This window comes from Dasypus novemcinctus, chromosome 4 (assembly GCF_030445035.2).
Source record: "Dasypus novemcinctus isolate mDasNov1 chromosome 4, mDasNov1.1.hap2, whole genome shotgun sequence".
Classification (NCBI taxonomy): domain Eukaryota; kingdom Metazoa; phylum Chordata; class Mammalia; order Cingulata; family Dasypodidae; genus Dasypus; species Dasypus novemcinctus.
The window spans coordinates 61,531,758-61,603,846 of record NC_080676.1 but is presented as its reverse complement, the minus strand read 5'-3'; the positions used below and the strand labels follow the sequence as shown (position 1 = coordinate 61,603,846).

The 72,089-nt window shown below is 38.0% G+C and overlaps 3 protein-coding genes and 1 non-coding gene across 8 annotated transcripts; 3 read left to right on the top strand and 1 right to left on the bottom strand.

The window, feature by feature from the left end:
• Positions 1-15,231: 15,231 nt before the first annotated feature.
• Positions 15,232-37,162, bottom strand: DNAJB11 (DnaJ heat shock protein family (Hsp40) member B11). Its single transcript, XM_004473711.4, has 10 exons — positions 36,766-37,162; positions 33,880-34,036; positions 29,459-29,556; positions 26,341-26,473; positions 20,209-20,351; positions 19,237-19,319; positions 18,605-18,662; positions 16,971-17,082; positions 16,383-16,542; positions 15,232-15,686 (listed from the first exon to the last, which is right to left on the bottom strand). The coding sequence occupies exons 1-10, from the start codon at positions 36,831-36,833 to the stop codon at positions 15,622-15,624; spliced, it is 1,077 nt and encodes a 358-aa protein (XP_004473768.1). The 5' UTR covers positions 36,834-37,162; the 3' UTR covers positions 15,232-15,621.
• Positions 37,163-40,008: 2,846 nt separating this feature from the next.
• Positions 40,009-63,501, top strand: TBCCD1 (TBCC domain containing 1). Of its 5 annotated transcripts, XR_011648628.1 has the most exons (10): positions 40,260-40,314; positions 42,611-42,730; positions 43,264-43,642; positions 46,719-46,874; positions 50,108-50,474; positions 51,758-51,944; positions 52,097-52,594; positions 54,574-54,725; positions 60,069-60,124; positions 62,536-63,501. XR_011648628.1 is itself a non-coding variant. In XM_004473713.5 (9 exons), the coding sequence occupies exons 3-8, from the start codon at positions 43,307-43,309 to the stop codon at positions 54,701-54,703; spliced, it is 1,674 nt and encodes a 557-aa protein (XP_004473770.1). In that variant the 5' UTR covers positions 40,009-40,314; positions 42,611-42,730; positions 43,264-43,306; the 3' UTR covers positions 54,704-54,725; positions 62,536-63,501. The 5 variants fall into 5 exon arrangements, 3 of the variants coding, with proteins under 3 accessions (XP_004473770.1, XP_004473769.2, XP_058151491.1); XM_004473713.5 differs by lacking the exon at positions 60,069-60,124 and having other exon boundaries at positions 40,009-40,314; XR_009185505.1 differs by lacking the exon at positions 42,611-42,730 and having other exon boundaries at positions 40,190-40,314.
• Positions 41,348-41,454, top strand: LOC111759215 (U6 spliceosomal RNA). Its single transcript, XR_002793286.1, has one exon. It is a non-coding gene; the product is annotated as a U6 spliceosomal RNA (small nuclear RNA).
• CRYGS (crystallin gamma S) lies at positions 61,650-70,990 on the top strand. Its single transcript, XM_071214473.1, has 3 exons — positions 61,650-61,717; positions 69,960-70,287; positions 70,660-70,990. Exons 1-3 carry the CDS (start codon positions 61,650-61,652, stop codon positions 70,930-70,932), a joined length of 669 nt encoding a protein of 222 aa, XP_071070574.1. The 3' UTR covers positions 70,933-70,990.
• The last annotated feature ends 1,099 nt before the right edge of the window (positions 70,991-72,089 follow it).

The following is a 72,089-nucleotide window of genomic DNA, read 5'->3' as shown; positions in this document are numbered from 1 at the left end:
GCTTTCTCTCTGCTGGAGGTGTGGCTTGAGCCTAGACTAGGGCTGCAGTCAGATCTTGGTGGAAAGAAGCCAGTCCCTAACTTCACTGGATTTTCAGTCCCCCTCTTTTTCCCCCCACCTTTTAAGAAAATTTGGTGCTGCTGTCTTGTTTCTTGTTTGTTCTGTTTCCCCCTTTTTTGGATACCAGTTTTGTCTACACATGCTGTTATTTTCCTCCCTTCATCTTCCTATCTTCTGCTTTTTGTTTTTGTTTTTACATTCCACCTCTCTTTGTTTAGTCTTCAGTTTTTCTTGTTTTTATTTCTACCTCTTCTATTCTGTTTTCTTTCTTTTTAGCTTTTTTCTTATTGTCTTTTTTCTTTCCCTCTCTTCTTATCATTCTAGCCCTTTAATTCATTCTAGATATTTTTATCTATTTGGTTTTTCATTTCATTGATTGTACCCCTCTTTTTTATTCTTATTCCTCTGCATTTCTTATATGAGTTAATTATTTATTTTCCTAGGTCTCATGGTTCCTCTTCTACTTTTTTCCATTATTATTATCCTTTTTCTCTTCTTACCTTTTTCCCTTTTCTGACCCTAATCTTATTCTTTCAAGGGAACATAGACAACAGCAAGCAATAGAATAAGTGGAACAAAGTGTCAAAGAGAAAATTTACCACACACACACAAACAGCAAATAAATAAAACCCTAAAGTAGAGAGAGAAACTAATCAACTGAATAAACCCATCAAGATAAAGAAATGCCTAAATACCAACAAAAAATTATAAACCATACTAAGAAGCAGGCAGGCATGTTCCAGTCCAACAAACAAACTAAAAACCAGGAGGAGATGCAGAACATGGAACAAGTCAGAGTTGTCCAAACAAACATCATAAACCAACCTAATGAAGTGAAGGAAGAGATCATTAAGATACATTAAGAAGACACTGGGAGAACATACTGAAGAAATTGTAAACATACATAAAAAGATGATGGATATAATAGTGATGAAAGGCACAATCCAAGAAATAAAAAATGCACAGGAAGCACATAGCAGCATATTTGAATAGACAGAGGAAAGAATTAGTGATGTGGAGGACAATACATCTGAAATCAAACAGATAGTAAAACAGATAGATAAAAAGATAAAAAAATCTAGCAGGGACTGGGGGATCTGAAGGACAACACAAAATGCTCAAACATACACATTATAGGCATCCCAGAGGGAGAAGAGAAGGGAAAGGGGACAGAAGTAGTGTTGGAGGAAATAATAGGTGAAAACTTCCCAACCTTATTGAGGGAAATGGATGTACATGTGCAGGAAGCACAGCACATCACAAACAGTATAAATCCCAACCGGCCTACTCCAAGACAAATTCTTGTCAAATATCCCAATGCTCAAGACAGAGAGAGACTACTGAAAACAGCAAAAGAAAAGAGAACCATCACATACAAGGGGAGCTCAGTAAGATTAAGTGCTGATCTCTCATCTGAAACCATGGAGGCAAGAAGGCAGTGGTGTGACATAGTTAAGCTGCTAAAAGAAAAAAGTTCCAGCAAGTATTCTCTATCCAGCAAACCTCACATACAACTAGGATGGAGAAATCAAAATATTTACATATAAACAGAAATTAGGAAAGTATGCCAATAAGAAACCTGCCCTTCAAGAAATACTGAAAGGAGTGTTGCAAGCTGAAAGGGAAAAACAGGAGAGAGAGAGTTGGAGGAGAGTGCAAGAAAAAAAGAGAGAGAAATAAAAACAACATATGACATTCATAAACCCGAAGACAATATGGCTAAAGTAAGTAACTCCTTGACAGTAATAACACTTAATGTTAATTGATTAAACTCATCAATCAAGAGACACAGATTGGCAGAATTGATAAGGAAAGATGACCCATCTATATGCTGTCTGCAAGAAACCCACCTTAGACCCAGGGATTCAAGGAAGCTGAAAGTGAATGGCTGGAAAACAATTTTACATGCAAACAGCAACCAAAAAAGGGCAGGGTAGTGATAGTAATATCAGACAAAATAGACTTTAAATGCAAAACTATTTTAAGAGACAAAGATGGACACTATATATATTAGTAAAAGGGGTAATCTTTCAAGAAAAAAGAGTAATCATAAACATTTATGCACCTAATCAGGGTGCCTCAAAATACATGAGGCAAACACTGGAAAAACTAAGTAGAGAAATAGATGCCTCTACAATTATATTAGGGGACTTTAATACACCACTATCACTATTAGACAGAACATCTTGACAGAAAATCAATAAAGAAACAAAGACTTTGAATAATACATTAGAGGATCTGGGCCTAATGGACATATACAGAACACTACACCCAAATACAGTGGAATATACTTTCTTCTTGAGTGCACATGGATCATTCTCCAAGATAGACCACATGCTAGGCCACAGAACAATTCTCAATGAATTCAGAAAGATAGAAATTATATAAAGTAATTTCTCTGACCACAATGGAATGAAACTGGAAATCAGGAAGGGCCAAGAACCAGATTAGGCACAAAGATATGGAAGTTAAACAACACACCCTTAGACAAAAAATGAGAAGGAGGAAATTACAAAAGAAATCACAATCACTACCTTGAAATGATGCAAATGACAACACAACATATCAAAACCTATGGGATGCAGCAAAGGCTGTACTGAGAGAGAAATTCATAGCCATAAATGCATATATCAAAAAAGAAGAAAAAGCTAAAATTGAAGACCTAGAGAAATTAGAAAAAGAACAACAAACTAATCCCAAAGGAAGTAGAAAGAAGGAAATAACAAAGATTAGAGCAGAACTAAGTGAAATAGAAAATAAGAAAGCACTAGAAAAAATAAAACCAAAATCTTCTTCAAGAAGATCAATAAAATTGACAAACTCTTAGCTAGAGTAACAAAAAAAGAAAGAAAATGCCAATACACAAAATAAGAAACAAGAAGGGGTTATCACCACTGACCCCACAGAAATAAAGAGCATCGTAAGAGGATACTTTGAAAAATTTAAATTCGTCATCAAAAATCTCCCAACTAAGAGGATCCCAGGACCAGATGGTTTCACAGGTGAATTCTACCAAATATTCTGGAAAGAAATAACACCAAACCCGTTTAAACTCTTCCCCAAAAAAGAAGTGAAGGGAGCATTGGCTAAATCATTCTACAATGCCAACATCACCCTAATACCAAAGCTAAACGAAGATGTCACAAGAAAGGAAAACTATAGACCTATCTCTCTAATGAACCTGGATGCTAACATCCTCAGCAAAATACTTGCTAATCATATTCAACCACACATCAAATAAATTATACACCATGACCAAATGGGTTTCATCCCTGGTATGCAAGGATGGTTCAACATAGAAAATCAATCAATGTAATACACCACATAAACAGATTAAAAGAAAAAAATCACATGATCATCGCTATAGATGCAGAAAAAGTATTCAACAAAATACAACACCCTTTCCTGATAAAAACACAAGCAAAGGATAAGAATAGAGGGAAACTTCCTCAAAACAATAAAGGGTATATATGAAAAATCCACAGTTAATATCATACAAAATGGTGAAATCCTAAAAACTTTCCCTCTAAGATTTGGGAAAAGACAAGCATGCCCACTATCATCACTCCTATTTATCATTGAAGTAACTGCTTTAATTACTTGGTTTTGAAATAAAAATTACTTAGCTTCAATTACTTAGTTACTTCGAGAAGTAAATGCTCGAGCACTTAGGCAAGGAAAAGATATAAAAGGCATCCAAATTGGAAAGGAAGAAGTCAAAATTTCACTATTTGCAGATGTCATGATCCTATACATAGAAAGCCCTGAGAAATCTACAACAAAGATTCTAGAGCTTATAAATAATTTCAGTAAAGTCTCAGATTATAAAATCAATTCACAAAAATCAGTAGCATTTCTGTACACCAATAATGAGCAATCTGAGGAGTAAATCAAGAAAAAAATTCCATTTACAATAGCAACTAAAAGAATCAAATATCTAGGAATAAGCTTAAGTAAAGATGTAAGTGACTTATACACAGAAAACTACACAACACTGTTCAAGGAAATCAAAGAAGACTTAAATAAATGGAAAAATATTCCCTGTTCATGGATGGGAAGACTAAACATCATTAAGATGTCTATCCTACCCAAACTGATATACAGATACAATGCAATCCCAATAAAAATCTACACAGCATTTTTTACCAAATTGGAAAAACTAACTATGAAATTTATCTGGAAGGGCAAGAAGACTGAATAGCCAAAGACATATTGAAAAACAAAAATGAAATTGGAGGAATAACACTACCTGACTTTAAAACATATAAAGCTACATGGTCAAAACTGCATGGTATTGGCACAAGGATAGATACCAACTAATGGAACCAAACTGAGAGTTCTGAAATAATCCTCACATGTACAGTCATCTGATATTAGACAAGGCAGCCAAGCACACTTAACTGGGACAGAACAGCCTCTGCAAAAAATGGTGCTTGACAAACTGGATATCTATATCCAAAAGAATGAGAGAGAAACGCCATCTCACGCCTTATAAAAAAATCAACTCCAGATGGATCAAAGATCTAAATATAAGAACCAAAACCATAAAGACCTTGGAAGATAATGTAGGGAAACATCTACAGGACCTTGTAATAGGAAATGGTTTCATGAACTTCACACCCAAAGCATGAGCAGTGAAAGAAAAAAACAGAAAAATGGGACCTACTCAAAATTAAAACCTTTTGCACCTCAAAGGAGTTTGTCAAGAAAGTGAAAAGACAGCCCATTCAGTGGGGGAAAATATTTGGTAGCCATATATCTGATAGGAGCCTAATATCCAGCATATATAAAGAAATCCTATATCTCAAAAATTAAAAGACAAACAACACATTTAAAAAGTGGGCTAGCATTTGAACAGACACTTCTCCAAAGAAGGAATACAAATGGCTAAAAAGCACATGAAAAGATGCTCAACATCACTAGCTACTAGGTAAATGCAAATCAAAATTAGAATGGGATACCATCTTCTACCCATTAGACAGGAAGTTGTTAAAAAACAGAGGACCACAAGTACTGGAGAGGATGTGGAAGAATGTGAACCCTCATCCACTGCTGATGGGATTGTAGAATGGTCTAGCAATAGTGGAGGTCATTTTGGTGGTTCCTTGGGAAGCTAACTATCGAACTGCCATATGATCCAGCAATTCCACTGCTGGGTATATACCCAGAAGAATTGAAAGCAAGGACATGAACAAATATATGCACACCAATGTTTATAGCAGCATTATTCACTATTTTCAAGTGTTGGAAGCAACCCAAATGCCCATCGACAGATGAATGAAAATGTGGTATATACATACAATGGAATATTACTTAGCTGTAAGAAGGAATACAGTACTAACACATGGGATAACAGATAAATCTTGAGGACCTTTCTTTGAGTGAAGCAAGCCAGGCATTGAAGGACAAATATTACATAACCTTACTGATATGAATTCAGCAAATCAAGCAGACTCAGAGAGCTAGAGTCTGGAACATAGGTTTACAGGAAATAGAAAGGCAGAAGGTTGTGAACCAACGCCCATATGGGTGAAATCTATGATAAAGTGGAAGTGAGTAGTTGTACAGCAAAGGGATATGACAGGGATATGACAGGGGTGTAGAGATACTATTGGGTTGGGTGGTGCAAGTTTCACAGGGGGTTAGGGAAGGAAGGGTTGGCTGGACTGTCCATGGAACTGGGGTAGGGTTGGGGGAGGGAGCAGGTGAACACTGAGGATTGGTGGGTATGTGGTTGAAACTACAATGTTGGGAAATCTCTTTTGGCAATATGATAAGAAGGATTGCTGGCCTAGGGTATTGGGTAAGGGTACATTCGGGACAGGGCACATCTGGGGCAGTCTTCTAGAGAATGTGCGAGTGATCATTTTGTCATAGGGTGTTGTATCAGTGGGTGGAGACCCACATAATGAGTGTGAAAGAATTGGACTCTCATCCTGGGGAGGCCCGATATGTTCTCAAAGGGGTTGGTGGCTCTTGCGAGGATGGGTGGTTCATAATAGGAGAGGACAGATCTGTGTGTCAAGCCCTCAGAGTTGTTGCAAGTAACTACAAATCTTGTCCTTCAAGGAGTGAAGCCTGGTGGTTGCCATGGGCCCCAAAAGGAGGGGAAGGGAGGAACAGAGTAGATGGAAGAGGGGGTATATTTAGGGGGCAATGAAAGTGTCCTGTATGATCTTGGAATGATGGATACAGGCCATGTTGAATTTCATCAAAAATTTATAAAAGTATATGGTCTGCAGTGTAGACTATAATGTAAACCATTAACCATGGTTAGTGGCTATGTTTCAATATTTGTATGTCAGTTGTAAGAAATATACCATTCACATATAAAAAGGTTATCAATACAGGAAAGGGGAAAAGAAAACTTTTTTAAAAAGTACTTTTCAGTATTTTTTTACTATCCCAATTTAAAAATTTTATTTTAGATTTAGATTTTCTAAATTATTGTGTATTTTATTTCTTATGTTTAAATCTATCATTATTTCATTTTCCTATTAATTGTATTTGTGATGTTCTTGGCTTCATTTTTGAAGAAGTTTTGGACTACAGAAGGATTACAACCAAGACATGGGAGGATCATTTGTGTGGGGTGTCAATGATGAGGAATTCATGGGAGGAAGTTCACCTGGGCATACATATAAGGTACATAAATGTGTTCAAATATTCATGCAGGCGTTGTCACAGTGAATGGAGATTCACACAATAACCAAAAGAATATTGAATTTCCATCTTGGGGAGTTCTGCCACATTTTCTAATGGAACAGCAACAATCCCCCAAATGCAGGGCAATGATTAGTGAAGAAGGATGGTCCATTGATGGGCCCTTAATACTGACAAATATGCTTAAGAGCCTTTGCTCTTGAAATTGCAACTTAGCCTAGTGTTATAGGGTGCCCAGGAGTTACCTCCTGAAAGCCTCCATGTTGCTCAAATGTGGTCTCTCTCTAAGCTAAACTCAGCATATAAATGCATTACCTCCCCCCCAGCATGGGACATGACTCCCAGGGATAAGCCTCCCTGGCACCAAGGGATTGCTATGAAATGCTAATGTACAATGCAATTGGAAAAAGACCTTGAATAAAATGGGGAAAAGGTAAAGACAAATGAGTTTATACAGCTAAGAGACTTCGAAGTGATTTGGGAGGTCATCCCAGAGGTAACACTTATGCATGTCTCTGCAGGATCTCATAGACCCTAAATAGTGGGGCTCCTGAGGGCTCTGGAGACTCCCAGTTCCTACAGACATGGCAGATAGCTCTGAAGTTTGGTGCCTTGCTAGTGGGCCCTACTATGGAGTTTGTGCTCCCAAGTGTGATAGAGTTGGACTCAGTTGTGACTTCTCTACAGGTCTCTTCTGTCCCTTCTATTTGAACCTCTAGTTGGTGCTGGAATTGGTAGGTGTATGTCCAAGGTACTTGAATCTTTGGGCTGTTCATGTGCCAGCTGGACCCTGAGCCTCAGCGGAGTTGTAACACCTATTCTCCAGTTCATTGGACTCACCTAGGACAACTAACAAGGAAGCGTGGATGGACAACCACCATAACAAGGAACCAAGAGAGTCTATAGCTGCAAGCAGGAGAGTCCCATCCATTGACTTTGTGGGAGTTAAGCCCCCTCTCAAATGGAGGTGGAGTGGGTATCACCATCCCAGAAACCTCAGGATTGGGGGATGAACTATTGACTAGAATGGACTTACTTACATTCTATTATAGACTTACTGTGATGCTAGCAATGGAAGATTCATATCATTGATGTAGAGGTAATGGCCACTGGAGGTGTGAAGAAAGGGAGAGGAAAAAAGAGGTGTAATATGGGGGCATTTTCAGAACTTGGAATTGTCCTGAATGACTATGCAATGACAGATACAGGCCATTACATACCTACAGAATTGAGGGGGAGAGAGTATAAACTACAATGTAAATTATAATCCATGCTTGGTGGCAATGCTGCAAATATCAATTGCAATGAATGTACCATACTAATGAAAGAAGTTGTTAATGTGGGGAAGGGTGGGAGATGTGGTGTGTGGGGCATATGGGAATCCCTTATATTTCTTTGTGTAACATTTTGTATAATCTAAGTATCTTTTAAAATATATATATATATATGAAAAAAAATAATAGGGTGGTATGTGGGGGAAAATATACCTAAAGCAAAATATGGGCTATAGTTAGTAATATTTTAATATTTTTGCATCAACTGTAACAAAGTTACCACATCAGTGTTAAGTATCAACAATGGGGGCAGTATATGTGAATGCTGTATTTTTATTTTTAGAATAATGCTACAATACAGAAACAACAAAATTTCTTTGCCAGTTATACTGTTTTATTTTGAGATTTCTCTGAAAGTGCATGCAGCCAGCTGCAGTCAAAGCCTCATCATTAGTGGGAAAAAAAAAAAAAAAAGAACTTTACACCAGAAGCAAAGCAAGTGTATAAAGTATGTTCTACACATCAATTAATGCAACCCTAGAAAGAAGGTAAAGGTGGGACATGGTCAGGTGTCTCAATGGACAGGGCCTTTTGACCATTTGGATGATATGTAGCTACATACTTCTATGTTAAATGGGTCCTTGTTGCCATAGGTATGTTTTCTGGATAGATAGAGGGTTTTCCTTGTCACAAGGCTGCTGCCCACACAATAGTTGAAAATATATTAGATTTCCCCACCCAGGGAATTCCTACTACTACTTTCTCAAATAAGGTGGCCAATAGCTCTGGAATATATAAGCCTTGCCTAACAAAAGAAAACTGGCTAATAAGCCAAGCCCTTGATTTTAAAATTTGTGTCTATGAACCTTATTCCTGTAATAACAAAACTAAGCCTAATTATAACTAGTGCCTAAGAGTTACTTCCTGAAAACTTCCTTGTTGCTCAAGTGTGTCCTCTCTTTAAACCAAACTCAGTACCTTCCCCCGACGTTGGGCATGACACCAGGGATGAGCCTCCCTAGTGCTGAGGGCCATGGCATAGAAGAGATCAACCTCATGAGCCAGAATGGTGTGATCTATGGCTCAGATCCTATTCCTGAAACTCCAACCCCCAGGATCCCTTCCTGCTTGATGGCAGAGACAGGGCTTGGTGCTCATGGATATCACCTCATGCTTGAGTTCCCCTGCCCCCTTTCATGGCTCCTCCATCGCTGCTCTGACTTTGTCCCCTGTCATGGTTGCTGCTCTCATGATAGCTTCACATGTTCACTTGCAGCAAGTTGTATTTTTCAAATACTGTCACAGCAAAATTTTACAATCCATACAATCTTCCAGCACTTGAGGTGGAGTCAATTCCCCTCTTCTTGAATATAGGTGAGCCTTTGTGGCTGCTTCCATGAATAGAATGCCATGGAGGGAATGCTGTATGACTTAGAAAACTAGATCATAGAAATAAATAAGGCTTCTGCCTGGTACTTTCATTCTCTAAGGAGCCTGGAGGCAACATGTGAGAAGTCCAGTTCCCCTGAAACCACCATGCTGGAGAGATGTGGACAGACCACACAGACAGAGATTCTTGGGAGGAAGGAACTCGCTTTTGCTCGGTATCAGCAGGGTTTTAATCACAGGACTTGTTTTTAATACACCTAGTCTGGATCCTTCCAATAATTACTACAACTGACATTATTAGTACTCAGGTGCCTTTTTTTCTTTTCTCCCTCCTTCCTTCTCTCTCTCTCTTCTTCTTCTCCTACTTCCTGTAATATCAAGCTCGAGCTCAAAACCCAGCCCATGTGGAATCTACCTTCTCTGCATTAGGATTAAGTAAGGCTAAGAGAGAAGGGCAGACACAGTTAAGGTGCCTTATTTACTTGAGTTTGCATTGAAAATTATTATTCTTGTTGTTTTACTTTTGGCTTGATTTTTTAGTGATGATAACCAGAAAATGACTTAAAAAAAAGTGAAATTCCAGGGCTGATTTTACAACTAGCACAGCAGTATTTTAGCCCCACCTGGAGACAAACATCAGGCATTGCAGAGGAGAGGAAATAGAAAATAATAAACCTTTCAAACTTCAGTTAATCAACATAGAGAGATTACATTGCTCCATTTGCATGTCTTCCTCCAACTAGGCATTCCGGTCATAACTGTACAATAATTCAACAACCTTATGAAATAGGTATGTTTTTATTACTATTGTACAGATGGAGAAATTGAGACACAGCTTTTAAGTGGTAGAAATTGAATTTGAATCTAAGCAGTCTGATTTTAGAGCATGTAAACTTAATCACTGTGGTATATCAAACCTCCATGTTACTTCTATATTCAGACAAGAAAAATGACGTTTGAAATGTCAAGGGTAGAATGAGCATCAGTAAAAAGAAATGGAAGTCGAAGAGAGAAAAGGTGGTTTTAAGACACATGCTAATAATTTGAAGGAGACCATGTCTTCTGACCTGATACAAAATGAATCCCAGAATACTGAGAGAAGTGTTGCTATAGAAAAGGTTGCTAAGTCATGTATGTGATTTTTGAGGCACTGACTCTGGAAGAGTAAGAAGCTTAAAGACTGGAGATAGTAATATTTCCAAAAGATAACACCTGATAGTGAAACCGGGCATTACTTATAAGCACCTAGATGTGAAAGTGCTGAACCCTAGGATCCAATATGGGTTCATTTAAAAAAAAAAATCATAAGAGACATACCTCAATATCCTAACAGGCTGTTGCATAATTGGACTTCAACAAGGTTTTAAAGCATGCCCTTGTAGATATGATAAAGAAATAGAGACTAGGTGCAAAATTAGTTTTTTTCATATGTTGAAATGATGTTGATATGACTTTGTTCCAATGTTTTGATGAATGGTTCAATGTCAAACATGGCCTTCAATTCTTTAGTTAATACTTTCATTCACTGTTTAGATGAAAATCTTGATGTCTCAGCCAATATAGAGCACAGATAACACCAAATGGAGAGGGATAGAAAAAATATCGGGCACTGAATCTTGTAGATTCAGGTGCCCAATTGGTCTAGCAGTCTAAACCAATGGGCTGAATTGAATCAGAGATAAGTGAATAGAGAAAAATGAGTTCCTTCATCCCAAAGTACTACTCGACTTCTCCCATATAGAAGAGTTACTGGCAGCAGCTCATGTGAGACTCTTTAGAGTAGCACTGTCCAGTGGAAATATAATGTAATATGTAATTTTTCTAGTAATTAAAAAAAGGTAAATTTGAAGGATACAATTAATTTTAATATAACCAAATAAAAAATATTTTTAACAATAAAAATTATTATTGAGAATTTTACATTATTTTTTGGTACTAAAAAAATAAATTCTGGTGGTTATTTTGTCCTCATTGTATCTTTAAATTTGTACTAGCTGCATTTCAAGTGCATGTGGCTATTGTATTGGACAGTGTAGCTTCAGAGGGTTTTCGTTGACACTCAGCTCCATGCCGAGATTGCCCTTCAATTATGTTATTTTCAGGCTGCATTAATAGAAGAACTGTGTCTAAAATTATACTGCTCATAAGCATTTATTTCTTTCATGGTATAAAGAAGGTTCTGATGTCTCCACTCCCTTCTTCGAACTTTTTTTAAAAAGTCATTGTAGGTTTACAGAAAATGTATGCAGAAAGTACAGTTCCCATATACAACACATCTCACACATAATTTCCCTTATTATTAACACTTTGCATTAGTGTGGTCACAACTTGCATTTGTGCTTTGTTACAAATGATGAAACACTACTATTATGATACTATTAACTTTAGCCCATAGTTTATATTACTATGGGCTCACTCTGTGTGTGGTATAGGTCTATGCTATTTTTTGTCTGTTTCCTGGTAACTTACATACGACCTAAAATTTCCCATTTTATCCATTTTCAAATATGCAATACAGTGGTGTTGATTACATTCACAAAGTTGTCTTTATCACCATTATGCATTGACAACATTTTTCCATCACCCCAAACAGAAACTCTGTATCAATTAAACATGAACTCCCCACTCCCCACCCCGGCTCAGCCCCTGGTACTTTGTAAAATATTCTAGTTTTTTACTTCATGTATCTGTACATTCTGTTTACTTGTCCTCTTGGGTCTGGCTTATTTTACTTAACATGATGTCTTCAAGATTAATCCATGTTGTAGCAAGCATCAGCATTTCATTCCTTTTTATGACTGAATAATGTTTGGTTGAATGAATATACCACATTTTGTTTATCTCTCTTCTTCTGTTGATGGGCACTTGGGTTGCTTAGGTTCTGGGCTCTTTCACATATAAAATCACTGCCTGACTTGTACCTAACCCTGGATGATGAATTCTGATATAATTTCAGTGATTGAAATAGAAGTTTTAAAAAAGTGAACGCTTAGGAAACTTTCTTCCTCTCTGCTTATCTCCCCCAAGTCCTCGGATATGTTTTTGTTCTGTTTTTTTGTTCAGGGTACATGTCATTGCTAGTTTATAGCAGCGTATATTTTCTCAAGAAATAGAGTAAAATCTTCCTTCCACTCTCATTTCTAATAATACCCAATGCAACTTTCTGGTTTTAAATTTCCAAAAACAATGATTTCTGAAACACTAAAAATTCAAGAATCTGGCAATCTACTCAATAGCGAATGAAGTTAAGAACCAGGAAATAAACATTTAAAAAAAAATAGAATATCTGAGTAGCCAAAATAGGTGTTAAAAATGCACAGAAGTTCAAGCTCAAAAATATCATCCTTGATTATCTTGATTATCACTACTACTTTGCACTTGAGAAAGCTGATATTCAGAAAGGTTAATTGACCTCCCCAGTGCCACAGAGAGGTGAAGTCTGATATCAGGTCAAGCATCCTTTCTGCATCAGTACATATTTGGAATGACCTATTTCTTTTCAGCACTGAAGACACTATTACCTGCTCTCCAACCATCTCTACTTACTCATGTTGAAGAAAGGTCCTTCTTTAACAATCCTTATTTTCATTACTTGTGAATTCATGGTAGTTGAGTACATTCACTGTCTGAAACAGACTACTTGGGTTCAAATGTTGGTCTCACTGCTAGTAAGTTGTGTGACACAACTGTTTCATTTATAAATTGAGGATAATATTTATAATATCCGTAACTGTATTAAATGGGCTTATCTATACAAAGTATTTATAACCTAGTCCATGATAAGCATCAATAACTTTTTTTTTTTAAGAAGATACCAGAGATTGAACCCAGAACTTGTACATGGGAAGTAGGTGCTCATCTACTGAGCTACATCTGCTACCAATAATTATTTTTAATTCAATGATTGAGCAAGAGAATTTTCTCTGTCCTTCACTTGAAAACCCTAATACATGGAAACTTCTGGCTTAACAGGAATTTACTTATGGGCTATACAATCTTTCAAGCCCAGATAGTCTTAGTCTACTTGGCAGAGAGCTTGCTGCCCCAGGCACCAATATTTCATATTTAGGTAGCACTAACTTCTGGGAAAGCAGTTGTTGCAGCAGAATGCTAAAAGTTTGGGCTTTGGAACCTGGTTCTATGCTCTCCACCCATTATCACCACCGCCACCATGACTTTAAAAAAAAAAATCTATGTAACTTTAATGTAAATCTTCCCAAATTACAATGTGTTTCAGATAAGACACTAGAAGAAAACTAAAGCTCACAGAATCCAATAATTAAAGAATATTCTTTAACTTGTTAGATCATGGCAGTCTGAGTCATGGATAAAAAGACAAAGCCCTATTAACATTCTTCTTTGTAGGAAGGGCATTATCACCATGCGGTTTTTGTAACCAAGACTAAGAATTAATTCTCACTCTTACTATCACAACTGACTTGCAAATATCCTGGAAAAGAGTGGGGGAGGGGATTAGCAAGATCAAATAATGATCAAGTGCTCTCTGGGGCTAGGGTGTGCAACAGAAATGTTGATACTCATTTCTAAGAAATGCTCCATTAGAGGCCAATCAGTACTTCCACACATAATGACTTCTACTTTTTTTTAAAGAAATCTTTTTTTTTTTTAAGATTTCTTTCTTTCTTTCTCTCCCCTTCCCACCGCCCAGGTTGTCTGTTCTCTGTGTCTATTTGCTGCGTCTTCTTTGTCCGCTTCTGTTGTTATGAGCGGCACGGGAATCTGTTTCTTTTTGTTGCGTCATGCTGTTGTGTCAGCTCTCCATGTGTGCGGCCCGTTCCTGGGCAGGCTGCACTTTCTTTCGCACTGGGCGGCTCTCCTTACGGGGCCCACTCCTTACACATGGGGCACAATGACTTTTAAATGTACAAAAAACCTGCTAAATTTAGATATGTATTTGTGGGCAGTTTCATTTGCTTTCTGATGATAGATTTTCAGCATTTCAAGTTTAAATTGTGTTCTTTTCCTTCACAACTGTACACACAGCTCAACTATCAAGTACAGATAGCATCTGAGTTTTAAAAATGAGCTGCTTTCCATCTTTTTCTTAACTGTTCTAAATTGATGAGATCTCAAGTCACCCCCTTTCCACTTACTTTTTAAAACGGGCAAATGCAAAGAAAAGGCAAGAGTACTATTGGCTGCTATGCAGCCAAAGTCAGGGATGCTGCTGAAAAAATACTGATAGCTGGAAGGTAACTTCAAACACACTGCAACACTGTAAAACATTTAATAGCCAAGGCAAAAGTACATGAAAAGTATTATATGATATGACTGGATAACGTAGAAAAGTGAAGGAGGTTCAAGAGTCAAATGTACTTAAGTCACATATTATCTGAATCAGGTGCCACCAGAAAGGACAAACGTAATATACAACTCTTCTTTAAATTCACTTTCTAGAGCAAGTAGTAATCCTAGTTCCCAAAATGATCCAAAGGCTTTTTTAATTCATGAGGTCAGTTGAGATTGTGTTTATGAAAAGTGCTTTCCAAACAGTAAAGCCACTGTACCAGATTTTACTATACCCAAATGAGAGGAAATAGACTTTCTCAAAGATAATTAGCTCTTTGTGTAACCTTGGTTCATTTACCCCAATCTCTATTCCATTTTTAAAGAATCTTTCTAGAAAATGAAATGTGTGCTTAATTGAGTATGGGGACCAGATTTTCATTATTCTTTTGCATGCTTGTGGGCCCACCTTGCTTCATGGGAGGAGGGCACCCCAAACAACCTTCAGGCATCAAAGAGGGCAATCAAGGGAAAATAACCAAAATGGAGATGAAAGAGACAACCATATAGCTAAACCAACAAGAAAGAGGAGTCAAGAAAAAGTAACAACAAAATGTATTTAAAAAGAGATTTCTCCAGTTGGCATTTTGAATGAAATAGCTAACAATTAACTTCAACCCTCTCTATGGTGTTTCTCTTGCTTCTGGAGTCCTCTTGAGGCTTTAATTCTTGAAACGCGGGCAGCACCAGACATTAAAACTCCAAAGGGAGAGGTATTATTAAGCCTTTTGCTGGTCATTCTTTTCTGAATGCAAATGGACAAATTCTTCAACCCTCTTATTCATTTCATGACGATCATTAGAAGAAGAAAAAAAAAGTCAAACTTGCATATTGAAAATAAAAACAAAACATACACTCAAAAAACCCCCTGCAGATAATAAATATCGCTGATTCACTTATTTTAAACGAAGTCCAAATTTATTCATTCTTAATATCCTTGCAGTCCATTGTATACTTTTTGCACTGGTCCTTGTTTCAGTAGCTGTTTGATACCTGAAGGAAGAATGAACAAACAACTCCATTAACAAAAATGTTTAAAGAGCATGTTTCATGTGGAGGCTCAGAGACCTGATGACTCCACAAATCAGAATTAAACCAACCAGTAACAATTACTAATCTCCAAGTTCATCGTATGGGGATATCCCCACAGGCAAACGTACATCCAAGATGATCCTTTGTCTCTTTCCTCTCAGTCTCTCATGCACACATATCAAATAATTCTATGAATTAGAAATGAGCGGAGGCCTTCAAAATGGAAAGAAAGCTCTTCAGCTATATTCCATTCCTGCTTCTTTGTCCCCTTTTCAGTTTTTACCTTTTACCACTCCCCTTTCTCTCACTCTTCTCAACCAGCACATCACCCCTAAACTTCTAATCTTCCTAACAGATACCTCATCTTTTCTTTTAGTTTAGTCCAGCTAATTTGTTATAAGTGATTCTGTTCACATCCACCCATACGGCCCATCATCTGCTACATTCCAAATCCCAGCTTCCATAGCCTTTTCTAATACAGAGACAAAGGATTTTCAGTGTGGCCTTTACACAGAAGGGTGTGCTGATGCCTATGCTTGTGTTCACAAGTGTTAACTGCGGATGGCTTTGGAGCGAACTTTTTTACTGCTTGCCATTTTCTCACACGTATATACAACACTCATGCACACTCACACATACACTCATTATATCTCGCACCTTCTCTTGCTTCCTCTGTTAATTGTTCTTTTGGAAAATCCACATCAAAAGTGATTATCAAAGAGCCCTTGATATTGTTGTTGTCAAAATTGGGGAGCCCTTCCCCTTTCTTCCATAGCTTGGCTCCTGGCCTGGTAATCTTATCCCGGGAAATATGTACCTGGAACACAAAAGAGAACTGGAGCAGGCCTCATACTCCCAAAGCACATCCACAGCGTCTAGTGAGCACTGATGCACAAAGCTAGTGTTACACACTCAGCAAAGAAGAAAGGATGGAAGGAAAAGAGAAACATCATTAGGGCAATGTGAGTCAAAGAAAGAGAAGGTTTTCAAATTAAAATCAAACACACAAACAATTAAAAAGGCAAGGCTTTTTCCAGCGGAGACTGTAAGAAAGGAAACTGCCAAAGGCTGTGCAATCTGAATAGCTGAAGGTCTGTGGCACTGTTATTGCCAAGCATAAAGCAGTCGAGTAAGGACAGAAAGCAGAATAGTGGTTCCAAAAGATTGAGGCAACTGAAATAATCTTAAAACTGCCCACAATTAAGGCTTTAAAAGGACAGGACATAGGAACATTGTTTTGTTTACCTTGTGACCATCCAAGTGAGTAATATCCATCTCAAAGCCAACCAGAGACTCAACTAGTGAGATTGTCACATTTGTATATAAGTCATCCCCTCTCCTTTCAAATATTAGATGTCTAAAACAGAACAAGATAAAAAGCACTGATTTCCATATTCCTTTGTAAAAAGTTCAAACAGACTTTAGGAAAAATCTGGAAAAAGATGAACACCACTTTCAAACAATAAACATTTATGAGACACTCTTTTGTGCATAGTAGTAATTGAGCTTATAAAGCTGTATAGTCTTATTTTTTTAAAAAAAGATTTATTTATTTATTTAATCCCCCCCCTCCCGGTTGTCTGTTCTCTGTGTCTATTTGCTGCGTCTTGTTTCTTTTGTCTGCTTCTGTTGTCGTCAGTGGCACAGGAAGTGTGGGCGGCGCCATTCCTCGGAAGTCTGCACTTTCTTTCCCGCTGGGCGGCTCTCCTTACGGGCGCACTCCTTGCGCGTGGGACTCCCCCACGCGGGGGACACCCCTGCGTGGCACCGCACTCCTTGCGCGCATCAGCACTGTGCATGGGCCAGCTCCACACAGGTCAAGGAGGCCCAGGGTTTGAACTGCGGACCTCCCATGTGGTAGACGGATGCCCTAACCACTGGGCCAAGTCCGTTTCCCTGTATAGTCTTATTAAACCCTACTCTTAAGGACTTAAAATTAGCAGAAGCCAAAGCATGTAAATAAAAATATAAGTAATTAGATTACAGAAGAGTGGAAGATAACTTCTGACAGTGGAGATCAAGAGAGATGGACAGCAGGTATGAGGAATGGGTCTGTGGGAGTGGTTACCTGAGCTAAGCTTGCAAGGGCATATTGGCCCTAGATATGTGGATAAGGTAGGGACCAGGGAGAGAGAGTGGGGATAGGGCAAGAGGGAATTCCGGCAAAGACAAGGAGTCGAGAAGGTGCCAGGTTTATTCAGGAAAATATATGTTCTAGTTTTTCTAGGGAGTGATGAGAAAGACAACATAGGTGAGAAAAGCTGAGGGAAAGATCACTGAGATTTTCAAGGGTGCAGTGAAGGAAAAGTCCTAAGCAGTAGGGGCCTACCTCCCTCTTATTAAGGTGGGAACCCTGTTTCAATGAACTCTTAGGTACAGAGGTATCTGATGCTTAAGTCCTAGGGAAAATTATTATCTAAGCAGCACTTCATGCTGAAGAGAAGCCCACAAAGGGAGATAATCTCTTTCTGCATGGAAGCTGCATATATATAATAGAAGGACCTTTCTATGGAAAAGTCTCCCTTCTTGTATGGTACCATATTTCCTCAGTTAAAATTGCGGATCTTCTTGACTCCCTATACTTTGTTTGCCTCTGTCTTCCAACTTCTAACTTGTCTTATCATGTTTGTTTCAACATCTTTTGAATTTGTAGGTCCTAAATCAATAAATAACTGGAACTCAATTCTAGGCTTCAACCTAAAATTTTATAACCCAAAATTTATAAAAAGTTAAACTTTCAGTATTGTTGTATAGTTACAATAAAGGTTTAGGGTATTAAAGATATGAAACAGAAAAAAAGGTCTGGAAATGCTTCAGTGGTTATATCTATATCCTCTGACTCATCTGAAAAGCAAGGCCTTAATAAGTAGATTACTTACTTGACAACCTTGATTCTGAACCGTAAGTCACCAGGTTCCCCATCCACATGCGGCTCACCTAGTTAGAACAGATTATGACATACCATAAGGCACACAAGTCAAACACCACAAATCTATTTGGCAATTGAGAGACAATTTTTTAAAGTCACTACCTTGGGCACTGACTCTGTTATGTCTACCTGTGAGGGCAGTGTCTCTGCCTGGTCATATCAAGTTTCAGACTATAAGTGATCACCTGTGCTTTAGGCACAGCAATAAATAACTTCACCTACTTCCTAAAAAAAGAATGATTCAGTGCTTTCCTGAACTTGAGATCTTAAAAATATTAAAAAATTTTTTCTTTAGTTTTAAATTTACTCTTCTTTTATGAGTTAAAATTTTATATGACGTAGGCTACTTGATAGCAACTTTTGGATAAGATATTAGAAGAATAAAGGGTAATGCTACTACTTAAGGTGATCAATCACGATGTTCTAGAAAGACTTTCTGTATCCTAAAACTGAAGAGTGTTGAGAATTGTATATGCACTTACTATGTGGCCATTAAGACATGGGGTGTGATGTGGGAGAGAATGGGTGGTATTCACAAACAAGCAGAAAGCAGAAAGTTCTAATAAAACATTAATATTTTACCTTCTCCAATAAACGGGTATTCCATGCCATCTCTCACCCCAGGTTCTATTTCTACCTCCAGTGTTCGTTCTTCATTCACTAGTCTGAGAAAAAAATTGAAACAGAAAGAAATGAAAATATGAAGCAAACCCCAGACACAAATAGTTATTCTATCAGAGCTTTTGCTTAGAAGTCTACCTCTTACTTCTACTTGGCAAAGCTATCTGATATACATTTATAGCTTCTACATGCAAAAATTATATCATCACCCACAGATGCCTCCAAAAAACCTGCAGCAGACTGATTATTCTGAACTATGTAATCAGTACCAGAGAAAACTATTTGCACACACAAACTTGACCTGAGAAGGCCAGGATCATGTTACCAGGAATCTAGCAGGAGATTTTATTCTATCTGGTATTTTTTTTGTGTGACCCCACAAATACTAATCTAGTTCTGATACATACTTGTTTACATGTGTATATACGACTGGCAGTTATGAGTTCTGAAAAGACAGATAAAGCAATAGCTGAGCCTACATTTGAGGCACATGGTGTCAGAATTGAGCACATGGAATGGATCAAACATCAACAGAGAAAAATATTCAGTCACCAAGATGTTTAAAACCTTTTCCAGTGCTAAAGAACAATTAAATAGTTGTGCTTTTCTTTTAGTTTGTTTAACAACATAATCAGCAAATATGAATTCTCTAATCTGAAATGTCAGGTGGACAATTGATGGCTTAAATACTCCAAGTAGGAAGAAAATGCAACATCAACATGTGTTACGCATATTTAGAAACAAAGGGTGCTGCCTACTAGTTCAGAAACATAAGAGATATTTAGAAAAAGCAGTTTCAGAAATTCTTTGCTCTATCCCAGAACATGAAAGAGAGAGGAAAGGAAAAAAAATTTTAAGTGTGGACCAACATCTTATTAGATACATTAGATTATTAGTGCTTCTTGATAGAACAAAGAAGGTGCTTTCACTTACTTGACATTAGGGCACTCATCACAGACCACCTCCTGGGTCATTTGGAAGCGCCCTGGGCCTAGCTGGGTAGTTCGCATCTCTTGCCGGCAGTTGCATTTCCGTTTGCCAGGTGCCTGCCTTGCCACAGGTTTGTTTCTAACTACCTAAAAGGTGCATAAACAACATCAGGTGGGACAGATGCCGCAGGTTTGAACTTTGGCCCAGGGACATCAAGACGGTTCTCAGCCTTTAGTTCCCTCAACCCATCAGGTTCTCCGCACTTGCCAGGGCTGGAACTTTCCCCTTTCTGGCAATCTATGCCTCCTCTTGAAGGAGTCACAAGCCCCAGTATAGTAATGAAGCAACCAAATTCTTAAAATGATTCAAATTCTAAAGTTGGAAAAAGAGAGATGGAGGAGAGTAAGAAAGAAAAGAACCCCAAAATATTATGTATGATATCAGCATTTCTGTTTCACAACTAAATGCTACTAAGTTAAAGGAGTTCAGAAATCTGGCAAAGCGGATGTGGCTCAAGCAATTGGGCTCCCGTCTACCATATAGGAGGTCCATGGTTCAATTCCCAGGATCTTCTGGTGAAGGCAAGATGGCTTGCGCGGAATGCTGGCCCACACAGGAGTGCTGGCCCACACAGGAGTGCTGGCCCATGCGGCAAGCTGGCCCGAGTGGAGAGCTGGCACAGCAAGATGATCCAACAAAAAAAGACATAGAGGAAAGACAATAAGAGACACAGCAGACCAGGGAGCTGAGGTGGAGCAAGAGATTGAGCACCTCTCTTCCACTCCAGAAGGTCCCAGGATCAGTTCCTGGTGCTGCCTAAAGAGAAGACAAGTAGACACAGAAGAACACACAGCAAATGGACACAGAGAGCAGACATAGAGGGGGATGGGGGCAATAAACAAATAAATCTTTAAAAAAACAAAAAGAAAAAGAAATCTGAGCTGTGATAAAGCATGATCCCTGAAGAATAATCAACCTTCAAAAGCTGGATGTGATTACCACCCAATCCTATGATTAACCTAATGAACACCTCCTTGTTTCAGGCACCTCAGTCTAGGACTGTTTTCCAGTGCTATCTCAAGTCAGATACTCTTAATACAGAAGAAGAGACACAACCATCTCTTTCAAGTTGGCTTGCAATCAAATACTCTGATCCTCCTAAGTATGTGGAAGTTACATTAGCCCAAGCAACAGAATAAATCCTAACAGAAACAATAGTTTAGAGCACTTAATGTGTGCCAGGCAATGCTCTAAACATTGCTAAGTAAAAATAAGACAGCTGCCTGCCTTAGCAGTGCTGGGAGTGACCCCCTTTCTCAGATGTGACAAGGACATTTTTCAAAAGTTAAAAATAAAAGTGGGGCTTTCTGGGGGGGAGGGGATGGAGAAGAACATATCCTGCAAAATTTGCAGTTTTAGCAACAGTTGGAAATAAGCTGGTTTTGGTTCCACAGAGATAACCTACCAGAAATAAATAAGTATATCATAACCAATTTATGATAATTCCCCACTCTGCCTTATAAAAGTGGGTCCTTTTAATAAGGAAGTAAATGTCAACTAATTATTGTTGCTTTCTCTTTGGAAATTCCCTAATTGCCTTTATAAGCCAATGTAACTTACTAACCCTTTGAGAGTTACTTTGATTTGACATCCCCCTGTTCAATGTTTCTCTTTCAATAAATCCACATTATTGATTACTGTTTATTATTGGTGACTCAGTTTCATCTAAAAGTTTCTGGTGTCAGAAGTATAATCCCGAGAAGACCCCCTTGTGATCCCCATGGCAGTGACCAAGTGTTGGTACTTATGGAACCCTTTGTATCTGCTGTCTTCCTGCTTCCTGCAGAATGCAAGGAATATGTTCTTCCCAGATCTGAGTTCCACTTACTTTGCATAAAGCACTTCAGGTTTATCATTAGACTTGATTTTGGTTTGGTTTGGTCTGGTCCAGTTGTGTTATTGGTAAGTATCTAGTTAGTTTGTGTAGGTAGAGTATAGAGGTTCCCATACACTTTAAGACAGCAGCTTTTCTATTTGTGGGACCCCTATATAATTTTCTTGTTCAGACCCTTTGTTTGAACATGGGCTCTTCTCTGTCTAAATCTCTCTTCTCTGGCATACGTTTGCTGCCTGTTTTCTCACTATGGCCCCAAATTCATGTTTGTTTTTAGATAAATGGGTAAATCTTACCAAGGATAACTTGAGTTTGCAATGGCCACTTTGGGGAACATCTGAACTAACTAATATAGCACACGTGCAATATGCTATATTGAAAAGAGAGATTCCTGGTCTCCACAAAGGGACAGGGGAGCATTTTTAAAAATTGGTATTCAGAAGCTTCTAAAAGGCAAAATGATTCTAAAATAACCTCTTTAAAAGATTCTTTAAAGCATGTAAAGGAAACATTTAAAAACCCTGTCTCTAGTCCTAGTGCCCCCCTTATGGACCCTAAGACCCCCTTTACCCTTTTCCCCTTTCGACATGATTCTTCAGAACCTGAAAATAAGTTGCTCCCCCAAATTAGACCATCTCCTGAGACTGGCATACCAGCTGAATTTTTAAAGCCTGGACCAGGGCTGAATTTCAACTCATTATAAAGGATTTCTTGAACCCCAAAGAAGATCAGATTAAATTTATAGAAAAATTCAAAATCCTAATTGGGTATATGACCCAGGGCTCCGAGACTTATAAATCAACTATTAATAGTTCATGTCAGTGGGTCCAATGGAAGCTAAAAAATGGATGGAACTCAGTGAAGAGAAAAATCCTGATGAGGATTTAAAAGACCCTGCCCAGCATGCTACTAAGGATGGAATTGAAAAAGATCATAAAGTCACGTAGTCCTTATTAGAAAAAATACCCAAGGTCTTTCCCACAAAAATAGACTGGATGAATCTTGCAAATAAAAAAAGGAATGAATTAGTAGAAGACTAACTGGAAAGATGAGAAAACATCTTAAGCCAATATCCAGGACTCAAAAATAAATGGAATTACAAGAACAGTGCTTTCTATAGTCATTTTGTGAATGGTCTAAAACCCAAACTAAGTGATCAAATAAAAAAGCATAAATTAGAATGGAATATTGCCTCTGTATCAGAACTCCAACATCTAGCTGAACATTTTAAAAGAACATTAGCGCATAAACATGCTCACCATGCTAGAAAGCTGACAGTGCTAAAGCTTCAACAATTACAGGCATCAAATGATAAAACCCGTCTTGAACAATCCAGGCCTTTATTTGATAAAAAATACCTTCCATTATTTGGACAACAATGGCCTTGGAAAATGCACTCCTCCCAATTAAAGCAAAAGACACAGCCCTAGCTTGCCTGCTGATGGGACCGTGAGGAGAGAATTGACAGGTTGCTCCTTTTACTTCCATTGATGTCATAGGAAGAAACCACTTGTTGGTTAATGAAAACCTTGTTCTTTACTAATTGACACAAGAGCCACCTGGTCAACAATAAAACCTTCACAACCTCTTCCCAGGAGTAATGAAATAATATCAGTGGTGGGTTTAACCAATCAAATCAAAAAGGTTCCATTTTCCAAACCTCTTAAAAATAGGGCCATTAAACAATGAACATTCATTTTTGCTTTGACAGATATCTCCAGCATATCTTTTGGGAAGAGGTCTACTCACAATGTGGATTTGTAAATTACATTTCACACCACAGGGAATAATGTTAGAAATTTCAGATCACCCAGTGCCTAAATGCATAGCACAAGCCCAGCTAAGCTTCACTCCTGAAAAACTTTTAGCTAATTTGGACTCCTCTGATCATCTACTTTTAGGAGTACCAAAATCTTTGAGAAATAAATGCTCACATCAAAACTGTTGATCCTATAAAAATGCAAACTGACCCTTCCAAACCTTTACCTAAATTGTCCAATACCCTATTAAGGCTGATGCAATAAATGGCCTAACTCCTATTGTTGAGGAATTAATAAACAAGGGTCTCATTATTCCTTGCACTAGCATTTGTTAACACTCTATAATCCCTGTGAAAAAGTCCAATGAACCATGCCATTCCCCAACATCCTATAGTTCCTAAACTCAGTACATTACCAGCCCAGATTCCAATAAATACCAGAGAGTATACAGTTATTGATCTTTGTTCTGCCTTTTTAAGCATACCTGTTCATTCAGGTAGTCAATATCTGTTTGTCTTCACCTAGACAGGTCAACAGTATACCAGGCCAGTCAGGCCTCAAGGGTTTGCTAAGGCCCCTTCCTATTTCTCACCAACACTTCAATAAGATTTAAGAGATTTAGAATTTTCTCATGGATCTACACTCATCCAGACACCAAAATAAAACAAAACCCCAAGAAAACATGTAAACAAATAAAACATTGGGCAAGGGCTCACTCCAATAGGCTGAGAGTTGTGAAGGACCACAGAGGGAATATGGGTTCACAAGTCAAAATAACTAGAAACCTGAGGAGTCAACAACCCATACCATTCCCTATCCCCAAAGACAACAAGCTGGGTAACATATATATTTTAAGCAAATGTATTAGAGAGCACATTAAAATTTAAAAGCATGATAACACTTAAGGAGATAAGGAAAAACATTTATAAAATAGAATAAAAGTAACAAAATAATAAGGAAGAAATGTTATGCATTAAAATATAAGTTGAAATAAAACTGCAGCAGGCAGGATATTATTAGAATGGACGTAGCTGAAGATCGAACTAGTGAGTTAGAATACCAGAATGAGACACTTTTCCAGAAGAAAGTAGGTAGGATAAAGAAATAAATTAAGAAAAGATTCCTAAATATGACTACTTCAAAATAATGACTTCTATTCATTTAAGGAAAACTATAACGAAAAGACAAATTACAAACTGGCAAGATATATCTGCATCACATATAGCTGAGAGGAATAATAGCAAGAACACTTTTTTTGCTCTCAAAAAAAATCAACAGAGAAAAGACAAACAATCCAATAAAAAATGGGCAACAGACATAAACAGGTATTTCACATAACACGAAACAAATATGGCCAATAAACTTATGAAGAGATGTTTATCTTACTTAGTAACCAAGAAAATGCAAATCAAGACCACAATGAGGCACCACTTCATCACCACTGAGTGGACAAAAATTAAGAAGTCTATAATTCCAGGTGTTAGAGAGGTCACAGATCTATATGATCTCTTATAAATTGCCGGCACAATCACTTAGGAAAGCAATACAGTGGGAGCAGATGTGGCTCAAGCAGTTGAGCACCTGCTTCCCACATGGAAGATACTGAGTTTGGTTCCCAGTATCTCCTAAAAACAAAGACAAACAACAAGGAAACAAAAGAAAAAACCAGCTTAGGGGAGCCAATATGGCTTGGAGGTTGAGTACCACCTTCCCCACTTACGATGCCCAGGGTTCAATCCTTGGCCCTGGTACCTCAAACAAAACAAAACAAAACAACTCAATATGGTACTATCTTGTAAAGCTGAACACTTGTTCATATTACTCATCAAGCTACTCCTAGGTAGAAACTCAACCAAGAGAAATTCTTGCTATCGGTACCGAGATATATGTACAAAAATGTACAGAGAAGCACTGTTTGGAGTTGAAAAAACTGAAAATAACCTAAATGCCTATCGATAAATTAAGATATATTACCATACAGAAATTTTATTCATCAAAATTACAGCTACAAGAAACAACACAGATGGATCCTAGTAACATAACAATGAGTGAAAAAACAAAACAGGTCCAAAAGACAATGCATGGTGAGTTCCATTTTTACAAAGACAAAACCAATGAAAATAAATAATATATTATTCAGGTATATATATAATAAATAAACACAAACAAGAATGGCAGGGGAACAGTAAAGATAAAATTCAAAATTCAGGATAATAGTTACTTGGGAAGAGAGGCAGGGGAATGGAATAGGGAAGTAGCATAGGTGGATGGTATTGCTTTATTTATTCTTGGGCTGGGTGGCGAGTTCATGAAACAATGACAATATGTATCATAATTCAAGGATTATGATGAGTCCAATTCTGTGCCCTGGTCATTTCCCCCACCCCCTAGAAGACAGTGAAAGTACTCAGAAACCTCTTTTTTTGGTCAAAAGAACAAATTCTGGGAGTCAATATGAATAGTTACATTGTTTGAACTTACTTCCACAAAATTTCCTGCATACACTTCTTCCAAAGTAACTTCTAGATCTACAATAATATCACTTCCTCTTGGAATATTTCTGTCTTGTTGACGTGGAGTTCCTCCAAACATGAAACCAAAATCTCCAAAGAAGCTGTAGATAATTGTAAAATCATCAGGAAAAGAAATCAGAGTTCATATCTTGTGATTATTGAGTTTCTTTTACATTGATAAATTTTGTGTTTTACCAAACTGAAAGATATTTTTAATACACTAGAGTCACATAAAATTTTAAATTTATACAATATCAACTATACTGCAACTATTTTGCTCCCACCATGCAAAAAATTACTTTTTAATATAATATGGTTCTAAATGTTTGCCAACAAATTCAACACTGGGTTCAGCCAATGAAATAATGATCTGGGATAATACTGAGGAAAATATGGATATGATGGACTTATTGAGAAGCTAACCATGGTGAAAGAAGCTACTGCTCTGTATAAAAATACTGGGTACATAATCGAACCACCAAAAAAGAAACAGTCTTAGTAATATTCTAGTCCTTATGGTAAAGGAGGTTCTGGCCTCTATAAGACCAAAATTAAGTTTTATAATAACAAAAGCATCACTTTGAGATGTATAGAAACAGTAACCTTTAACTGTGTAGATATTCTAATTTTAATATTAATTGTTGTATTATCAGGAAGCCTCATATATTAATATAGTGAAGATGACAACTATATAACTCACCACCAACCCTGGTGAATGGGTTCCCTAAACCCTAAATAAAAGTTCAGGTTTTCATAATCATCCCTTTCTTCCTGAAAAAGATGAAAGATAAGCAGTTCTGGGTATGAGAGTATGAATTTCTTTCTCTGTCTGCTTACAAGGATGACTATGCTCATTAAATAGTTTGCAGATTCTGAAACAGCAAGGAGATAAGGATTAACTAGCTTTCAGAGATAGTGCTATATATTTTTTATATATCCTCCTGAAAACCAAGAATAAAATGGTGGAAATAAGTAATGCATTTACAATAATTTCATTGAATATGAATGGATTAAACTCCCTATTCAAATGATACAGGCTAACAGAATGGATAAAAAAACATGAGCCATCTATATGCTGCTTACAAGAGATCTGGCAATACCAGTACTAGGTATATACCCAGAAAGAGAAGCAGTTCTGGGTATGAGAGTATGAATTTCTTTCTCTGTCTGCTTACAACGATGATTATGCTCATTAAATAGTTTGCAGATTCTGAAACAGCAAGGACATAAGGATTAACTAGCTTTCAGAGATAGTGCTATATATTTTTCATATATCCCCCTGAAAAACTGTCAAGGTTAATTCGACCCAGAAGAACTGAGAGCAGTGTCAGGAACTGACATCTGCACACCAGTGTTCACAGTGGCTTTATTCACAATTTCCAAAAGGTGGAACCAACGCAGGTGTCCATCACCTGATAAATGGATAAATTTTGGTGTATACACATGACAGAATATTATTGAGCTATAGGAAGAAATGAAGTTGTGAAGCATACGACACCGTGGATAAACATGGAAGACATTATGTTGAGTGAAGCAAGCCAGACAAAAAAGAACAAATGCTTTTGATTGCACTATTTTGAACTAAATATATTGTGTAAACTCATGGATTTAATAACTAGAATATAGGTCACCAAAAAATAGAACAAGGTTAAAGAATGGAAAGCTAAGGGTTAATGTGTGCTGAATGGGTAAAAGGGTTGCTTGTTAATCTAAAATGTGAAAACACAACATAGTGTTTGTAACTAGCAATAGGTGTATGACAGAGGTTGAAAGGGAAAGTCTATGGTCATGTATAGTGCTAGAAGGAAAGCTAAAAATTGTAATATGGGACAGTACAGCATAGTAAAACCTCATGTAAAATATGAATATGGGTAATATTGCATATATAAGACTTTTTCTTTGAAACTGAATATATAGTGTTAAAGATGTTAATATCAGGCAAAAAATTACATATATGCTAAGTGAAAGAAACAGGGACAATGTATTACATATCGTATGATTCCATTTATATAAATGTAAATATCAATCAGTTTATTAAGATGGAAATAGATTAGTGGTTATATAGAGCTGGGGAAGGACAGATGGATTTAGAGGTGACTGCTAGCAGTATGGAGTTTTTCTTTTTGGAGTAATGAAATTGTTCTAAGATTTTTTGTGGTGATGAGTGCACAACACTGTGATTGTACTAAAAGTCATTGATTGTATACTTTGGATAGATTGTATGGTATGTGAATATATCTCAACAAAACTACTTTAAAAAATTAATCAATCTTATGATTATGAATAATTCCAAAGTGTAACCCTGATGCCACTTGATTGCAAAAACCCAGGCTAACGTGGACAGGTTATAAATAAGATAAACTGTTGACTTGGGAAGGTTTCTCAAAGCCACATCATCTAAGGATATTTAATGTTATCTACCAATTGAATATTATAGGAGAAATCAAATTAGCATGCACATGACTCTGGATACTGAATGTATATTTTATATTATATACCAATAAGTTTGTCTTTTCTCTATTTAAGCAAACTGCTCACATTAATGTCATGTGACAGATGTCATTTGTAAAGCCCATGAGATGAACCCATCACTGTGGTGTAAATGTACCATAATTTATATAGAGTGGAATAAGAGAAGGGTTTGTAAATCAGTGAGCCCAACTTGGCTTGTAAGGCTCATCTACAGAAGACATGAATCATACTAAAATTAAGGAACTATCTGGAATCATAACGAGGGAAAGGATGTGACAATAGGGAAGGGAAATCAATGTTCCTGAAAAGCCTATAATTTCCAGGCATTTTTTTCTTTTGTAGTATATTTAATTTTCATACCTACTTTCACCCAAAGTGCATTTCCCTATTATTGGTTAGTTTTTCTTTTGGAACAAAAAATGTTAAGTTTCACATAAAATTTGTCCTGCATTTTGTCCATTAAAGAAATTGATGTCTCTTGGCAAGAACCAAAACAAAAACAAAAAACAAAACAAAAAAACCTTCTGAGCAAGGAAGGGGGGAAAATTCTTTTAATAATCACCATGTGATCCTCTCCTAGACACTCATAATTTGCAGATGGGTAAATTACTTACTGTGAAAAAATGTCTCCATGAGAGCTCTGATGACCATCTTTTAATCCCTCTTCACCGTACGTATCGTATTGTTTCCGTTTCTCACTATCTGACAGAACCTGGGGATAAAAACCAGTGGAGAAGAGATCGTGAGCTGCTAAGTTCAGTTAAGATATATTCATATTTATGTTTTTCTATTCTGATACTGTGACTGATAGTTTTACGGACTTTAGTTTTCATTATGTATGGTATTAAGGAATGTTTAGAAAGTCATTTTCTCTAATAGGATTGATACATTGTTCATTTTATAACTTCTGCAACTCAATTCATGTTCTCAATCTATATTTCTTAGAACTGACCTAGTCACTTAAAATGTCTATCTGAGATTAGCAGTGTGGCTGTGAAGGTGAGGGAGGTAACAGGTATGATGCCCTCAGGTTTACTTTCCATGAAGTTCGACTTCAGTGCTTATACTCTTAACTACCATGCTAGATGACCTCTCTAACCTATAAACTAGGATATGACTACGAGGGATCATTATTAGTGACGGAAGATTAGGACAGCCTTAAAAATAGCTCTACCCTCCAAGCTAAGGCCACACACACAGATGAGATGGGCAAGTTAGGAGACTCAGACCACAGGTCCTCCAGAAAGGTCAAAAATGCTATATATTCAAACTCCCTTTTTCTTCTTTCGGTGTATGTAGAAATTCATTTGTGGAAGAATATTGTCTGCTTTTTATGTTTAAATTAGTAACCCCCTGAGTTTGAACTGCTGACCATGTAACAAAGAATACAACTTTATAAAAGCTGCTCAAGGTCCATTTTACAGTGTGAGAAGAATTTATGATGCTTAATGGTTTTGGGAAACTATTTATATACCCAGTCAAAACTGTATGTTTTAACGTTGAGTCCACTCCATGAGTATATTTTTATATAGCAAAATATTAAAAAACAAAACAAACTTCCATATACATCATGATTTGCCCTCAACATGTTAGGAGAAAAAAGCTTCCCTTATATTCAAAGCAACCTCAAGTATATGCATAAATATACCTTTGAAAACTAAAGAGTTTTACAATCTTCCTTTGATATTCATAAACCCCTATTTAGAAGACTTAAGGAGAAAGTTACTTCAAGTCCATAGTCATACTGGCCAGGAACAGAAAGGGTGGAAGAAGATAGGGCTTGCTGACTCAGCAAATGAAAAAGAAGAACTGATCGACATATTTAAAACATATTTCAGGGGAAACGGACTTTGGCCCAGTGGTTAGGGCATCCGTCTACCACAAGGGAGGTCCGCGGTTCAAGCCCCGGGCCTCCTTGACCAGTGTGGAGCTGGCCCATGCGCAGTGCTGATGCGCGCAAGGAGTGCCGTGCCACACGGGGGTGTCCCCCCGCGTAGGGGAGCCCCACGCGCAAGGAGTGCACCCATAAGGAAAGCCGCCCAGCGCGAAGGAGGGAGCAGCCTGCCAGGAATGGCGCCGCCCACACTTCCCATGCCGCTGACGACAACGGAAGCGGACAAAGAAACAAGACGCAGCAAACAGACACAGAAAACAGACAACCGGGGGAGGGGAGGGGAATTAAATAAATAAAAATAAATTAAAAAAAAAATAAATAAAAATAAAACATATTTCAGGGTCTCAAACGTGTAAGGAACCATGGCAAAAACTTGAGGGATAAATAGAAACTAAGTGTGCATGAGAGTGAGCATTTTTTAAAAAGGTGAATACTTGCTATTTATAAGACTGATACATCAATGAACCAAAATATAACTAGAAGTGGTAAGTGGATGGTCCATTAAGTGATAATTGAAAGGTGATAGCATTTTTATAGGCAGTATTCCAAATCTGTTTCTGATTCCTTATCTTTCAAAACTCAGCCCAGCCTCAGCCCTCCAAACACACATTTCCCACATCTCATCTTTTCACCCACAATTATTTATTCAACAAAAAATTTACTGAGCACTGGCTTAATACTGGGTATTCTTAAAGGAAAGACTGAATGGGTTTGTCCAGAAATTACCATAGTCCTTGACTAAAGCCACAATGACCAAAAACAGAAGGTCAGAAAAGGGGAAGTTTTGGCAATCACCCTTAGAAAATAGGTACTTCAGGGTAGCAGAAATGGGCAGAGTTAACTTAAAAAAAAAAAAACAGAAACTCTTATTATGAGGTTATCTGAATTTCTTAATTTTTTCACTTTCAGGTCTACTTCTCTGGTCCTGTCTTAGCAAAGAAATAATTCCTGCATTTATATCTATAAAGAACACCATTTTAAAATCCCAAACACTATTTTTAAGTCAGTTTATCTTTGGATCTCAGAGACTTCTGTAATAACTCCCCAAAAATACTCTTAAAGTGATCTTTTCTCATTTACTTCCTTCTCACTTTTCTTCTAAGTCATGCAATTTTATTCCATGGTCTTAGAAACTATCTTATTTTTCAAAAGAAGGAAAATAAAGAAAACTGATTCTTAGTTGCAACAGTCTCAACTAATTAAAATTCCAGCAGTAAAGTAAGCTCAGCTCAGTAAAGACAAATTTGTATTCACAAAAGACTCTTCATATTGTACAGGGATTCTGATTTGTGAACACAAATTTACCTAAGGCCTAAAGACAATCAAGCGTGAATGATACAAAGAATAAAAACTTGAACCAGTGACTAGAAAGGGTCTCAGAGTTTCACAATCTGTAGTCCCATGAATTATCTATGTAGAGACCTCTATGTAGGCCACAATTAAAGAACATGGTAAATTCTTTAAAGTGCATGGTAAATTCTTAGCAACAGCTTCCCTAGAAAAATATTTTTGAGTATTGGATTCCTAGCAAACAATGGGACTATTCATGGGAAAAAGTGCAAAATATGGAATCTGGTATAATATCAACAAGAAACAAAATGTTAAAATAATTTTAAAAGGTCCATCAACCCTTTCAAGTTCACCCACTGGCCTTGGGTTAAGAATTTCTGTCCCATAGGCTCCCTGAATGTTTGAAGAGAAGAAAGAAGGAGCCCATTACCTTTAGGTTTCACCTAAATAAAAGTCATTTTTTTAGTCCAGTAGCTTCTTTAGTCCAGGAGGCCTTGGGACCCCCTTCCTTTTGGGCTCTTTCTAATACTAAAATGTTTTTTAGATTTGTTCCTAGCTTCCTTATATAGGATTTAATCTGAATTCAGATGTTTTAGCTTTATGACTTTTGGAGTTAAATGCATTTTTTTCTTTTTGAAAAATTGGGAATAAGAATATGCCCAGTTCTACAGAATTTCATGGTGTCCTAGTGAAGATTAAAGGAGATGTTACACATTAAAGGGTTTTGACTTTAGAGTTACAAATTCAAACTACAGCTGCATTTTGTCTTACCTGCATAAAAGAATTTTTAAAAAATTGAATTAGCTAAACAAATTTTTATAATCAGGAAGATTTACATAAAAATCTGTATTTACAATTTCTCTTGAAAAATCAGATGATTTGGCAACAAAGTCTGCATTTCCATATAGCGACAACTGGATAAACTTGAGTGACAGCTGCTCCCTTAAAATGGGGTAAGAAGGCTCCAGTTCGTCACAGCCATCATTTTCTATTGTTTCCCAATATGGAGATATACTATCCATTGTCATATTTTATCTTATACTGCTGTGTATGCTGTCTATTCTCCATGGGTATGTGAGTTTTCAAACCTTAGTAAGGTTTTGTTATCTATTTCTGGTTCTGATCCATTGATTGAGAGATCAATCTACTTTTTATAAAAGATTTGTTTATTTATTTCTCCCCCCTCCCTCCATTGCATGCTCTCTGTGTCCATTCACTGTGTGTTCTTCTGTGTCTGCTTACATTCTCATTAGGTGGCTCCAGGAACCAATTCTGGGACCTTCCAGAGTAGGACAGAGGCAATCATTCTCTTGCAACACCTCAGCAACCTGGTCTTCTATGTCTCTTATTGTCTTTCCTCTGTGTCTCTTTTTGTTGTGTCATCTTGCTGTGTCAGCTTTCTGCGTTGGCCAGCACTCCTGCTTGGGGCAGCACCCGTGTGCAGGCCGGCACTCTGTGTGGGCCAGCTCGCCACGTGGGCCAGCCTGCCTACACCAGGAAGCCCTGGGTATCAAACCCTGGACCTCCTATATGGTAGAAAGGAGCCCAATTGCTTGAGCCACATCTGTTTCCCTCAATCTACTTATTAATCTATTCATTTCACTTTCTCTTTCATTCATTCTTCATCAACATTATTCTCTTTACTAAATACTAATATGAAAAAGATAGGAAAAGGCATCTACTAACATGAAAGTGAGATCTACTACAATATATTATCAATCCTCCTATTACATTTACCTAATGTTTATTTTTAAACAGAAGTGACTGAAAGAAAGGGGTGTTTCTCTGTGCTATCTGATCTGCTCTCTATCTTTTTGTCTTATTGACATTTTATCCTTTTTCCTGACTTACCTCATAAGCAGCACCAAGATCCTGGAATTTCTCTTGGGCTCGTGGATCATCAGGGTTCCGATCTGGATGAAGCTGCAGGGCTAGTTTCCTATAGGCTTTTTTAATATCCTTTATAGAAGCACTTCGAGGCACCCCCAGAATCTTGTAGAAATCTCGCCTGGGTTAGGAGAAAGAAGATACATCATTAAAGATTTGCACATTACATTTTATAAACTGAAAGTGTTGTTTTTTTCTTTACATTTAGGTTTGTGTCTAAGTGAAGGGTTAGGAAAATGAAGAGATGCGAAAAAGAATGACTAAAAAGAGACCATACCAACAATTTTAATGAGTCTTATATATTGCTAGAACCAGAATGAGAGGCTTTTTCAGCAATACTAGAACTATTCAAAAACACTAGTGTTACTCTATTTCTAGAACTACCTTCATCAAGAAACCACTTTCTTATTTGATGACTGCATGTTATTTTATGCCAATAATTATATAGTCAAATTAACTCTCCTTTTTATTTCCTTATACTGACTCCAAATGACCTTTTTTCCCAAAAGTCAAACAGGCTTAAAGGATGACTTTCCTTATTCACAAAGATTATGTCACATAAATGTTTTAGCAACACCATTGCTAGAATGTTAAAGATGAAGTAACTGACATTAACTTCGGAGATTAAGCCAAAGACTATATAACTCAGAAGACAATATAACACCCATTTGAATATATGAGTTGTGATGTGTCTGCTGAAAGAAAAAGAGAGTGAAAATATAAATCTTGAAGTCATTTCTAGTAGTTATATTAGTTTTTCTGGGTAAAGCCTTAATTAAGGAGCTGATGAAGCCCAGACAAGCAGTCTATATGAATCAGGATCCAGAAATATGCAAATGGCATGAGTGGGAGATAAGGTAGAGATCCATGAACCTCCTTGCCATGGACTATGCTGGAATCAAATTAACTTTAAAGGGGATCTTTGCAAGAAAGGCCATGGGAAGGTAGAATAAGACTATAATAAACTTCCAGGGGAGGGACAGTATCTTCCCCACAGAAAAAAACAGTATTTGTTGAATGAAATAAATAAGAATCTATACCTTTTGTCAGTCACTCAAGCCACCAGAAGTTATTCTCAAAATGCTTTCTTTCAACAATGGAGATGGGAAAGTTGTTCACAATAGTGACACTGATGTGGTAGTGATGGTAACTTAAAAACACATTGGAGGAAAAATGCATTGGGGTACCAAAATCCAGGTCATAAAACAGAACATTAAAAATAATAATTTCATGTAATGGTTTAAAAAATTATCACCCACTTATATAACCAGGGGTTACATAAGGGCTAAGATGGGGCTTTTACCTCCTCACAAAATCCTGTAAAGTCTTGACATCTCTTGTGATAAGAACTAAATAAATGAAAGGACTGCTTTAATTAATAACAAAAAGGCTAACTGTATAAAGAATGGGACTTGTTTAGAACATGCTTAATATGGTTAATTAAGAGTTCAGAAATATGTAAGGAAAAGACAGCTAGAGTATAGCTCAGAATCAACATTATAGTTCCCTAGAGACTTTTTCATAATAGCTGAAGCTTAAAGCTACAGCACTAACAATACTTATATTGACATTTTATTTAAACATCTTAGGGTACTTGTTACTTTAATTGTAAAAAGTACTAGTAAAAACATACTAAGATGAAACAATAAAGCATTATCTTGGAGAAGTAAATGTTGTAGTATTTTAAGAAGTTTCACAAGTAAAAAATGACCACAAAATCTTAACCATAAATGCACAGAAAAAAAACTTTTAAGAGAATACAAGCACTTAGAAATTTCAAAGCTCTGCTAAGTAGTATCTTCCCCACTTAAAGCAAGTATAAATTGTCTGAAGCTAAAATCCTCCTGTTTACCACTTTCTAAAGTAAGAGCCTGGCATATCTTATCCTGCGCTTACCAGGCTTATAGCATGGATCTTAAAAGCTGGAAGGATCCTCAAGAGTTCATGATCCCACTCCCTTCACACTAATAGCACATTATTACCCACATATTACAGATGAGAATTTAGGTGGTACCTTCAAGAACCCATAATTCATTAGTGGGGGAAGGGGAATGTAAACTACAATCCCAGTCTGCTACCTGTTGGTGAACTGCTCTTCCAGCTTATAATACCATTTGGCTTCTCAAGAAGGTACCATGGAGAGACAGTAATATGACAGTTCAGGCTTAATATTTCAAGAAGCTGGGAAAACAAGGGTTCTCCAAAGGGTCTGCCTTGCTTCTTCAATTCAGTTTCCTCCAGTCTCAGCATGGCTTCCTTACCTGCTCCCCTCACTTCCTCACTAAGTCTGACATCACAACACACCCACTTTAGTGTAACACCCCCCACCCCCGCCAATGGTTCGTCACAGGCTCAGCAATGCCTCGTCACAGGCTCAGCAATGCCTCGTCACAGGCTCAGCAATGCCTCATCTTCTCTCCAGTTCAAGAGGGCACAGCAGCACAGCCCCGCACGGTCACTTCTTTCATTACAATCAGGTGCCTCTTCTTTCCCCCAGCTCTGCGTGACACTTAATGCTTCAGCTCACAACCACTTTCTTCTCCTCAGCCCACCCCGACCCCCACCCGGCAAATGCTGTGTTTGGCACTGCACCCAATTTTCACTCTCTTGGGCAAATTTAGCTTTATAAGGCCTCTGAACTAAGCCACTCTAACTCATGTCACCCACGGCTCTTCTCTCCGTCCCAGTAGCCTGGACCGCACTACACATTCCTCCACCTAACCCCTTCTCGACAATATTGCCCCTCTCCATCCCTTTAGCCTGGAAATGCCGCTTCTCTCTCCTCTACCCCCAATCTTCCCTAATAAGGCTGTCTCAAGGGCCCCGTGCTCGCGGATGCCTGTCCCTCACCCGGCGATCACGGCCCCGATGAGGTACAGCAGCAACAGGCAGAAGGTGCTCAGGTTCTGCGGGGCCATAGTTTCTCCGTCCCAGCCCGAGTCTCACGCACTCTCCACAGTCTCCTCCGTGGTCACGTCGGCTCGCGAGCCCACCGGGCCCTGAGGCCGCCTCAACTGCGGGGTATCCTACTTGGACCCGGGGAACAGCTAGCTTGCCCCCTCCTCTGCTGGTCCACTTCCCGGGAGTCCCGAGTCCCAGTGAGTAGCCCCTTGCAGGCAACAGCCAATCGCTGCTGGGGACATCACACGCGGCCGGCGCCTCGGAGCCAATCAGAACAGTACACTTCACCTCCGATGCGGCGCAGGCGGCCAGTTACGCTTCAGAACTGCAGCCGCAGCTCCCCACCAATTAGACGAGGGAACGTCAGACGGTCGCGCCGTCTCAGGAAACCTCTCAGTCCCGACTGCAGAGAGTGGTAGAAAATTACGTAAAGAGAAGGGGTAGCTGGGTGCCAAAGGAAGCACGAGCAATTCCTGCGGCTCGGCTCTTCGGATACTCCACCAATCACGAGGCGCCTCCTCCAGCACCGACCAATTGTAGGAGGAAGGTTTTATCTAGGGTACAAGTCTCGGAATTTCATTCATATTGAGCTTAATGCCGGAAGCGGGGCGGAGAGGTAAAAGCAAAATGGGCGGGACAGCTAATCCTCCGCAACTGTACGTCGGTCGCATTGCTTGAGACCTTATTTTAAAATTTCCAAACAACCCCATGGGAAAATGACTATTTTACAGAGAAGAGGCCATGGTGCCTAAGGAGAACATCTTTGGTGGAAGCAGACAGATTTAGGTTCAGAGCAGGCTTCCAACACTTATTAGTGGTGAGATGAGCCTAAGCTACTTTATCAACAGAACTAGGGATTTGTTGGATTTTTAATGTGAGGAAATCTGTAAATTGTCTAGCACAGCGTCAGGCACAGAGTAAACAATCAATGAATAATAACTTATTACAGATATGAGCACAACTATTTGATTGCCTCCAATCATTTTCACCTAGTTTTGATCATTTCAGTACATGCACCTCCTAGTTGGTGAGCACAAAACTCAAGGAATCTTCTTTGATTCCTTTCCTGCATCACTTACCCAGATCTTAACTTTAAACTGTATCCTGAATCTGCTGTTCACTGCTCTACATATCAAGCAGAGCCAAGTCAACATCATCTCTCACCTGATTGGTAGTGAGCAAAACTGGAGTTCTTTTCTGCCCAACACACTTCAAAGACCAATTCCCCAGACACCAAGATTTCAAAGAGATAAGGAGTTTATTGCCAAATCATAGCAGGGAGCTCAGATGGCCTAAAGGCCTAAAACCTGTCTTCCCAATCTACAGTCATTCTGATAGTTTTATATTTTCCAAAAACAGGCAGGTTTATGCTAATAAATAGCTGGGTTGGGGCTGGCTCAGTTCCTTTATTAGTAAACATTAAGGGGCTGTCTAATGATCATAAGACACAAATAGGGGTAGTACAAAAGGAGGGTCAGTCACAAGCATTTCTGCAATCATCAGATAAAGATTATACAGTGTAACAATCATTATCAGAGATCAAGGCATCTGAATTCCAGTTCAGCAAGTTTTAGTAATTTCAAGTATTTACTTTTGGCTATTCTACAATATACTAGAAAGGAAAATGGCATCTATATAATGATTTAGTAACCATAATCATTTGTTAATTCTTAACTCTCGGTTACATGATGAGGGACTCCTATTGTCCCTACCTTCACTGTTAATATCTTACCATTCATTGTTCATTCCTGCACACAAAAACACACACACACACACACTGACTTGAAGAAAAAAGATGTGACTCCCCTGCTTAAAAACTCCAAATGGCTTTCATTACACTTGGAATAAAATCCCAATTCTTCCTACGCTCGTTTACAAAACCTTACATGATCTGTACTCTCACCTAGGATACTTCCAACAAAACTGGCTTCTTTTCTCTTTTTTGAATACATGAAGCTCATTCCTACCTTATGGTCTTTGTACTAGCTGTTCCCTCTACCTGAAACACTCTTCCCTCAGATCATAACATGGATGACTCCTTCCCAACTCATATCAATTAAATGTCACCACCTCCTAAAGGACTTCCCTGACCAGCCAATCAAAATTAGCACATACTGAGTCCCTTATTCTCACACCACCCTATTTTGTTTCCATCCCTGACCCCACATCCCCACACTCACGTCAGTTCCATGAGATCATGAATCTGGTCTGTTCTGTTCACAGCTGTATCTCCAGCACCTTAGAGTACGTGCTCAAACATTTTTGGAACAAATGAATTGAACAGTCGTTCTGACTGATCTTCCTATGGATGGCTTCTTCTGGCTTCAGCTCAAATGTTGGCCTTACAAAGTAGCCTTCTTTGACTCCTTCCAATTGTCATTGCACTTATTAATACCTGAAAATTATTCTATTTTATTTCCTTATTATATATTGTGTATTCTTCCTATTAAAATATACACTAGAAGAAAGCAGGAATCTTATCTGTTTTGTTCACTGCTATCACTCTTGTGCCTAGTATTGTGTTAGGACACAGTGGTGCACGATATTATTGCTGTCGGCAGAAAACTAAGGCATAGAGAGGTGACAAAATTTGCCCAAGGGTCAATGAGCTAGTAGGTGGTACAGTTTGGATTCTAACCCAGCTAGGTCTGAATCCAAAGTCCTTGCTCCTTGCATCTACACTTATGTGGAATTAAGAGGAAGACAAGGTTACTGCATTCAGGAAGGTGTCACGTACAGGAGAGAAGCCAAGTAAATGAGGAACTAAACTGCATCTTTTTTACTTCCACACCTTTGTGTCTCTCACACCTAGAGAGGCCATAAGCGAACAAAGAAAGCAGGAAACGGCAAGAAATCATGAAACGGAGGTTCAAAGGAAGGAATGATGTCTTCTGATGGATGGAATTAAAAAAAAAAAAACTTCACGAAGTCTGTAACATGCCAGGAAAGCTAACAGAATTAAGGAGATAACAAAGAGCTTTCGTTTCAAACACCAAGAGTTTGAATCTAGGCTGTCTCTCACTGTGTGTCCTTAAGGGTGTGTTACTTTAACCTCTTTACGTCTCAGTTTCTTCATCAGTAAAACATATTTAACTTATAAGTTTCTTGGTCAGACTGAAAAAGTACACGTGTAGATAGGTGCTTTTATATAGTGCCCAGCCCCTAATTATTGCTTTATAAATGTAAACGGTCATTACTTGGGTCATTACTGACCCAAGCGTGCTGACCTTACCAGCAGCTACTGACAGACCACAGTTCTGTGGAGCAATAGAAACCTTCCCATTCCTCTGGGTTGAAAGGCGACACACTAGGGAGCAGTGGCCGGGTCTGTTCCCTGATACCCGCATGAAGGACTTCTGGACTCCAAGCTTCTCTTAGTCAGATGAAGATGGGGCGCTCTAGCAACGCCCGCGGGTTCTCAGTGGTGCGAAACTCGCGCTTGCGCAGTGGGCGCGGCGGCGCGCGGAGAGGTACGGTGAGCGGTTCTCGCTCTTGCAGGTAACTGCGCGCGGGGGTCGGTGGCAGAGAGGAACGTGTCGGTCAAGCTTAAGTCTGGGATAGGGGAGGCTACCTGCACGCTTGCCAAGCCACGGGTGCACATCGGACCCTGTCAGCTGGCGCCTCTCTGTTCCGGTAGCCCAAGTCGGGGCTCTTGGGCGTCCCCAGCTGCGTCTTACCCTGGGCCGTGTCCAAGGCGGCGGCGAAGGTCCAGAAGGTCGTCTTGGGCCTCACGCCGACCACCCCGCCTAAAAATCTTAACGCCCGCGTCTCCCTTGGGAGTTTTAGAAGAGGGAAAGGCCCCAGGTTATGTTTGTTTACGAATTTAGTCTAATCAAATTCCAGAGTTAGAAGAGATCTTAGTACATTCTAAGATCTGGCTTTTGATTGCATACATCAGAGACCTCAAAGAGCAGTCTATTTCCACTTGGGGACCAACTAAGATCTTCCTCACGCAACCATCCTCTAGTTTTACACATCCTTTCCCATTTAGGGAAGACAGTTGTCACTTACCTTCCACGTCCCTCTGTTGGGCTCACGTCTCATGTTCTTTCACTTGGCCTTTATTTGCTCTCATATTTCAGGCTTTTTATTCTAGTAACCCTCCTCTGGACCCACTCCCGTTTGTTAGAGGCTCTCCTGATCCTAGTTCCCAAAGTACATTTGTAGCAACACAGTTCTCAGATTAGACTGACCTTGATTATAATCTAGGGTTGTGCTAAATAATTATGCGATCTTGTTCAAGTCCGTAAACTTCTCTAAGCCTCAGTTTACTCATCTGAAAATGGGATAAGCACCTTTAGGTGGTTGTGAGGATGAAAAGGTGAAGTATGCAAAATGTTTAGCATACTACCTGGCATACAGTCAATTGACTAGATTAATGTCAGTTAAAAAAAGAGCTTTATTGAGACATAATTCACATTTCACCTATTTAAATGACACAATTCAATGGCTTTTAGTTTATTCACACCTATGTACAATCATTGTGACAGTCAATTTTAGAACATCTTCATCACATCAGAAAGAAACCCCTGTGCTCCGTTTGGCAGCACATATACTAAAATTGGAACGATACAGAGAAGAATAGTATAGCTCCTGTGCAAGGATGACACACAAATTCATGAGGCATTTCAAATTTAAAAAACAACAGCAAAGAAACCCTTTGTCCTTTAGCTTTCACCCTCCCATTCTGTCATCACCACCACCCCTTCCACCCCTCTCAGCCTAAGCAACTGCTAAACTGCTTTGTAGATGAGCACTTCATTTTTCTTTATGGCCAAATAATATACCATTGTATGGCTACACCATGTTTTGTTTATCCATTTGTCAGTTGTTGGACATTTGGGTTGTTTCCACATTTTGGGGAAGTGGGTAATGTTGTTATAAACATTTATATGTAAGTTTTGCATGGACAATTATTTTTGAATGGACAATTTCCAAAAGACATACAATTTTCTTAGGATCAAATGCAAAATATAATAACAATAAAATATTTTCCATCAGTTATATAAGGAAAGATTTTTTAAAAAGATGATGTTACTTAATGCTGAGGAGTATTCAGTGAAAAGGGTACTGTGGTCAAGTGATGGTACAATTTGGTAAATCATTTTGGAAAGCAGTGCTTATGAAATGTCGATATTACTTCATCTGGCAAATGTACATTTGAAAATTTTCTTTGGGAAATCACTTATAATGCAGAAAAAACTATGCAGAAAGTTGCTAAACAGCATTATTATAATAGTGAAAACTCTGAAGCTTATCATGGAAATTTTTAGCATACACACAAGTAGAGGGGAGAGGATGTGGCTCAAGGGTGGTTGAATGCCGGCTTCCCACATGGGAGGTCCCAGATTTGGGCCCCAGTGACTCCTAAAAAACAAAAAGCAAATGAAAAAACCAACTCAGGGGAGCCAATGTGGCTCAGTGGTTGAGTGCTGGCTTCCCACGTACAAGATCCAGGGTTCAATCCCTGGCCCTGGTACCTCAAAAAAAAAAGTAGAATATACTCATCACTCAGCTTCAACAGTGGTCAATATTTTGCCTATTTTGTTTTGTTTTTGTGGAAAATTTTAAACCTGTTAAAGTCTAAAATTAGGTTAATGGTTGAATAAACATTTTTTAGAGTGCTGTGAATTATTAAACAATCCTGAATTTACGAAAAGTATTATCACAACAATGAAAATTCAGAAACTAAATAACATACAATGTGTGTAGAAAAAAGACAGGAAGTAACAAAATAGTACCTGGTTGTCCTTTGGTGGTAGAACTGTGAATGATTTTCCTCCTTTTATTTTAGGTATTAATATTCTATAAAAATCATATTATACAAAGAAACAACAAGTAAGCAAAATCTAAAACTAGAGCATCTGAACTAAGCACAATGGAGTAGGCCAAAGTGACTTCACTGTTACAGAAAGTAAGAATGCTTTAACTTGCCTCGATCCATTTTTGTAGACTAGGTTCACATAAGTATTCTTGTCTGCCATCTCATGTTACTGGTTCTTATATGTTCAGCTAACACCTCCAAATATTTAACTAACTGTCCCGTATGTGCAAAAGTGATTTTACTCTGTCAAATATGCTTCTCTTTATTTTGACCAGTGTTTCCCCTCAGATTAGGGCAAGATTTCCTTTTATAGATCGCCTTTTCCCACTTTTCTTTTTTCTGCCATAATAGCCAGGATCCAACTCATACCTCATGCATTTGCACACTCTTCCTTTAATAGCCCATAAAATTAACAATTTTATTATTTTATTGGAAAATTTTTCTTGCTCAAATATAATGAGATCTGATAAAAAATTTATTCTGCTCCTGGTTGATGAACTAGTACTGCTTTTCATAGTGGTGTAGTTCATTGAAAAACGGTTATGAGAGGTGTCACCTTCTAAGAAATTTTTAAATGAGTTTTGTTGTTTCAAATCAGTTAGTGATAAAACTTTGTTTCCTAGGTATGCAAAGAAGCCTTTTTACACAGATGTCCTTAGAAATAGCATGGATCAGTCCGGAGTTCTCCTTTGGGTGAAAGCAGAGCCATTTATAGTGGGTGCCTTACAGGTGCCCCCTCCATCCAAGTTCAGCCTTCACTATCTCAGGAAGATATCCACCTATGTGCGAACCCGGGCCACGGAGGGTGCTTTCCCACGGCTCTACTGGTCTACGTGGAGGCACATTGCATGTGGGAAACTGCAGTTGGCTAAGGATCTGGCATGGCTTTACTTTGAAGTATTTGATAGTCTTGTGGAAAAGACACCAGAAGGGCGTCTGGAGTGGTCTGAGGTTATGTCCAACTGTATGTCTGAGGATGAAGTTGAAAGGCAGAGAAATCAGGTATGGATTGTTTGTGTGTGTGTGTGTATGTGTGTCTGTTTGTGAAATAAACTATTTGTGATCTTTGTACTAGCTGGATAATTTGTCCTTTTAGAATAATAACCTTTGTTATCCCAAAAAACCATTTGAGTTTTGGCAGTTCCACTTTGGTAGTATTTCAAGTATTCAACGAATAATTTCTTACTCACCAATCCTTACATTATCCTAAAACAATAATGTTACAGGAACCTTGTAACTGAAAGAGGGGAATTGTCTCGTTGATTTAAAAAATAGTTTGGATTTTGTGACTACTTACGAACTACTGATATGTTATAGTCAGGGCACAAATTTTTTTAAATGAGCATCTGCTATGTGCTGGGTTTCAAAGATAATTTAGGACAGCATCTCTCCCCTTACAGAGGGAGGCTGTTATAAAAAAGTGTTATGTAGTAGTGTGATATTTACAATGATAAAAGTGTGCATAAAGTACAGAAATAGAATAGAGCATAGAATGATTAGTTCTCGTGATCAAAAAAAGGCTTCACAGTAGAGGTATATTAATCAGGATAGGCTAATTATGATATTAGACAGTCCCATCATTTTGACACCTTAGGGAAAGAACAGTTTCTCATTCATATACCAGTTCAACACATATGTACCTGGTTGGATGAATCTCTGGGCTGCTATTATTCAAGTAATGTCTCAGGAACCTGGGTTCCTTCTCTCTTTTGGAACCACTATTATATTAGTCAGTTTTGCTGCTGCGTTTTTAAAAAGCAAACAAATAAACACCCTGAAATTTCAGTGGTTTACAATAACAAAGATTTGTTTCTTGCTCATTTTACATATAGGCTGCACTTCAGCAGTGCATCTAGTCCAGGCTGTGGCTTGGCTTTCTGTGTCTTCTCGTTGGGAACCCAGGCTGAAGTGACAGTCTCTGTATTGATCATTCCTATTTTTGTTGCTGAAGACCAACAGAACAAGAAGGAACTCATGATGCCTCATAAATCTTCTGTTCAGAAGTGGCACCTTTCATCCATTAAATGAAAATGTAAATTAAAACCACAATATGATATTACTACATCCCCTGTCAAAATCAAAAACATTAAATGCTGACAAGGATGCAAAGAAACTGGATCGCTCATATTTTGCTGGTGGTAATGTAAAATGCTACAGTTACTCTTAGAAGTTTGGTAGTTTTTTAAAAAACTGAACATGTAGGAAACGGATGTGGCTCAATCAGTTGAGCTCCCGTCTACCATATAGGAGGTCCAGAGTCGATGCCCGGGGCCTGCTGGTGAGGGCAAGCTGGCCCACGTGCCAAGTAGGCCCATGCAGGAATGTCGCCCACGCAGGAGTGCTGCCCTGTGTGGGAATGCCGCCCAGCACAGGAAAACCACCCCATGCAGGAGTGCCAGCCTATGTGGAGAGCTGGCACAGCAAGATGACACAATAAGAGACACAGAGGAGAGAAAATAAGGCATAGCAAAACGGGGAGCTGAGGTGACACAAGAGAGTAATCACCTCTCTCCCACTCCAGAAGGTCCCAGAATCAGTTCGCGGAGCCGCCTAATGAGAATACAAGTAGGCACAGAAGAACGCACAGCGAATGGATACAGAGAGCAGACAATGGGGGGAATGGGGGAAGGTGCAAGGGGGTGGAACAAAAACTAAACATGTAGCTACCCTACAATCCAGCAATTGTACTCATGGGCATTTATCCCAGAGAAATGAAGATTATCTTTACACAAAGACTTTCAAGTGAATGTTTTTAGCAACTTCATTCCAGTGGCCATCTGGGTTGCATAAAACTGGATGCAACCCAGATGACCTTCAATGGGTAAATGGTTAAACAAGCTTTGATATACCCATGCCATGGAATACCACTTAACAATAAAAAATGAACAAGTTATTGATACATGACAACATTCTGGATGGATCACCATAGAATTACTCTAAGTGAAAAAAGCTAATTCTAGAAGTTTGTATGTTGTATGATTCCATTTATATAACATTCTTGAAATGACAAGAGCTGGAGATTATTATAAGTGGTTGTCAGGATTTGGACGTGGGGGGTGATGAAGGTAGGAGGGTAATAGGTGGCTATAAAAGGGAAACATTAGGCATCTTTTTTTTTTTTTTTTTTTTTTTTTTTTTTACATTAGGCATCTTTGGTTGATGGAAATGTATGGATGTCAGTATCCTGGTTCTGATACTGTGCTATAGTTTTGCGAGATGTGAAACTTGGTAAAGGGTACATACATGGCTGGCATCTCTTTGGATTATTTCTTACACTGCATGTGATTTTAAAAGTTATCTCAAAATGAAAAGCTTAAATAAAACAAAAATAAAAATAAAAAATATAGATTCATAAGACTCTAGGGGGTTGACCCAGATCTTTTACATCACTTTTTTGCCTCCCCCTGTGTATATGGAAATGGGTATATGAGGATAATCATGAGCTTCAAATTGTGACCTTTAAACCACATCCATCCTCAAATAAGAAATGACTAATAAACATCTATTAGACATTTTTTCCCTTATTTTTTTTAAGTCAATCACTCCTGTGAGAATTTTATGAAAATGAAAACCTGAGGTCTGTTCTCCCACCAATCCACTTACATCAAAACATTGCATAAAACTTCAGGGGTTTCACTGATACCCTTGATAGGTCTGTGAACCCTAGGTTAAACTAATCCCAGTGCCTTGACTAAATTTCCTTCTCCCTTTCTTCCATCTAGTCATTTATTTATTCAGATTAGTAAGGTTTTGTCTTTTTTACTATAATTTTAAACTTCTGAAATAAAGTACTTTCAAAAAGTTTGTACTTCATCCTTTTCATTAGTTTTGAGAGAGAATTTCTATGGTTATAGATGCTTCTTGGCTTTCAGGGAAGGTAATTAGTTTTAATTAGTTTTAGGGATTCTCACAATTGGATATCAGAGGCATAAAAATCCAATGCTGGCTACATTTCTAAATTTGATTTTTTAGGATCAGCAAACTGTTGTGAATTTAGTTTACAATATCTATTTAATTGTAGAGTAGGGATTGATGTTATTTAAGACATGCATTGATAATTTATCTCTTTCTTGGACAGCTTTCAGTGGACACCCTGCAGTTTCTGCTCTTCTTATATATACAGCAGTTGAACAAAGTCTCCCTCAGGACATCTTTGATTGGGGAAGAGTGGCCTAGTCCCAGAAACAAATCTCAGTCCCCTGATGTGACTGGCAAATCCAGTTGTCATAATAAGGTACTGTTTAGATCTTGGTTTCTTTCTCTAAAAGGGATAATTTGTAAATGACGTTGTATACCTTTACCAAAATTTCATTTTGGAATTCTTTATATAAGCCAGTGATCTGATGTTTGTTTATTTTATTTTATTTATTTCTCGACCCCCTCCTCCATTGTCTGCTCTCTGTGTCCATTCGCTTTGTGTTCTTCTGTGTCTGCTTGTATTTTCATTAGCTGACCCCAAGAACCGATCCTGGACCTTCCGGAGTGGGAGAGAGGTGATTACTCTCTTGCACCACCTCAACTCCCTGTTATGCTACGTCTTCTTATTTTCTCTCCTCTGTGTCTCTTGTTGCATGACCTTATTGCGCCAGCTCTCCACATTGGCCGGCAATCCTGCACAGGTGACCTTCCCATGCTGGGCGGCATTCCCATGCGGGGCGGCACTCCTGTTCAGGTTGACATTCCTGCGTGGGCTGGCACTCTGCGTGGACCAGTTTACCACGTGGGCCAGCTTGCCCTTACCAGGAGGCCCTGGGCATCGAACCCTGGACCTCCTATATGGTAGATGGGAGCCCAATTGGTTCAACATGTTTCCCTGTTTTTGTTTTTGCTTTTGCTCTTTTACTTTTCTTTTCCTGATTATAAAACAAAATCACTCTATACAGTTTTAATCAAAATGGAGAAGTGGCTTAAATTCCTATACTGACCAAAAAAAAAATCACATGATTTTTGGGCAAACACTCAATATATTCTTACTAACATTCCCATTTTTGCAAATGTTAATGAATTCAAATCTACTTGTTTGACTAATAAATGAGAGAATGTAGTATTTGCAAAGTCTGTTGAAATCTGAAAAAATTTCTATAAAAGTCTGTTCCCCTATTGCCTCATTATGTGTAAGTAATTATATATGGTGTGACAACCTATTAGTTAAACTTAAGGGCCTCACATTGGGAGTTTTGGAAAATGTCCTATTCTTTTTGTTTTATTAAGAAAACCAAAATGCTTTAACTATTCTTGTGAAAGTATTTTGAAAATGCTTAAGTAAAACATAGATCTCAGTATTATTTCCATGTGTAGGATCTTTAAAAATGTTTCGAGGCTAAAGAAAAATCTCTTCAATATTTGGCTCTTTTATAGTCTTTTTAATGGATCTGTCCTCCATTATAGTCCATGACCCCACAGTATACCCTCTGGTTCTGCATCTAATTTTTCCTTTTCATTCATTTTCATGAGTTTCTCTCTTCTTTGCCCTTACATGCTACTGTTTGCCCAAGATTCTACCTGAGGCATTCTCTTCTCAATTGACATACTCATTCAATGTATTTTTTCTATTCCCATTACTTCATATATCTCAGTGACTCCCAAATTTGTTGCCATCCCAGAGCTCTTGCCTCATATTTACTTCTTCACATAGAGTAACCAGTTCCAGATTATTAAAACTGCTATCTCCATACATAGTTCCTGCTTAATGGATACCACAAAGACATAGAGTTTTGAGCTAAGGTAGGGTGCATCCAGATCTGGCTCTGCCACTTAATAATCATGTGATTTTGGACAAGTTAGTTAACTTCTCTAGGCCTTGGTTTCTCTAAATGGGGAAAATAAAGCCTATTTTTTGATGACTGCGAGATTTCGTAATATATTAGGACTTGCGGCATAGTAAACACCAATAACTGGTGACTCTGATTTGTGCTATCTTATGTCACCTCCCAACAACTGATTGGACCAAGGATGGAAACCAGAATTTCTATGACAGAGTAACCCCTTCATTGGTGTGTATTTGAAATTGGTCTGATTTGAAATGATGATCTGGGCCAATCAGTCTCCCCAGTGAAGAAATTACCAATTGGTGATAGGTGCTTGAGTTGAAGCTTATATGGCATTCGGCCCCAAATTGCCACCAGGCATCATGAATTACCTGGAGTTATGAGAGATCAGAAATTCTGAGGTAAACAGAAGCAGTGGATGCTTGTCAACAGAGGAAAAAAGAGAATGGAACAGGCATGCAGAGAGACACTGGCTTTTGAGAGAAAACCAGGTTCCAGATGGTTCTTGTGAGGCCTGCCACTACTTCAGTTTGGGAAACTATCATGTATCCCTAAAGTAAAACCTCCTTTTACTTGTATTCTTGATGCCAGTGAAAGTTTCCACAAGTCATCCATGTTCTCTCTCACCATCCATACCCAGTTAGTTATCAAGTATTATGATCATCCTTCCTAAGTAACTCTTAAATATGTCCCTTTTCTTCTTCTTATAAAGGTTTCTACTGACTTTTTTTTTGGCCTTGGTTTCTATAATTAGATCTTAGCTGGTCACCCTGCTTTTAGTCTGTAGTCTGCTTACCACACTGGACTTTGTAGAATGCAGGTCTGATTATGTCCACTGCTTGTCTATACTCTTGTCAGTGAATCCTCATTGTTACTGTTGTTTCATACCATACTCCATGGAGCCACCCCAGGGTCTACAATGAGTGAGGTAGAAGCAGCAAGAAGGAGGACGAGCAGGTGATGCTCTGGACATCTCTGCTTTCTTTGGCATCAGTGAAAGGTCTTACTTCATTGTGTTGTAGTTTGTTTATATTTGTTTATATTGTCTTCTCCCTACAAAGACTGTGGGTTCCTTGAGAACAGGAACCGTGTCTAATTCAGTTTGCATATTCATCACTTAACAATGCATATCAGTGTTGCTAAAAAGCAAAACAAAACAGAAAACCTGTCAGATGAATGAGCCAAACCACTAACACAATAGCCAACTCAAAGCTTATTCCCACAGTTTCATTCAACCAGTGAAATTTGAAATTCCTTATGTAATTGGAGAAGGCAAATAAAGAAGCATGGTGATTTATAATTTGAATAAAGTCTGTGGTGGTTATTTTTATATTTCATTTGAAACTTTTAGGGTAGTTACTAGCTGTGTGACCTTGGGCAAGTTTCTTAAACCTTTCTTTTACTTCATTTCCTCATGTGTAAAATGGAATGATAATGGCATCTACTTTAGGGTTGTTAGGATTAAGTATGTTAAAGTATGCATAACATGAAGTGCTTGGTACACATTAGCTCATGTGGAGAGAAAATCACTATGTATACTTATCAAGAAAAACTTTATACAGCTTATATAGCTACCTTAAATGGTTTTGTTTTTTTTTGAGATGAGGCAGAGTATAAATAAAAAATAATTAAAATATAAAAATTTCAGGTCTTACAGAATCTCTTTGTTTTGTTAAGAGTGCTTTCTTTTAATTTTTAGAACTGGAATGATTACAGTCACCAAGCTTTTGTCTCTGATCACCTGTCAGATCTCCTTGAGTTGCTTTTAGACCCAGAACAACTGACTACATCATTTCATTCAACCCATAGTAGCCTAGTGTCTCGAGAAGCTGTTGAGGCACTCAGCTTTCTTATTGAAGGTACAGTGAGCAAAGCCAGGAAGATCTATCCACTTCATGAACTTGCCCTGTGGCAGCCACTGCATGCAGAGAGTGGCTTCTCAAAGATCTCTAAGACTTTCTCCTTCTACAAGCTGGAAGCCTGGTTGAGAGCCTGTTTGACTGGGAATCCATTTGGTATATCTGCTTGTCTCAAGTCTGGAAAAAAATTGGCTTGGGCTCATCAAGGTATTTTAAAATTTTTAAATGTATACTTAATTGAATGATAGGTTAAAGGAACCTAATGTTTTCTGGTATATTAATGATGATATATCATCTATGGAGTACCTGAAAAATATTTGCTACTATAAAAAAGAGAAAAAAGGGAACATCTCTTCTTTTTTTATTCCCTTGAACTTTTTATTTTGAAATAATTTCAAGCTTATAGGGCAGTTGCAAAAATAATCACAAAACCCATACAGAGACTCCCAACATACCCTCCTTCCTGGATCTCTGGATCCACCAATTTTAACATTTTGCCACATTTGCTATTTTATCCTTTCTTATTTTCTATCTACTCTCTGTCTATCCATCCATCCATCCATCTACCAATCCATCTATCTATTTTCTAAGTACTTGAGTATAGGTTGTATATACATGCTCCATGAAACCTAATACTTCCATGGACATTTCCTAAGAACAAAGATAATTACTTATGTAACCACCTTAAGTATGGTTATCCAGTTCAAGAACCTTAACACTGATATAAAGTTTGCATTCTGTATTCCCGTTTTTTCATATGTTACAGTAATGTCTTTTTGGGCCTTTTCTCCTCAGTTTCTAGAGCCAGTCCAAGATCATGTGGCCTACAATTACTGTATATTACTTATATAATAAAAATAAACAATAAGAATTGCTTTGAAAGAAAAATAGCATACTTAGGTGACCTTCTGTCCACATTCTACCAGTATTCTTTACGACAGGCAAAACCCAGTTTCTTAATGGCTGCACATATTTTTTGAGTGTAATAATGTGCAAGGTACTATGTATAATAGAAAGATGTGCTCTCAGTTAGTAATGATCTTGGGTTTAAAGACATTAACGCAAATAGAATTCATGGAATGATGTGGTATATGACTGAGGAGTTCTATGGAATTAGAGTTACGGCAATTTAGAAATGTTATTTATGGTTGTGATGATAAAGGAAAGCATTTTGAAGGTCAAGATATTTAAGTTGGGTTCATTCTGCCATTTACTAGTCATGAGACCCAAGGTAAATTACTTTACTTGAAGAGTAGATATGAAAAAATCTTAGATCCATGGTGTGTAGACAATCTATTGCAAACACATAGAAAAGTACAGGTAATGGTATAGCAAATGCCTCTTTACCCAGCACCCAGATTTAATTTTTTTCTTTACATGCATCTATCTAATTTTAGATATGTGTACATGTAGACACATGTAAGCTAATATGGTTGGTTGTTTTTCTTTGATTTGAAACTTTTCTCGTTTATTTATGTTTTCTTAAATAGTTGAAGGGACAACCAAAAGAGCTAAGATTGCTTGTAATACTCATGTGGCCCCTCGGATGCACCGCGTGGTGGTGATGAGCCAGGTTTACAAGCAGACATTGGCCAAGAGCTCAGATACTCTGGTGGGGGCACATATAAAGATTCATCGTTGCAACGAATCTTTCATATATCTGCTTTCTCCCCTACGGTAAGCATAGTCTTCATAGTGTTCTGACATTTTGACATTTTCTTTGCACCAAGATTGGTCCATTTTTCTTGTCAACTGAGAATAATCTTAGTCAAATACAATTTATCTTATTCTCATTCAGAAGAATTTACCTCATGTTTTTGTTTTTTCAGATCTGTGACAATTGAGAAGTGCAGGAATAGCACCTTTGTCTTGGGCCCAGTACAGACCACTCTTCACCTCCACAGCTGTGACAATGTTAAAATTATTGCTGTTTGCCATCGTCTGTCCATCTGTTCCACAGCAGGTTGCACCTTTCACATTCTGACACCTACTCACCCACTTATTCTCTCTGGAAACCAGACAGTAACTTTTGCCCCTTTTCATACCCATTACCCAATGCTGGAGGACCACATGGCCAGGACAGGCCTTGCTACTGTGCCCAACTATTGGGATAACCCAATGATTGTTTGCAGAGAGACCAATGAAACAAGTGTCTTCCGGCTCTTACCACCTTGTGAATTCTATGTATTTATTATTCCCTTTGAAATGGAAGGGGACACCACAGAGATACCTGGGGGTCTTCCATCTGCATATCAGAAAGCACTGGGTCAAAGAGAACAGAAGATACAAATCTGGCAGAAAACTGTGAAGGAGGCTCGATTGACAAAGTGAGTGTTTTCTAGAAGTAGTAATTTTTAAAAATGTGAAACAGTGGAAAAATCATTTTTATCTGTACAGTTTTACAGCTGTGCTAAAGCATTAAAAAAGATCTAGTGTATCGTTTGTTAAGGCTTGGATTTCAGGTCGGTATTCTAGGACCAGTTTGGGGCATGGGAGTGGGTGGATACTGAAGACAGCATTCTTTTAAAGAGCTTAGGCTTAGTCAGACTTATATGCATGAAAAAGATCATATATAGAATATGCCACATAATCTAAATGAATTGTTTTTTTACTTGTTAATTTTCTTCTTTACACTATAGTAGTGATTCTCAAACTTGATTATGCTTCAGAATCATCCAAGCAGCTTGTTAAAAATACAAGTTCCTTGCTTTCTCCATACCACAGACTTTCTCCAAGGGTGGATTACTAATGTTGGTCCATGAACTAATGGCAATCTGTATAAAAGTTTGCCCTAGTTCATGGTAAAATATGAAAAATAGTTACCATGGTTTACAATAAAGCTGTATTTAGTCAATTTAAAATACTATGTTTTACTCAGATTATTTCTTCCCCCTAAAATTATTTTTTATTAGAGAATTTGTAGGTTTTCATAAAAATCATGCAAAAAATATACAGGTCCCATACACAACCCCCCTCATACACACAGTTTTCTCTATTATTAACCCTATGCATCAGTGTGGCACTTTTGTTATAATTGATGAAGTAATATTATTACTGTACTGTTAATTATAGTCCATAGTTTATATTGGGTATACAATCCTATGGTTTTATGGGGGGTTTTTTGTAAATTTTTATTCTAGTAACATATATACAACCTAAAAATTCTCCTTTTGCCCATTTTCAAATATATTATTCATTGCTATTAATTACATTCACAATGTTTTGCTACCATCACCATAAGGCACTACTGAAACTTCTATCACCCTGAACAGAAACTCTGTACCAAGTTAGCATTAACTCCCATTCCTTACCTACACCGTGACCTCTGGTACATTAAAAAGAATGTATTGGGAAGGATTGTGGCTCAGGCAGGTGGGCGTCCTCCTGCCACATGGAGACTCCAGATTTGGTTCACAGTGCCTCCTAAAGAAGACAAGCAAGACAGCAAGCTGACACAACGGGCTCACACAATGAGGAGACACAACAAGGAAACATGATGAGAGATAGAACAAGCATGGAGTGGAGGTGGCTCAAGCAATTGGGCACCTCCCTCCCACATGCGGGGTTCCAGGTTTAGTTCCCAGTGCCTCTTTAAAAAAAAGATGAGGAGACACAGAAAGCACACAAAGAATAGACAGCAGACAGTGAGCACAAAACAATGAGGTGGGGGAGAGGGGGAGAAATAAATTTTAGAAAAAGAATGTATTATTGGATTTTGGCTTGACATAGGTGGTTTTTGGGAAAGGTTCTAATAGGAAGCAGGACTTTGCTGTGGATTGTATGCTATCTGAAAATGAGATTAATTCTATGATTTGGTATCGTTTTATCTCGAAGGCACGAGGAATGAAATGGGGCTAAAAGCTGTAATTATAAAGACGCAGTAGTCACTCATTTTAGCCAGGAAAACAGGATGTTTGCTCGTTTTCGTGGTGTGGACCACAGAATATTCTTGTTTATTGTCTGGGTTGAGATATGATTATGTAGTCTAGTTCTTGCCTCAGAGTGGCCTTGTCTAATAATCGTGTTCTGTGGAACATTCAGTAGGGCCTCAGTAAATATCTGCTGAGTAAATAACCACAGTAGAACAAAATATAATGATGGACAATGGATAAGTCTTTACCAAGAGTACATTGTATTCTTCTTTTCTTTTTTGTTTTTGTTGGTGCTCCAATTTACTCTGAATAGAGCAGTTATTCCTGAAAAGAAATGGATAATCAGAAAATATCATTTAAAAGTATCCCATTAAAGTGGTATGTCACTTGGTGTAAAATTGTATATGAATTAGTGTTCTTACATTCTTTTTCAGGGACCAAAGGAAGCAGTTCCAGATACTCGTGGAGAACAAGTTTTATGAATGGTTGATTCATACAGGGCATCGCCAACAGCTGGACAGCCTTGTGCCTCCTGCAGCAGGCTCCAAACAAGCAGCAGGATAGGACTTCTCTATCAAAATACTGAGTAAGCATTTATGATGTAGATCACTTAAAACAAATTATTTTTGGGAACTTATCCAAGCATACAAAAAACCAGAACAGAATATTAAGTTAACCATTGCCAATTTTTTTTCCCACCACTCCTACCAGTATGTTATAGTGTATATTCCTTTTTTTTTTGACCAATTTTTTTGAAAATTGGTGTGCATGGTATGGATATACCATTTTGTTTATCCATTTATCAGTTAATGGACATTTGGGTTATTTCTACTTTTTGGAATAATGTTACAAATAATGCTGTGAACATACATGTACATGTTTTTTGTTTTTTTTTATTTTTTGTTTTGGTATAAACATATGTTTTCATTTTGGGGGGATATATACCAAGGAATGGAATTGCAAGGTCATTTGGTAACTCTGTTTAAAAGATTTTTTTTATTGGAGAAGTTTTGGGTTTACAGAAAAATCATGAATAAAATACAGGAGTCCCTTATACCTCCCTGTTATTAACACCTTGCATTAGTGTGGTGTATTTGATGAGAGCATATTTTTATAATTGTACTATTAACTTTAGTCCATGGTTTATCTTAGGGTTCATTGTATGTGTTATACCCTACCATGGGTTTTTTTAAAAAGCATTTTTTTCCTAGTAACATATGTACAACCTAAAATTTCCCCTATTATATCACATTCAAATATATAATTCAGTGTTGTTAATTACATCCACACTTTTGTGCTACCATCATCAGTAACCATTGCCAAAACTTTCCCATCATCCCAAACAAACACTTTATACCAATTATGCATTAACTCCCCATTCCCTATCCCTACCCCATTCCCTGGTAACCTGTATTCTAGATTTTGACTCTATGAGTTTGCTTATTCTAATTATTTCACATCAGGGAGATCACACAATTTGTCCTTTTATGTCTGACTTATTTCACTCAATATGATGTCTTTGTGGTTTATCCATATTGTCACATGTATCAGAACTTAATTTCTTTTTATGGCTGAATAGTATTTCATTGTATGTGTGTATCACATTTTGTTTATCCATCCATTAGTTGATGTATACTTGGATTTCTTCTATCCTTTGGCAATTGTGAATAATGCTGCTCTGAAAATTGGTGTGCAAATATCTGTTCAAAATCCTGCTTTTGGGAAGTAGATACAGCTTAAGCGATTGGGCTTCTGTCTACCATATGGAGGGTCCTGGGTTTCCTAGTGAAGGCAAGCTGGTCCGTGCCACAAGGTGATGCAACAAGATGACAAAACAAGAAGGAGACATAGAGGAAAGACAATGAGAGACACAACAAAAAGCAGGGAGGTGAGGTGGCTCAAGTTATTGAATGCCTCTCTCCCACACTGGAGGCCCCAGGATCGGTTCCTGGTGCCTCCTAAAGAGAAGACAAGAAGAGAAGACAGACAGACACAGAAGAATGTGCAGCAAATGGGCAGAGAGAGCAGACAGCGATCATAGGTGGTGGGGGGGCGGGGAGGGGGAGGGGAATAGAAAAAAATCCTGCTTTCAATTCTTTTGGCTATATACCCAGAAGTGGGACTGCCTGGTCATATGGTAATTCTATATTTAACTTGCGCAGGAACTGCTAATCTGTCTTCCACAGCAGCTGCACCATTTTTTTACATTGCCACCAACCAATCAATGAGTGTTCCTATTTCTCCACATCTTCCGTAACATTTGCAGTTTTCTATTTTTTAATAAAAGCCATTCTAATGGGTGTGAAATGGCATCTCATTGTGGTTTTGATTTGCGTTTCCCTAATGGCTGACAATGTTTAGAGTATGTTTTCACATGCTTTTTGACTATTTGTATATCTTCTTTGGGGATATGTCTATTCAGGTCTTTTGCCCATTTTTTAATTGGGTCGTTTGCCTTTTTATTTTTGAGTTGTAGGATTTCTTTATATATTCTGGATATTAAACCCTTATCTGATATGTGGTTTCATTCCATTTATTTTGGTCTTCTTTGATTTCTTTAAGTTTTCTATTTTTCTGTGTACATGTCCTTTACATCATTGGTTAAATTTATTCTTCGATACTTGATTCTTTTAGTTGCTATTGTAAATAGAATTTTTTCTTGATTTCTTCTTCTGATTGCTCATTCCTAGTGTATAGAAACACTACTAATTTTTGTATGTTGCTCTTGTACCCTGCCACTTTGTTGACTTTATTATTCCTAGTAGCTTTGTTATAGATTTTGCAGGATTTTCTATATATAGGATCATGTCATGAGCAAATAGGGAAAGTTTTACTTCCTCCTTTCCAATTTCGATGCTTTTTTATTTCTTTTTCTTACCTAATTGCTCTGGCTAGAATTTCCAGTACAATGTTGAATAACAGTGGTGACAGTGGGCATCCTTGTCTAGTTCCTAATCTTAGAGGGAAGGCTTCCAGCCTTTCACCATTAAGTGTGATGTTAGCAGTTGATTTTTCATGTATACCTTTTGTAATGTTAAGGAAGTTTCCTTCTATTCTTAGTGTTCTAAGTGTTTTTATCAAGAAGGGTGTTGGATTTTGTCAAATGCCTTTTCTGTGTTGTTTTGTTACCTTCATTCTATTAATATATTACATTCCTTGATTTTTAAATTTTGAACCACCCTTGCATCCTGGGATAAATCCCACTTGATCACATTCTATAACAGTTTTAATATGCTGTTAGATTTGGTTTGCAAGTATTTTGTTGAAGAGTTTTACATGTGTATTCATAAGAGATTGATCTATAGTTTTCTTGTGGTATCTTTATCTGGCTTTAGTATGAGGGTGATATTGGCTTTGTAGAACGGCCTCGTAGTTGTGTTCCCTCCTGTTCATTTTTTTGGAAGAGTTTGAGCAGAATTGGCGTTAATTCTTCCTGGAATGTTTGGTGAAATGTCCCTGTGGCGCTATCTGATCCTGTTAATTATTGATTCAATCTCTTCTCAAGTAATTGGTTTGCTGCGGTCTTCTCTTTCTTTTTGAGTTAGTGAAGTAGCTTATGTGTTTCTAGGATTTGTCTATTTCATATAGGTTATCTTATTTGTTGGCGTATAGTTGTTTTTAGTATCCTCTTATAGTTCTTTTTGTTTCTGTTGTTTCTGTTGGCTCCTTTTCTTTTCTGATTTTAGTTATTTATTTGTGTCCTCTCCCTTTTTTTCTTAGTCTACCTAACGGTTTGTCAGTTTTATTGCTGTTTTCAAAGAACCAACTTCTTAAAAAATTCTTTGTAATATTTTTAAATTCTCTATTTCATTTATCTTTCATTAATCTTTGTTATTTCCTCTCTTCTGCTTGCTTTGAGTTTAGTTTGCTCCTCTTTTTCTAGTTTGTCCATTTCTCTTACTTGAAATCTTTCTTCTTTTTTAATGTAAGCATTTAGAGCTATAAATTTCCCTCTTAGCGTTGCCTTTGCTGCATCCTATAAGTGTCTGTATGTTGTACTCTCACTTTCATTTGCCTCAAGATATTTCCTAATTTCCATTGTGATTCCCTCTTTATCCCATTGGTTGTTTAAGAATGTATTAGTCAGGGTTCTCTAGGGAAACAGAATCAACAAGGGATATCTGTTGATAGTAAGAGATTTATCAGAGTCTCTCATGCAGCAATGGGGATGCACAAGTTCAGATTCCACAGACAGGCTGCAACCAGGAGCTCTGATAAATGTCCAGTGAAGGTTCTTGATGAGTTCTGGGAGATGCTGGCTGTCCAAAGATGAGCTGGGAAATTCTCTTTCAATGCTGGAATCACTTCCCCTTTTAAAGGATTCAACTGATTGGGTTAAGCGTCACTCACTGCCCATGGCAGTCTCCCTGATTTTGTAATTATAACCAGCTATCTATGATTTACTACTGTAGTAAATTCAATGGTGACTAAAGTCCATAAATGCCCTTGTATTATAGTTAACCCAGTGCTTGCTTGACCAAACAACTGGGCACAATTACGTGGCTGAATTGACACAATAGCTTAACCATCACAAAGAGTATGCTATTTAATTTCCACATATTTGTGAATTTTCCATTTCTCCCTCTATTATTGATTTCTAGCTTCATTCCCTTGTGGTCACAGAAGATACATTGTATGGTTTTGGTGATTTTGAATTTATTGAGACTTGTTTTGTGACCTAAGATATTGTCTATCCTAGAGAATGGTCCATGTGTACTAGAGAAGAAGGTGCATTCTGTTGCTCTTGAGTGAAGTGTTTTATATATGTGTTTTTTGCCCCTCAATTTTTCTGTTAATGCCTACTTTAGTATTTTTTTATTTTTTATTTTTTGTATTTTACAATATTGAGTTCCTTCTCATTTTTTTCTGGATATATTTTTCATATATTTTCTTTGAGGTTACTATGTGGTTAAATTTTAATATCCTAAATATATAACAATCTTATCTGATTAGATACCACCTTGACTTTAATAGCATACACATTCACTGTTCTTATACTCCTCAGTCCCCCCTCCTTTTTTATATTTGTTACAAATTATATCTTTGTACCTTGTATGTCCAATAACATAAATTTATTATTACTTTTTATGCATTTGCTTTTTAGCACCTGTAAGAAGTAAGAAGTGGAGTTACATATCAATAAATCAATACAATAATAGTGGCATTTATAATTACCCCTATGGTAATCTTTTTCAGAGGTCTTTCTTTATGCTGCTTTGAACCACTGTCTAGTGTCCTTTCTTTCATTCTGAAGAACTCCCTTTAGTATTGCTTATAGGATAGGTCAAGTGGTAATCAACTCCCTCAGCTTTTGTTTGTGGGAATGTCTTAAGCTGTCACTCATTTTTTAAAGAAAGTCTCCCAGGATGCAAAATTCTTGTTTGGTGATTTTTTTCTCTTAGCATTTTAAGTAGTTCAACCCACTGCCTTCTTACCTTGATGGTTTCATTTGAGAAATCAGCACTTAAACTGATTGGTACTCCTTTGTACATAACATGTGTAGCTGAGCGAGAGGGTTTCGTCCTCACTCAAGCCCAAGAGTCGGGGGGGCTTGCTCCTGCCGATCAGCTGGCGGGTGGTGCCCCGAGAGGGAGCACCGGTTCTCCAGGCGTGGGGGACGCGCGGTTAGGAAAGAACCACAGAGACCGCCTGAGCGCAGGAACAGGTCTGCTTTATTGCGGAAGTACACTTGGTTATATAGGCAGGGAAGGGGGTGGAGTATGAAGGGGAGAGCAGGGTGGAGGGGCGGCTGCGGATTGGCTAAAACTGGGGGGGCAGACCTCTGGTAATACGCCATAAGCAGTTACTGGGGAAGAGGGCAGATTGTAGGTTGGTAATATGGGCGGGACTGGCGGGAAGGGTGGCGGGGGCTGGAAGGGGAGGAGGGGTGGAGAGAGGCGGTAACAAACATGTACCCTTTCTCTTACAGCTTTCAGTACTCTCTCCTTGTCCTCTGCATTTGACAGTTTGACCAGTATGTGGCAGGTTGTATTTCTCTTCAAGTTTATCCTTCTTAATGGTCTCTGGGCTTCTTGGATGTGCATTTTCATGTCTTTTGCTAATTTTGTCCTTATTTCTTTGAATATTCTTTCTGTCCCTTTGTCTCTTTTTTCTCTTTTGGCAACTCCCATTATGCACATGTTGGTATGCTTGATGGTGTCACATGGGTCTCTTAGGCTGCTTAGCCTTTTGTGCTTCCTTTTCTTTCCGCTGTTTATCCTGAGTCATTTCAATTGTCTAGTCTCTGGGTGTGCTGATTCTTTCTTCCGCCAACTTCAGTCTGCTGCTGAAATCCTCCTGGGATTTTTAAAATTTATTTCAGTTATTGTAGTCTTTAATGCCAGTAGCACCATTTGGTTCCTTTTTAAAATTTCTATTTATTGATTTATTCATTGCTATTGTTTATTCATTGTGTTCCTGATATCCTTAGTTCTTTTTATATATTTTCCTTCCTCACTTTGAGCATATTGAAGATCATTTTTTTAAAAGTATTTGCCCAGTATTTCCATGGTCTGGTTTCTTCAGTAATGTTTTCTGGAGTTTTACTCTCTTCTTTAGATGGCCTGTCATATCTTGTTTCTTTGTCTTATAATCTTTTGTTGCATACTGTACATTTTAATGTTTTAAAATGTTAATGGTGTGATTTAATCCTTGATATGCCTATTTCTGGACTTTTTATCCAGTTAGTGTTATGACATAGATTTTATTGAGTGTCAAACCTATGTAAAAACTCCTTTCACAGTCTCTGCAGATTAGCTCTGCATTGCCTGGTTGTCTTTTCAGAGTTCAGCCCTCAGATCAAAAAGGTTGGCTTAAGGCAAATGCAAAGTACGGGGTCCTCCTTGTCTTTTCTAAGTGTGCTCTTGTCCTAGGCTTGCGCCTGCCGTTGGCCTTAGGAGTTCCCTTGTTAACAGGGATTTGAATGCCCCTTCTAATCCCCAGGAAACCCATCCTTTTCTTTCTGGGGTGTTCCTCTGCTGGATTTAAAACAGCTAATCCTTTGCCCCAGGCTGCCTGACTCAGTTGTTTATTACTCTTTTGTTGTCTCAAGCTTCTTTTGCCTGGAGGGCAAATTCTGGGAGGGGAGGCCCATAAGAGAGGAGTTTTCCAAGTCATTTTTCCCCAACCAGAACAAGGCCAGAGCTCCACAAAAGGAAAGCTGGCTCAAGAGGAGGGCATGAGGAAGGGACTAGGAAAGGCAGCAGGAACTTCCCCCATGATTCCCCAAAGCTGAACTTCTCTTGTTCTGGCATGTGCTCAGCAAATGTAGCCCTTCAGCTGTCCTCCACACGTCTGAGGAGACATGCAAGTCTCCCCTGCTGCCTTTGTCTGGGCTGGCTGGAACAATGGCCACCCTTGGATCTGGACCCATAGTGATCTGAAGTAGCTAATCCAAAGTTGTTGGGGAGTGGATGTGGTTCAAGCAGTTGAGTGCCTACCTCCCACATAGGGGATCCTGGGTTTCGTTCCCAGTGCCTCTGAAAGAGAAAACAAACAATGAGCAAAAGCAATGAAAAGACTGAGTGCAAACAATGACAATAACAACGAGCAAACAGATGAGGGAGCCATCTGGGGGAGGTAGGGGATAGGGAAGAAAAAAAAAGTGTGATCAGTGCTTGGGGCATATATCCCCAGATTTTGAAGAACTGGGTTTTTATGTTCTACTCTAGCACCAGCAAGCTACGCCCAATACCTTACTGCTACCTGCAGCAAGGTTGGGGAATGTGTGACAGTTGCTGTCACATAGTGCAGGTCAGTGGCATTTACTCTAATTGACCAGCCTTTTTCTCCCACTCTTCCCTGGAAGCTGCACGAAGTTCTCTTGGACTCTGGAGTTTCAAATAATTGATTCAGACAGCTCCTGCTTGTTTAATGTTCTGGTGGAGGGATTGATTCCTAGAGCTTCCTACTCTGCCATCTTCCCAATATGTTTAACTTTTTTCTAAACCATTTTTCAAAACTGCAGAAACTTATTGTTTATTGTTTACGTTATTATTTATATTTTTTAAATGCATACTGTTTTTTAAAATAAGTACTTTCAAAAGAATTTTACAATATTTAGTTAATAAATGCCAGGATTAGGATTTAAAAATCTAGAATCTGTTGGGGATTATGCAAAGGAAATGCCAACTTATATGAAGGTAAGCATTTTAGTTTAAACTAATTCTCACAGCCTGCCAGTTCTTATGTTTATTTGTGAATTTCCTTTCGTTTATCAAAAACCAATAATACACTCATTTAAAAAATGAACATATAAACTTTATGTTCTTTATCACTTAACTGTCATCTAACTTTGATAATTTACATGACATGTAAACTCAAGGCTTTTTTTTCCTTATTTCACTGGAGACAATAGAAAATTATTACTAATATTAATTTTCTTTTGTTATCTTCAGGGCCGGGGAAGCATGAGGATGAATGGAAGATGGTACCCATCTTGAAACTAAATTGGGAAGGCACTTTCTCTTACTGCTTAAGAGACTTTGGGGCTTTATCTCCATTTTTTACCTTTCCATGATTACTATTCCATACTCATTTATAGGTTGAGTTTTAGCTAAACTGTATATAAACATGTTGTTTATAGAACATCATTTTGTGATGCCAAAATGAAAAAGTTGTTGAAGGCAGGCCTGTATTTTATTAGTATGCTAATATTAAAGTGATTGAATGTAGATTTTAATTGTGTGAAAGAGTTTTATCCTTTTTCAAGTTAAATAAGAGTTTAATAGTTCTTTTAACTATTTAAAAAGATATTGCTACTCCTTTTAAAAATTAACTGGAGTGAGCATATGATTTGTTGGTGAATAAATATAGCAGAAATAATTTTATACAAAAGATATTTTAGCCCTCAAAGTATGAAATGTAATGAAATTGTGTAAAAATAACCTTTATTTTCCATTTTCTGCTTCAAATTTTTAATAAGAAAATTCTAAAAAGTAATTTTCTCCTTTTCGTAAAAAAGTAAAACTTTACTTTTAATTTTAGAAGAGATTTCCAACATCATTCTGTGATCTTATACCATTTAAAATAATGTTTATCTTTTATTGGGAATGTACCATTGTTTAAGATAATGGAAAACAGCTATCAAAGCAGTGAAATAAATCTGATTCCTGATAAATGTTGTTTCATATGCTTACTTACCCATTCAATTAGTCATTATATCTAGAAGGGCTTGATCTTTTATTTGTAAAATGAAAATTTTCCCTCAGAATATGAGTTTGATATTTTTAATTGACGTTTTCATAGTTTTTATTTTAAGATGAAATGAAAGCTAGCATAGCATTACTAAACAAAGAAATATTGGAGTAATAGAAGTGTGTTTTGTAAGTTGTTATTGGTTAATAAAAATGTTATTAATGAGATACTTTATAGTTTATTGTATATAAAGTCTATATATATTAGAGAGAGATTTATTGCCTGGAATTGACTTATGTGATTAAAAGGGCTGGTTAGGTAAGTCTGAAATGTGTAGAACAACCTTCAGCAAGAGTAGTCTGGAAACTCGAGCTGGAGCTGGCACTGCAGTCCACAAGCAGAATTTCTTCCTCAGGGAAACCTCAGTGCTGCTCTTAGGCCTTTCATCTGTCTAGATCAGGCCCACCCAGATTATCAAGGATAATCTCCTTTATTTAAAGTCAAAATTCCTTCACAACAACACTTAGATCAGGCAGTGGACTTGGCCCAGTGGTTAGGGCATCCATCTACCACATGAGAGGTCCGCTGTTCAAACCCCGGGCCTCCTTGACCTGTGTGCAGCTGGCCCATGCGCAGTGCTGATGCGCTTAAGGAGTGCCCTGCCACGCAGGAGTGTCCCCCGTGTAGGGGAGCCCCACGTGCAAGGAGTGCACCCCGTAAGGAGAGCTGCCCAGCGCAAAAGAAAGTGCAGCCTACCCAGGAATGGTGCCACACACACAGAGAGCAGACACAACAAGATGACGCAACAAAGAGAAACACAGATTCCCATGCTGCTGACAACGACAGAAGCGGACAAAGAAGATGCAGCAAATAGACACAGAGAACAGACAACTGGAGGGTGGGGAGGGAAGAGAAATAAATAAATAAATCTTAAAAAAAAAAACCACTTCGATCAGTGTTTGCTTGAATAACAGTACTGTTGCCTAGCCAAGTTATACACAAAATTGACCATAAAACTGTCAACTTGGCACCCTATATGTCTCATTAAACCATACTTAATCTTCAAATAAAGTAAAATAGCAAAGTCATACTTATGCCTAAATGATACAACTATTCTTTATACAACTGAAAACTTGGCTAAACATTTACGCAGCATAGTATGCAAAGTCCTTGGGTGATGTTCACTTATTTTCTTTACATGCCACGATGTAAAGATAACTATTATTAACACATCAGTGCACTCACATTAACAGAAAACACCCTGTTATATTTTATTGGGAGTGCCCCATTGTAACCCTTTCTAATTCTGGCTTCATATAGTGTAGGCCATCTTTTGGCCCATTTTTCAGCCAACCATCCAACCAAACTGCTAGAGTCTTTTCTACCCCTTTGAACTAAAATATTGAATCCAGAATCTATGCTTTGTGGGCCCCATCAGTAAATTCAGATTGATCAAATTATGTTTCTTACATCATTATGCCATGCCTCTAATATCTATTTCCACACATTCTCCAGATTTCTGTCTGTATAATGGGGGAACTCATACATTTCTTCTGATGTGTAGCATAGCTCCTCCTGGGTCATACTTTGTATTGTGACCTTTGGGACCTGATGGTTCCCCCTACCCCGAGATGGCTCCCTCATCTGTTTGCTCATTGTTTTTCTTATTAATTTTGTTTTGCACTTGTCTGCTCTTTTTTTTTTTTTTTTCAGTTGTCTGCTTATTGTTTGTTTTCTTTAGAAGGCACCAGGAACCGAACCCTGTATCTCCCATGTGGGAGGTGGGCTCAACTGCTCAAACCACATTTACTCCCCCTGATGGGTTTTAAGTCTAGTTATTGGTATACAGCAAAGAAGGGTGGCAGAGTTATGTCCTGAGGAAAGGCAATAGTGTCTTACAAGGACTCCAAAGAGAACATCGTAAGTTCTTCAGGAAAGCAGGTTAACTTCCTTATACTGGAGTAGAAAGGACTACAAAGACAACTCAGCAAGATTCAAAGTTTTGATATCCAGTTTTACTGGGATTTTCCCATATGTTCCCACTCTAATTTCCAGGATCCCATTTCTTCCCAATCAATACCCTCACTTTAATAGAAGACACCCTAGAAGATTAGGAACATTTGCATTGTAATTCAGCTAGTCACAGGATAAGACTCTGGGTTTGTTTTTCAGAAATCTCAGCCAGGCTGAGATTTCAAAGCAGACATAGAAGTTTTCAGTTCATTTATGTGAAGCTTGAACTGGGAATTGGAAGCCCTAAATTCATGTTTTTCTCTTTCCACTTTCTCCAGTGCAGTTAGGAACAACCAGCCAATCTCATTCTACTCCTTGGTTTAACTAGTATGTTCTAAAGAATCAAATACATGATAATCCAGAATCTTGCCTTTAAATACAACCAGATTAGAGAACCAGTTTCAGGAACCAATTCAGAAAGCTCATCCTTAAGATTCTGTCCCTCCAGCTCTAGAACCTCTCAATACCAAAGTCTACATCTATCAGCATTGCACCGGAGAAAGAGAACCAGTGGGAGACTACACACATGCACTTAATGCAAAGAATTTACATATGATTGTGGGAATGGGCTAGGGAAATCCAAAATGCATAGGACAGGCCATCAGAAGGAGTAGGCTGGAAACACAGGAACTGGCACAGCAATCCACAGGTTGAATTTCCTCTTTTTCAGGAAAGATTCAGTTCTGCTCTTAAGGCCTTTCAAATGACTGGATCAGGCCCACTTACCCAGATTATCAAGGATAATCTACTTAAAGTCAACTAGGTGGAGATGTTAATCACATCCATGAAGTACCTTCACAACAACACCTAGATTAATGTTTGAATAATTGCATAGTAGAACTTAGCCAAGTTGATGCATTAAACTGGCCATCACATTTATAAAATTCAGAAAACCAAGGATTTTATTTAATAACTTATTTCTTAATATCTTCATATCAAGGCATATTTGTCATTTTTCTGAATTGACCACAATGCATCTTGGGGGGTATTACATTTATAAAAGTATTTGTTGGATAGCTTTGTTAATGGAAAGATGAAGAAGTTGGACTTCTGAGAATAAAAGATTCTCCACCTGCACATTAAAATGCACAAGAGTTAATTTGCTGTTTCTTTGAATTTACACAAGATGTAATCTTTTATTCCTAAAGTCAGAGCATATTAAAAGACAAAAATTGTTCCCTGAGCAAATCCTAGTATGATATCACAGGCAGAGAAAAGCCACTTAGCAGGTAGAAAGCTGGGCTTAGCAGAAGCTTTGCAAATCTGAATTACACAGAAGCTTTTTTTCTCTAGGACTAAATACAGTAGTATCCTTTCTTAAGGATTAGAACTCCTTTTTAAAAAAAATTGTAGTTTGAAAAATTTCAAACAAAAAACAGCTGCAAGAAGAGATCAATGAATTCCCACATGCTCTTCTAGATTCACGATTTGTTAACTGTTTGCCACATTCGCTTTACCACTATCCATATATTATTATTATTTTACTTTTGCTCAACAATTTGAGAATAAGTTGCAGACATCATGGCCCTTTACTCCTAAATATATCAGCATGGTTCTCCTAAAAGCAAAGACATTCTCTTACCTAGTAATAGGTAACTTAATGTTAGTAAAATGCTATAACTAACATACTGCCTATATAAAAATTTTGCTAATTGCCCCCAAAATGTCCTTCGAAGTGATTTTTTTTCAAACACACAACATACATTACCTTTAGCTTTCATGTAGGTTTTGCTGCCTTTGGAGCATGTCACATCTGTACAGAAATAGAGGGTGATCTTTCGACTACTGTCTCTGCAAGCTTTGTTGGGGAAAAAAAAAGACAGGGATTTCGAGGGGCTGCTTGCCAAAATACCAAACTGTCCAGAGAAAAAGGACATTTTTGTTTTTAGTATATGTGCTGTCAATGTAAGCATGGCATTATTTGTTTTTAATTTTAAAAACTTTGGTTGGTTTTTGATGTCTTGACTCAGCAAATTCTTTAATGCAAAAGGGCTTGGTAAGCATTAAAGGGGTACTGAAGCTTTGCTTTATTTCAAAATCCCAATTGTTTTTCTAGAAACCATCAATAGGTGCCAAATGACTGACTCAATTTTTGGATCTTATTCTCATGACAAAGCAGATGTTTGATTCGAAACAAGCCCAATATAAATGTTGTCTCTGTCCCTCTAACTCTCTGTAGCTACCCCTGGATTTCTTTCAGCATTGAGAAAACCAGTCTGTGCACCAAAAATGTCTAAAGCTGGAACCAAGGTAGGTAAATAGTCTTACTGATTTTTAGCCTACTTGCTTTATTTCCAACTAATGATCCTTTGAGAGAAACATGAGGAAAGATGTTGCTTCTTTGCGTGGAGGTGAGTATGATAGAGGTTAGAGGGCTAGGATTGGCAGAGAAGGTTAAAAAATTGCTTATCACATTTTCTATCCTAATAGAAATTTTATTTTTTTTTACTTTTTATTTTTTTATTTATTTTATTTTTATTTATTATTAAGTGTTTATCTTTATGACTGATGCTATATTGAAAACTGTACAAGTAAATAATGTGTAAATATCACCATTATTTCTGCCTTTCATCACCTAATGTTCTATGTATCTCCACAGGAATAGGACATGCTAATAAGAGGATTATGTGGGCTAGAATGCTTCTTGTATTCAATTAAAATTTTGTTTTGTGAAATTATTCTCAACCATTAGTGCTCTGAAAGGTCAAGGTCGATGAACAAGTTGGCTTGCTTAAATCCCATGTATTCCCTTCAGTCATCCTTCCTCCCCAAATAAAATGGCCACTTATATTAGGAAAAATGCCACAAAAGTATTAGACTCATGATTGCTGAACTGGAAATTGATCCCTCTGGGAATTTGAGAATGGGAGATATGTATTCATTCTCTTTTTAGCTCTGCCACTGACTTGTGGGTGTAAGGTAAAGCCATTTTCTTGTGCTCAATTTCCCCCCTCCCAAACTTCTTACTTTGAAAATTTTCAAACCCAATGAATGCTGAAATAAGAAAATGTTGAATGAGTACTTGCATAACCTTCACTTACACTCTCAGTTGTTAACATTTTTGCCATATTTGATCTGTCTCTCTCTCTTTACTAAACCATTTGAAAATAATTAGCAGATTTCATTATAATCCCCCCAAGTATTTCAGCATGTATCTTTAAAAACAAGGGCATTCCCTGTATAAACATCATATCATCATACTCCCCAAATCTATCTTAAAATAAAATATCTAATATGCAGACCATATTCAAATTTTCCCAGATTGTTTCCCAAAATGTGATTTTTGGCTGGATTTTCTCCTAATCTAGTATCCAATCAAGAATCACAAATTACATTTGTTTGTCACATCTCTTTAGCCTTCTTTAATCTAGAAGAGTCCCCTTCGTTTGTTTTGTTTTTAAGACATCAACATTTTCAAAGTACAGGTGTTATGTACAAAGTGCAGCTTTGTCTGTTTCCTCCTGTTTAGATTCAGATTAAACATTTTTGGCAAGAAGGTTACATGGGCAGAGTACTTTCCACTACATCATGTCAGGAGCCATCTGTTAACTTGTCCCATAACTGATCACTTTGCAATTACTGTGATGGCAATAAATGAATAATACAGACTACCTGGTTTTGCTCATTTCCTCTGAAATGGCTCCTATGGTTTACAATACAGTAAATCAGCCAACAGGTGGCAGCATAATGCTAGTTAATAGGCTGCTTGAAGGATGCCCCTGGGTAGTTTTAGTTTAAATTAACATGCCAGCAAAAATCTTGTATTGTGAAGTTGTAGTGCAAGAAGGCTAAGTCTTAGAGTCCATTTGGTCTCTTGGTTTTCAGAAACTCCTCCATGAAGCCCTAGCAGTTTTTAGGAACTCCACTCCTGTTTTATTTAGGAAAGTTCAGAGTTTTATTTATAGCCAGGGCTTCTAATCTCGTCTAGTCCCTTCGTTTTACAAATGGGAAAATGAAGCCCAGGGAGGTGACTTGACTAAGGGAATAGGGCTGATTGTGGAGAGGCAGCTCTTGAGCCCAGGGCTATATTTCCCATTTCCTTGGCTGCATGTTTTCTACCACCCTCTGAGGTCTCAGAGGTTCTCCCCAGGCATTGTCATAGAAATTTGAGAAAGAAAACTTTCTTTTAGTTTCCTATTGTCATAGAAACTTGAGTAACAGTATGAAGCAAAGAACTTTCTTGCCTGGTCATTTCAATCACTTTGCAACAATTCCAATGTCAATAAACTAATAATACAGAACACAGTAAGATATATTTTCATATGTGTGTGTACCCGTATCCATCTAGAATAAGCTCTCTAAAACTAAGGTCTATGCTTTATTTTCTCTATGTATCTTTCATATCACCTGGTATGAATTTCTGGATTCAGAACTCATTCATCTTCACCAAATATTTATAGAGGGTCTGGCATGTGCTGGTCAAAGGACATTGGTACCTGAATAAGACTTGGTCCTTGCCCTTGGATGAAGTCTGGTGGGAGAGACAGACACATACATGGATAATTTATAGTTATAATGTATAAGTACAGAGAGCTGTGCGAGAATAAAGGGAGATAGAAGCAATGAATGTGAGACTACCATTCAACTAAAGTTGTCAGCCAGATTAACACTGTTGTGAGGTGAGAGAGAACTACTTATGATCTAAAAATTTTCAAGCAAGGACTTTCTAAAGTGGAAACCATGTTCGTAGCTTTCATTTTATCTTTGAGAAAGCTACCCAACTCCTCAGTTCTTCTCTTTGGTCACCCTTTCTCCAGATTACTTTCTATGAAGACAAAAACTTTCAAGGCCGCCACTATGACTGTGACCGTGACTGTACAGATTTCCATACATACCTGAGTCGTTGCAACTCTATTAGAGTGGAAGGAGGCACCTGGGCTGTGTACGAACGGCCCAATTTTGCAGGGTACATGTACATCTTACCTCCGGGAGAGTACCCTGAATTCCAGCGTTGGATGGGCCTCAATGACCGCCTCGGCTCCTGCAGAGCTGTCCACCTGGTGAGGCTGTAGGCTCTCTCCCTCTCTCTTTTCTGCTTTTAGGGGAAAGAGTTGTCTTGGGGGTTTCCAAACTCTTAATAGGTGGCTGACTTTTGTGAGCTGCTGAAACTTGAATAAAATCCTAAGGTAGTTCATTATAAATCTGAATACACTAATTATTTCTATAGTGCTTCTTGTCTTCATGTAGTTTGAGGAATTCATTTTTTCTAATTGAGGGTCTGTGGTTTTAGTCAGTGCACAGAGGGGTTAAGAGTGAAAACAATCTAGCATTTGAGATGGTAGGTTCTAAACATATTGTTCTCTGAATTCTTGACCTGCTGTGATTTTCATGTCGTTGCTATTCATTTCGTACTGTGTTGTTGTTTTTTTCAGTCTAGCGGAGGCCAGCATAAGATTCAGATCTTCGAGAAAGGGGATTTCAACGGCCAGATGTATGAAACCACTGAAGATTGCCCTTCCATCATGGAGCGATTTCACATGCGAGAGATCCATTCCTGTAAAGTTCTGGAGGGTGTCTGGATTTTCTATGAGCTACCCAACTACCGTGGCAGGCAGTACCTCCTGGACAAGAAGGAGTACCGGAAGCCCACTGATTGGAGTGCAGCTTCCCCAGCTGTTCAGTCTTTCCGCCGTCTTGTGGAGTGATGACGTGGATAAGGCCATAGGCGTCTTCCTAAGGGCCAAATGCTGGCTGGCTTTGTGTTCCAGATAGGCTTCATAAATAAAGCAACTGGCATGCATTCCACTGCAGACTAATGCCTCTCCTTAAATGCTTTTAGGGCTGAGCAATATAGTGCCTCGTCCTTCAGATTAGCAGTCTAGATCTTTGTGTCAAACAGAATGAGACTGAATTACAAGGTTAGAGAATCAGAGTGCTGTGTGGTTCTTTTTGCTTATGTCTTGCATTAATTCAACAGGTACAATAATAATAGCTGCTGTTTATTGAGTGCCTATCATCGAGTCAGGGATTTTCTGACATTATCCCATTTTCTCTTCACAATAACCCTGTAAAAGAGATGATTTATCTGTATTTTACAAATAAGGAAATTGAGGTTTTTGAGATTAAAAACTTGTCCAAGTTCATCAGCTGATGCGTGGAGGAATCACATTTTGATCCAGGATATTTCTACTTCCAAAGCTCTTGTTCTTTTTTCCTTATTTACAGCTCATTCATGCAACACATATTGGCTGGTGATCTGTGTGCATCATATAAGTACAAGACCCTGAAAAATTTAGAAAGAGGAAAGGACCTCCGTAAGAGTCCTCCTGAAGTCCCTTGTTTAAGATACAGAGACTCCTGTGTCAGTCACTTCTCTGCCCTTAAGTTTTTCTGTAAAAAGAAAGGATTTATTTAACACTTTGTCCCCACTTACAATAGCTGAAATTGAGTTTGGTCCAGTTTTACTCAATTTTAGTAACCCCTGAGATCTTGCTGATGTAATCTTGATGAAGAGGAGAAGGAGGAAGGAAACAGCATCAGTAGGAATATTTAATGAGCATGTGAGTGAACTTGGGGCTGTGTTGAATAAACCCTCTTTAAAAGACATGGCAAAGTCCACAGCGTCTAAGAGTTTTTCTCGAAAGGGACAAATTAGAATCACTAAGGAAAGAGTTTGACCAGATACATACTCCCCCAAAAAAATATTTATTAATTTTGTTGTCTTTCCCTGCCTTTTTCATTTTGTGTTTTGAATGAGGGACTTTGAGAAAATTGAATGAAAGCAAGGGAGGGGAAAGTGGTGAACCGAAGTCAAGGAACAGGAGGCCATTTGCTGCTCTGCCAAGAGTTCCAGTCCAAGAGC

Excerpts from the sequence above, each read along its gene's own strand:
- DNAJB11 (XM_004473711.4), bottom strand. The coding sequence starts at position 36,833 with ATGGCCCCGCAGAACCTGAGCACCTTCTGCCTGTTGCTGCTGTACCTC. Across the intron at positions 18,663-19,236 it reads ATACCCGTTTATTGGAGAAG|GTGAGCCGCATGTGGATGGG; the intron begins GTAAAATATTAA and ends TGTTCTAACTAG. Across the intron at positions 17,083-18,604 it reads TTCAGAATCAAGGTTGTCAA|ACATCTAATATTTGAAAGGA; the intron begins GTAAGTAATCTA and ends GTTCTGTTTTAG.
- TBCCD1 (XM_004473712.4), top strand. The coding sequence starts at position 40,199 with ATGAAGATGGGGCGCTCTAGCAACGCCCGCGGGTTCTCAGTGGTGCGA. Across the intron at positions 46,875-50,107 it reads AATCCAGTTGTCATAATAAG|AACTGGAATGATTACAGTCA; the intron begins GTACTGTTTAGA and ends TTTAATTTTTAG. Across the intron at positions 52,595-54,573 it reads AAGGAGGCTCGATTGACAAA|GGACCAAAGGAAGCAGTTCC; the intron begins GTGAGTGTTTTC and ends ATTCTTTTTCAG.
- CRYGS (XM_071214473.1), top strand. The coding sequence starts at position 61,650 with ATGAAAAGACTGAGTGCAAACAATGACAATAACAACGAGCAAACAGAT. Across the intron at positions 61,718-69,959 it reads GAGGGAGCCATCTGGGGGAG|TGGAAACCATGTTCGTAGCT; the intron begins GTAGGGGATAGG and ends GACTTTCTAAAG. Across the intron at positions 70,288-70,659 it reads CCTGCAGAGCTGTCCACCTG|TCTAGCGGAGGCCAGCATAA; the intron begins GTGAGGCTGTAG and ends TGTTTTTTTCAG.